General features: G+C 41.8%; 1 protein-coding gene and 1 non-coding gene across 2 annotated transcripts; both read left to right on the plus strand.

Moving 5' to 3' along the window:
- The first annotated feature begins 34,607 nt into the window (after positions 1–34,607).
- SLC46A3 (solute carrier family 46 member 3) lies at positions 34,608–53,501 on the plus strand. Its single transcript, XM_032150565.2, has 7 exons — positions 34,608–35,097; positions 35,571–35,783; positions 40,015–40,885; positions 42,715–42,798; positions 49,476–49,632; positions 52,007–52,087; positions 52,623–53,501. Exons 2-7 carry the CDS (start codon positions 35,595–35,597, stop codon positions 52,630–52,632), a joined length of 1,392 nt encoding a protein of 463 aa, XP_032006456.1. The 5' UTR covers positions 34,608–35,097; positions 35,571–35,594; the 3' UTR covers positions 52,633–53,501.
- Positions 49,772–49,873, plus strand: LOC116467632 (U6 spliceosomal RNA). Its single transcript, XR_004247849.1, has one exon. It is a non-coding gene; the product is annotated as a U6 spliceosomal RNA (small nuclear RNA).
- Positions 53,502–72,089: the final 18,588 nt, after the last annotated feature.

The raw sequence follows: 72,089 nt of genomic DNA on the forward strand, positions 1-72,089 counted from the left end.
TATAAATGTATTTAAGTTTTATATGAAGACCCCACAGAAATTGTTAAACTTGGTTATTCTTTTTTTTTTTTTTTTTTTTTTTTTGAGGCACGTTCTCACTCTATCACCCAGGCTGGAGTGCAGTGACGTGATCATGGTTCACTGCAGCTTCAATCTCATGAGCTCAAGCAATCCTCCCACCTCAGCCTCCCAAGAAGCTGAGACCACAGGTGTGCACCACCATGCCCAGCTAATTTTTTAATTTTTTTGTAGAGACAAGGTCTCTATGTTGTGTTGCTCAGGCTGGTGTGGAACTCCCAGGCTCATTCGCCTCTCTCCAGCCTCCTCTTTCCTCTGTTGCTGTTAAAACCATAATAGCCTTGACCTTTGGTTAGCGCATCCAAGTTTGATGAAGCACTTTCCCATTCATCATCTCTTTTGGATTTTGATCTTCAACCTTTGTGAGATAGACATCCTTCCCACTTTTCCACAGGAAAATGAGGCGCTGTGAGGCAGGAATCTGCCCAGGTGCATAAAGGTCACCTTTCTCATGTCTTTTTTCAAGATCTTTCCAATCTCCAATAGACTAATTTATAATGAGGTTTACCTAATGGCTAGTTCCGTCACATGTTCCCTCCAAGAAAGATTCACTTTATAAAATGGAATTTTAAAAAAAAGCAACATTTGTATCTAAGAAGTGATTCCCTAATCTTGAGACCCTTTTTTTTTTTTTTTTGAGACAGAGTCTCGCTCGGTCACCCAGGCTGGTGTGCAATGGTGCAATCTCAGCTCACTGCAACCTCTGCCTCCCGGGTTCAAGCAAATCTCCTGCCTCAGCCTTCCAAGTAGCTGGGATTGCACCTCTACACCAGCTGATTTTCTTTTGTATTTTTAGTAGAGTCGGGGTTTTACCATGTTGGCCAGCCTGGTCGTCTTGAGACTCTTAGGTGCCATTATGGTTTGTGCCTCCCAAGGAGAATAACTACAAGGAGAACTAGAAAATAGCATAATTTTTCAAGTAAAGTATAATGGGTATGCATTTTGCAAATTTTAATAAATAAATACAAATATTTACATTTACAAGTGACCCCAGCATCCACTGTGTGCCTTTTGCCCCAGTAACATCTGGACACACCACGCGTTCCCCTCTGCATGACATAATATATGGGTCAAGATTGGATACCTACAAGAGTTTTAGCGGAATTGACGAGGATTTCATAACGTTGCTCCTTTAATAGCCACAAACCATGTAATAGGACAACTAAAAGCCCAATTAAAGTGAACCACAAAGACTTAAAAGGAAAAAGCCTAGAGTCCAAACCCGGCCAGCTGAGTCTTTGAAGTACTTTTAGAAGGCTCTGGCCAGATGGGGGAGTGCTTTAAACGGAGGAAACAGGAAGTACCTAGATTAAAAGTTTGTTTTGTTTCTTAGGAGGGGGTGGTCTTTCTAGAAGTGCTCTTCCAGGAAACCTGCCCTTTCCCACCTAGATATTGAGGTTTCCTGAGAAAAAATAAATAGCCTCTCCTTAGCACAGTGTAGAGGATCAGTTAGGCAGTAAAAAGCCCAGAAATGGAGCCGGCTCTGCTCTATGTTACCAGAGCAAAGGAAGGGGAGGAGGACTTTGAAGCAAGGGCCTGAGGAGAGGAGGCGGCAGGAAGAAGAGGAGGAGTGCAGGCGGCCACTGGAAGACCTCAGACCACTGCAGCAGCAGCGGACAGAAATGGCACGCAGGAGCCAGCGCGTTTGTTCCTGCGGCTGAGCTTCAGGGCCGGGCTCTGTTCCCCCGGGGAACAGCGTCACTGCAGAAGATGGGCAGCTGGTTCCGGGATGCGGGGGCATCCAGTTAAGGCACCGAACACCGCAGAACAGAGACCCAGAAGTAAAACCCTTCTCAAACCGTCCCGTTTGCTCAGGGCTCCACAGGAAGAACCTCCCATTGGCTAGAATGGCCTGATCCTCGTGGACCGCACTGCCCACTGGTGGAGGCGTACTCGAAGCACCATCCACGAGGGCAGTTCGGAGCCGTGGGCCTGAGTAACCGGGTAGTCTATCTCGAATGGACGTGCAGAGTTGTGGCTTCCTGAACACGTACACTCTATCTTCCCAAATATCAGACTGCTTATCAAAATAAGCTAGCTGCCGCTGTATCTCAATGCATCCTTAAAGTTACTTTCTCCCACGCCATCACGTCCAACTTCCCATGGCCTTTAGCCAGCTCCACCCTTTCCCTGGCATGGCTTTCTTCTTTCATATTTTACCCAGAGGCTCCTGGGTAGATTACATACCCAGCTTCATCTTTGCCCTTAGATGCCCAGCACGCTGCTTCTATTCCTAATCCCAGTGAACCCAGCTGCCCTGGTATTTCCCCTCTCTCCTGAGCTCCCTTCTAAGGAGTCCGGCGAGTGTCAGAGGCCATGTGATGTAGTCACTGGTACAGAAAAAAATGACCCAATGATACTTGTTAAAGCATGGTGTGGCCGACTTTCTTCAGGACCAAGGCAATAGGTATAGGGACCACCAAGCAATGAGATTTTGCAGTGGGAGACAGAGATTGGGCTCAACTCTGAATACAGCATGAGCAAGTAGGAATGTATAGCCGAGGAGCAGGGTGGGGGTCGGTGGAGGGAAAATCACTAAGAGGGAACTTCAGGACTGAGAGAGATTTTAGCTAAACCAACAACAGGATTCTTGGCTGAAGACAGGCCAGGAAACCAGCCATCGCCTGGGGGCTGGTGGAGGGAGAAGAACCCAATCAGACATTAAGGTGATCAGATACTGTAGGTGGGGGATTCTTGCTTAATTGACTTAGCAGCGTTCTTTGCTAAAACTGGATTTTACAAGGAAGCGCACAGAAGGCCCTAGGAGAAGATTCCAGAACCTGACTAAAGTTTGCCCAAGCAAATAATTTTTGCTGAAGCCCGCCAGGCTTTCTTAGTAATCTTTATATTATTTGTCAAAAGCTTCAAAAAATTATTTCAACCAAGCAAGCCATTGCTAGTAACTGCTAAGGAGCCCTGCCCTGTCACAAGCAAGGCTGGAGGGTGGCAAGAGGTCCACATAGCCCACTGGTTCCACACTGACTCTGCCAGCATGTGGCTGGCTTATAAACTACGGGCATGTGAGTACACCAGGCAGTGACTCAGCACTTCCCTAACTGTGAAAGCCCAGAGGGAATATGCATTCCAGTGTAGGAGTGTCTGTGTCAGTATCTGTAACATTCAGCATTTCTTTCTTTCTGTCTTCTCCTTTCCTTTCCTTTCCTTTCCTTTCCTTTCCTTTCCTTTCCTTTCCTTTCCTTTCCTTCCTCCCTCTCTTTCTTTCCTTCTTTCTCTTTCTTTTTCTTTCTTTCTTTCTCTTTCTTTTTCTCTCTTCCTTTTTTTCCTCTTTCTTCCTTTTTCTTTCTTCTTTCTTTTTTCAGATAGGGTCTCTCTCTCTGCTGCCGTCACTATCTGCAATATTCAGCTTTCCTTCCTTTTCTTTTCTTTTCCTTTCTTTCTTTCTTCCTTCCTTCCTTCCTTCTTTCCTTCCTTCCTTCTTTCCTTCCTTCCTTCCTTCCTTCTTTTTCCTCCCCTTCCTTCCTTTCTCTTTTTCTTTGTCTTTTTTCTTTCTTCTTTTAGATAGGGTCTCTCTCTCCCTGTGGCCCAGGGGCTGGAGTGCAGTGGCACCATCGTAGCTCACTGCAGCCTCAAACTCCTGGACTCAAGCAATCCTCTGGCCTGAGCCTCCCAAGTAGCTGGAAACTACAGGTGTGCACCAACACACCCAGCTAACTTAAAAAAAAATTTTTTTTGGCCGGGTGTGGTGGCTCACGCCTGTAATCCTAGCACTATGGGAGGCCAAGGTGGGTGGATCACCTGAGGTCAGGAGTTCAAGACCAGCCTGACCAACATGGTGAAACCCCGTCTCTACTAAAAATACAAAAAATTAGCCGGGCGTGGTGGTGGGCACCTGTGATGCCAGCTACTCGGGAGGCTGGGGCAGAAGAATTGCTTGAACCCGGGAGGCAGGGTTGCAGTGAGCTGAGATCGCACTATTGCACTCCAGCCTGGGTGACTGAGCAAGACCCCATCTCAAAAAGAAAAAAAAAACAAATTTTAAAGATGGGGTCTTGCCCTGTTGTCTAGGCTTAGCATTATTTCTGAAGAAATATAGTGCTCATATTTTGAGAGAAGTACAATTAGTACTTACCTCAAACCAAGAAATATGATTAAATGTTATAATAGTTAAGAGATAAATAGAAATGCTGATTTCCTCATAATAAATAAATGTCCATATACTTTTTTTCAGAGACTTTTTCAATACAGGGAACTGAGATGAATGTGGAGTTTCTTGGAGGGTGAAAGAACAGTTAATAATGTCTGTTGAATTCTGAAACATTTGGCGATTTCACAAAAGAGACTTTGTAGTGCCCTTGTGATAATTGTAAAATAAAGTAGGAAACAAACCTGAATAAAATATAGAAGAGAAAAACAAGTTACAGTAGTCTAAATATAAGATACAAGGTAATTCCTTTAAACTTTCAGTACAAAATATACCTCAGAACAAATAGAATGTACTGAGTACACCCAAACAATCCTCATTTTAGATGTCAGAGCCATATGATTTCTGGCACCCGGTCAGAATGTGCAGGAAAATGTTAGCATCTGAGAGATGGGTTATAAAGTGTTTGCAAGAACTAATGGAAGTCTCAAATTTATTTTGTCCCCGAAGAAGTTTGTTTTTTAGAGAATTTCTGGAAAATGACGTTAAGTCATTAGAAAAATAATAATTCCTGGGCGTTGCCCTGTTGACAGCCAACATAAATGCCCTGGATCAAAGAAACTAGCCCTTCAAAGAAAAACTGGACAACATCAAGAATTAAATATTTTAAACTATGAGAGGAATACTTCCAAAAGAAGAGGAAAGTATAGGGTGTTTGGAAAGGAGGTGGCAGATTTATTTAAATGCAGAGAATTTTTTAAATCGTAATAATAAAATAACCGGTATCAACGGAGCATTTTGTATGTGCCAATACTATTTGCTAAGAGCTTTACACATGCAATTTCATTTTAGCCTCACAAAACTCCTCTGAAGGAAGTACCGGTATTGTCCCCATTGCCAGATGAGGAAACAGAAGCATAGAGAGGACATTTCCTTGCCTGAGACCACAGATATGGTCAGACACCATGGCCTGTACCATCGGCTCTGCTCTGGTGCCTTCCTTCTGGCCTATGTAGGGTACAATGCTTTTAACACTTGCAATGTCCCAAGCACCTTTCAAAGGACTTTACAGGTACTAATTCATTTAATGCACACAGCAATAGCCAATGAAAGATACACGATCAGCATCCCATTTTACAGAGGAAGAAACTAATAGGCTGAGGGAGCTGTCCAAGGTCACCCACCTATGTGCCAGAGTGGGATTTGGACCCAGGCAACCTGAGCTCAGAAGCCAAAATCTCAATCATTTCACAATACCGTATCTCATGCAGCAAAAGACGTTTCAGTCTTACATATATCGTTATGTCATTTCCTTTCTTCCTTTTTCCCCCCTTTTTTTTTGGAGGCAGGATCTCACTCTGCCACCCAGACTAGAATGCAGTGGCACAATCGATCTTGGCTCACTGCAGCTTCATCCTCCCTGGCTCAAGCGATCCTCCCACCTCAGCTTCCTGAGTAGCTAAGACCACAGTTGCACACCACCATGCCCAGATAATTTTTGTATTGATTGTAGAGACAGGGTTTTGCCATCTTGCCCAGGCTGGTCCCAAACTCCACCCAGCCGTGTGTCGTTTCTGAATTGCACTCTATGCAAATAAGTCAACAATTTTAAACAATAGGGAAAATGAGTAAATGAGTATTTTCTTTATTCACATTAATTTCAAGTTCAGGAAGGACTGAAGAAAGGCATGGCAGAAAATGCTCACGTGAAGCCCAGATTTGTCATTACCAGCTCCCGGTAATGGCAATAGAAGTGAGATGTGGTGAGTAGAAAATGTGGGGGAGGATTCTGGTCAGAAAGTCAAGAACTGGAAGAAATGGCAGGGCCGTGACGAGAAAAAAGCCAAACAATGCCTGAGCTTCTGCACCAGCCTGGGATCCAGATTAATGACCGAGTGGAACAGAAACAATAAAAAACCACATTGTTGAGTACCTGATTCTTCCCACAAAACAAACCAACAAACAAAACACCGCCCCTGTGCACTTGAGTTTATCCTCCTTTTACAGAAGGGTGTTATCTGACTCTGTGCTTAACTATACTTGTTCTCGTTGAAGATTGGCTAGGTCTCTATCCAGTATCTACATGCCCTTGAGGGAGGTGTTGGAAGAATGAGCGGTAATGCCTTGTGGACAGTTAACGTCAATTTTTTTAATAAACGAATATTTGTGGAGTCCTTACTATGCACAAGAATTCATTCCAGCTCTTGACTGAACTGCCAGCTGTTTGAGAAGATGAGGAAATGATGCCTCATGGTGGTTATGATCATTGTTTCCTTAAACTGAAAAAACTCAGCCCTTCCTAAACACTCCCCACACTACAATAGAAAAGAAAGACTATGCCAGTGGGTAGTTGCCTGGCAGTTCTATACTCACAGATGGTTGATTACACCATCAGCTGGATGCCAGTGGATTTGCTGGAATAAAATAGATTAGGCTGCTGTAACACCGACACACACACACATACACACACACCCCTCAGTGACTTAACATAACAAGGCCTTATTCGAGGCTCACAGACCACATGCAGTGTGAATTACAGGTTTCATGGGTGACAGGAGCGCTCTTCTCATTGCAACCATCCAAGGATTCTGATGGGCCGACAGAGGGTTCCCTTAGGTAAATGCTTCCGCAATGCTGGAAGAATGAGAACAGAATTGTTCACAGGCTCTTCATGTTGCCTCCTGGAAGTCTCATATAATTTCTACCCACATTTCATTGGCCAAAGCAAGTGGTATGATATGCTTATTTTTAGAAAGATGACAAAATGCAAACTGAGCTTGTGTCTTAGCCCATGAGGTTGGATAATTTATTTTAAAAAGAGGTTTATTTGGCTCACAGTTCTGGTGATTGGAAGGTTCAAGATTGTGCAGCTGCATCTGGTGAGGCCCTCAGGCTGCTTCTGCTCATGGCAGGAAGTGAAAGTGGGCAGGCATGTGCAAAAACATCACATGGCAAGAGAGGAAGCAAGAGAACCGGACTTTTTTAACAACCCACTCTCGCAGGGTGTACACCTGTAGTCCCAGCTACTCAGAAGGCTGAGGTGGGAGGATCACTTGTGCCCAGGAATTAAAGACCAGGCTGGGCAACACAGTGAGACTGTCTCATTAAAAAACAAACAAACACACACCACTCTGGTGGGAACTAATTCATTCCCTGGAGAGAGAAAACTCACTCGCTTCTTTGATAGGGCATTAATCTATTCAAGAGAGATCTTATTAGGCCCCACCTCTGACACGACCACGTTGGGGATCAAATTTCAACATGAATTTTGGTGGGGATAAACCACATCCAAGCCAGAGCAGTATGTGCCCAGGAAGAAGGAAGACTGCACTATTCACTTAAGTGTGGCCCTAATGACTGTGACATTGAGTAAATGGCATTGAGTAAAGGAAATTGGATGTTAGAATATGGAAGCATGGGATCACCAAAAACGGCCCCTTTTAACTTAGTGCATCTCAGACTAAAGACCCGCATAAAGTGGACTCAAGGATGAAGACAGGTGTTAAAAATAATTATTAGAGCTGAGCACGGTGGCTCATGCCTATAACCCCAGCACTTTGGGAGGCCAAGGCAGGTGGATCACTTGAGGTCAGGAGTTTGAGACCAGCCTGGCCAACATGGTGAAATCCCATTTCTACTATAAATACAAAAATTAGCTGGGTGTGGTGGTGCACGCCTGTCATCCCAGCTACTCAGGAGGCTGAGGCAGGAGAATCACTTGAACCTGAGAGGCAGAGGTTGCAGTGAGCTGAGATTGTGCCATTGCACTCCAGCCTGGGCAAAAAGAGTAAAACTCCATCTCAAAAAATAATATATAATAATAATAATAATTAATTAGGAGGCCATTAAGTTGGGGTTGCTCCCATGCCCTGGGTTCCTAGGTGAGCAATCCAGAACCCAACTCAATGTCAATGGTTGGGTTAACCAATCAGAAACCACCAACCAACCTCTAACCAGGGACTTTTCACTGGAATAATCCAAATGAGGCTATTACTGTACTTTAACAAATCAAGTATTTTTTTTTTTGTCTTGCTTCTGAGTGAACTGGTCTTGTAAAAGACTTCTCCCCCACCTCTGATCCCCACCCCTTTGCCAGAGCCCCAAACTGCCTGAGGTCTGGAGCTCTCTGTTTATGAATAAGACAAATAAACCCTTTAAGATTTTAAAGCGCCTCAATTTATCTTTTCAAATTGGTAATGTTTTAGTAGGTATATGGGCACGTGGGGAAAGGGCCAGATGGCCTGGCAGTGAGTGGCCAATGACTACAGAGAAAAGGACAACAGAAACCTGTCATGCTGTTACCAGTTTAAGAACTTGCAACTGGATCCTGAAGTTGTCAGATGCCTATGGGTCTTGAGGTCACAGAGAGAGTGGTACATTTAAATTTTAGGAAGAGAAAATATTTGAGACTATTTTGCCCACAGCCCTGTGACTCTTTATGAACATCCAGTAATGAAGAAAATGATCCTATGCAAAGATGAAAGCTCAGCGCTGGCAGATTTGGAGATTTGGTTGCAACCTCTCTACATGGGACTTCATAGCTTTGGCCTTGATCTTTGACTCACTGAATGCCCACAGTCCCTGGTGTTCTCCATGCCAAGCCACTGGCACAAAATAACCTTTCATTCCTGACAAAATTTAACTAATCCTTCTTGTGAAATAAAGCAGCAGGCAGGACCAGAAATATGGGAAGAAAAATGAGAGGGAAATGTTTATGGCATTGTCCCCCAGGGCTTTTCCCAAAAAGAGAATGCTGTCTGTGGGGACTGGGCTTCTCTATAAAATGGGAGCACTGGCCAGGTGCGGTGGCTCATGCCTGTAATCCCAGAACTTTGGGAGGCTGAGGCAGGTGGATGACCTGACGTCAGGAGTTCGAGACCAGCCTGACCAATATGGTGACACCCCAACTCTTCTAAAAATACAAAAATTAGCCGGGCGTGGTGGCCTGTAAGCCCAGCTACTTGGGAGGCTGAGACAGGATAATTGCTTGAACCTGGGATGTAGAGGTTGCAGTGAGCCAAGATCGTGCCACTGCACTCCAGCCTGGGAGACAGAGCGAGACTCCATCTCAAAAAAAAAAAAAAAAAAAAAAAAAAAGGGAACACTAATGTGTCTGAGAAGAAGCTGTTGAATCATCAACCATCCACACCAAGCCTCGTTTGCACTCTGCAACCTCACTGGAAAGTATAAAGTACACTTTTAAGTCTCAAACCAAACAAGGACTCCAATTAATTGATAAGAGAGCCAAGCAGGTTAACAGCCCAGAAGGCCTGGTCTTCCTGTCGTTCAGGGCTTTCTGTTCTGCAGCTCGAAGAGGATGCAAAGCACCTGTTTGCTTCTTAGCACAAGTGTCATTTTACTGAGGTGCAAATTCAACTTGTTCAGTAATCCTACACCAAGACAGCACAGCGCAAATTGTGGTACTTCCACCAAGCAATAGCAGCGATGCCCAATGCTTATTTGAAATGCAGAATCTCAGGCACCATCCTGACCTGCTAAATGAAAACCTGCATTTGACAATGTCCCCAGGTGATATGCAGCCACATTAAAATCTGAGAGACCCTGTTCTCCAGAGTTTCAGATCCCCTGTGAAAGAAGTCATTGCTACTGCCCTCTAATGAACAGAACAAAGGAGAATCCAGGCTCCTCCCAGCCTGCCTCCTCTCTCTTGTTAAACAGTAAAATTAGCGCCAAATGCCCAAGTATTAATTCATCTGCCTCCAAGCCTTTATAAAACAATGTGTTTATATGAATGAAACTGTACTTAAAAAGGATAAGTCTATTTCAGTATGTCCCCATAGCTCCTAAAAGTACAATTTTTTAAAAAAAAAATCAGTTTTAATTGCTTACTTCCATAAACAGTATACTTATTTCTCCCAAGCTATCAATTTCACCTTCATCTTCGACTCACTGAATTTCCACGGTCCCTGACATTCTCCATGCCAGGCCACCAGCACAAAATGACCTTTCATTCCTGACAAAATGTAATTAATGCTTTTTGTGAAATAAAGCAGCAGGCAGGACCAGAAATATGGGAAGAAAAATGAGAGGGAAATGTTTATGGCATTGTCCCCCAGGGCTTTTCCCAAAAACAGGATGCTGTTTGTAGGGACTGGGTTTCTCTATAAAAATGATCGTTTTATTTCTAACTCTCTTTCCTTTCTCCATCACCATTGTGTCAGAGGCATGTGACCCAGAGCAGCTCCATCTTGAATAGGAGCCCGGTAAAAAGGCTGAAACCTACTGGGCTGCATTCCCAGATGGTGAAGGCATTCGAAGTCCCAGAATGACATAGGAGGTAAGCACAAAATACACGTCATAAAGACCTTGCTGATAAAACAGTTTGCAAAAAACAAGCCAGCTAAAACCCACCAAAACCAAGATGGCCATGAGAGTGACCTCTGGTCATCCTCACTACTATACTCCCACCAACGCCATGACAGTTTACAAATGCCATGGCAATGTCAGGAAGTTACCCTATAGGGTCTAAAAAGGGGAGGCATGAATAATCCACCCCTTGATTAGCATATACTCAAGAAATAACCATAAAAATGGGCAACCAGCAGTCCTCAGGGCTGCTCTGTCTATGGAGTAGCCATTCTTTTATTCCTTTACTTTCCTAATAAACTTGCTTTACTTTACTCTATGGACTCACCCTGAATTCTTTCTTGCATGAGATGCAAGAACCCTCTCTTGGGGTCTGGATCAGGACCCCTTTCCTGTAACAACTGGCCAAGTACCACATAAGTTAGATGGCCATTTGCTTAACATTATGTCTGTTTACAGGAATTCCATGGGATGTTGTGGTTTTTATTCTGCTGTTTTGTTTGAGACTAGCTGGGAAGTCTGGACTATGTCCTGCTTGAGTACATTCATCTGGGCTACTCTAGTGCCTGTGTCTGAGGGATTCAGTAGAATGCTGAGAGATGCCACCGGGGGAGAAAGCTGATGTGAGCCATTCTCTATTTTTTTAAAAGGTATGAAACATCATGCTTTACCTTAAAATGCTAATGTTCAATAGCAGAGTGGCTTAATTTGAAAGTTAAGTTTTATTGTGCTATGGGAAATGTCATCATGATATATGTGTTAATTACGTCTCATCTGCTTTGAGAATTTAAATGAAGTAAGTAAATAGATGTTGTACTCAAATTCAAGGAGGCTGCATTTAAAAAGATACTTTGGGGCCAGGCATGGTGACTCAGTCTGTAATCCCAGCGCTTTGGGAGGCTGAGGCAGGGGGATTGCTTGAGCCCAGGAGTTGGGAGTCCAGTCTGGGCAACATAGCAAGACCTCATCTCTACAAAAAAATTAAAAAATTAGCTGGGCACAGCAGCATGTGCCTGTATTCCCAGATACTTAGGAGGCTGAGATGGTAGGATCACCTGAGCCCAGGAGACTGAGGCTGTAGCGAGCTGTGATCATGCCACTGCACTCCCCCCTGGGCCACAGAGCGAGAACCTGCCAAAAAAACCAAAGATACTTTGCTTTTCATTAGCATTTACCTCTTAACCTCAAGAATCTCCTCTCGGCCCTCAAAAGATAAAATTGCTAATGTGGGGTTCAAGACACACTACCCCAAAACATACTACCCCAAAACATGGCACCTTGGCATTGGAGATAACAGCAACAGGAAGGTCCTTCTCACCTTTCTCACGCTCTTCTCCCCTGAAGCAGGCCATAGCACCAGCAAAAGCATCTCAGGCCTTCCTCTGAAGGCAGACCTAAGACTGTTATTCAAGACGTACCCTCCCTCTACCCAGGCAAAGGAACATCCTTATCTCTGAAGACACAAGACCACAGAGAGGAATCTGAACAGACTCTGCCGACTTCCCCTCACACTGCGTTACCACCAGACCATACTTGTTTTTTATTCAGTTGTACTTCTCCACGACTATCTACTTCTTCATCAAAATGAACATAAAAAATACACAGGTCAACTAGTTTCTTTGGATCTTCATTTCCTTATAAAGTCTCCTGCATCATGTAAAACTTAAACACACTTGGATGCTTTTCTCTTATCGATCTGTCTTTTTTTTTTATAAGGGCCTCAGCCATAATGGGAAGGAAAACTATCCCTTTTCCTCTACAGTACAGTTGACGCGAATGTGTGTTTCAATATTACTGACGACATCCCAGAAACTGTGTTCTCTGGAGGGTTCCCAACAGCCTTTAAATAATCCCTAGTAAAACAGTAGAAAGAACATTTCCAGGTGGCAACGGAGCTGGAAGTGATATGACGTTTGTACGTGATGAAATACTCATTTTCTGAAATAAAGAATCTGTGAAGAGAGGAATTATGACTAGTATTTACATCAACTTTTCATAAACATCCCCAAATTCCAGGCACAAGACAAAAGGCATGACTCATCTCACAGTAGGCGCTGTGGCCAGGGAAGTGGCCCTCATGGAGATTGCTTCCCTAATGCCTGAGAATGGCTCTGGTGAGATCTGTAGGAAGCTGATAATAGGGTATTTCACTTGAGTATCGCCAGTCAAAATCTGGTTTTTGATCAAGAGCATTTCCTCAGCTAAAAATGTCATGCTTCCAGACCTCGATCTGATATTTTCGGTAGATCACGACTGAAAAGACTGAAGGCTTGAAAAAACAGTATGGATGATTGCAATCTTTAATTTCTGTGTCTTTTGAATACACATGAGATTATCCTGATGACTGTGGCTTGAGTTCTCCTATGTGCTGGAGCTTTAGGGGGCCAGGAAGTTCCTCTCCCCTTCCTGTCCCTCTTCCCCTCAGCTAATAATGTCCTGAACCCCACCTGCAGGAGGCCTTCGTGTGGGTGAAGGAGGTAGTGCCTATAGGAGCTCGTTTAAAAGCCACACTTCAGGCCGTGCACAGTGGCTCATGCTTGTAATCCCAGCACTTTGGGAAGCCAAGGCAGGAGGATCTCTTGAAGCCGGGATTCAAGACCAGCCTGGGCAACATAGTGAGACCCAGTCTCTACAAAAAATTTAAAAATTAGCTGGGCATGGTGGCATACACCTGTGTGTAGTCCCAGGAGGCTAAGGCAGGAGGATTGTTTACACCCAGGAGTTGGAGGCTACATGAGCAGTCATGGCGCCACTGCACTGGGCAACAGAGTGAGACCCTGTATCTCACACACACACACACACACACACAAAGTCATACTTTGTGACCCCAGTCTCAGGGGTCCTACTTGGTCTGAGGTGGGGTTAGGAGTCTGCATTTTTATGAGCACCCGCCCCTCCAGATGATTCTGAGGAGTGATCTTCAGAATAAGTTTAGAGAAACACTGACTAAACCTAGTTAATTCCTCATATTTAAAAATATTTATATTAAAAACAGAAAATAAGTGTAAGATGAGGAGAAAGGGGAACCCTTGTACATTGCTGGTGTGAATGTAAAATAGTGCAGCCGCTATGGAAATCAGTATGGCAGTTCCTCAAAAAGTTAAATATAAAATTACCATATGACCCAGAAATTCCACTTCTGGGTGTACATCCAAAAGACTTGAAAGCAGGGACTCGAAGAGACAGTTGCACACTCATGTTCCTAGCAGCATTATTCACAATAGCCAAGAGGTGGAAGCAACCCAAGGGCTCACTGACAGGATGAGCTGAGAAATAAAATGTGGTCCATCTATACAATGGAACATGATTCAACCTTAAAAAGGAAGGAAAGCTCGGCCGGGTGTGGTGGCTCATGGCTGTAATTCCAGCACTTTGGGAGGCCAGGCGGGTCGACCTCCTCACCTGAGGTCGGGAGTTCGAGACCAGCCTGATTCAGAGACGTGGTGATACTGTCTCTACTAAAAATACAAAAATTAGCCGGGTGTGGTGGTGCGTGCCTATAATCCCAGCTGCTCGGCAGGCTGAGGCAGGAGAATCGCTTGAACCCAGGAGGTGGAGGTTGCAGTGAGCCAAGATCGCACCACTGCACTCCAGCCTGGGTGGTGAGTGAAACTCCATTTCCAAAAAAAAAAAAAGGAAATTCTGGCACATGCTACAACACTCGTGACCCTTGAGCACATTATGCTAAGTGTAATAAGCCAGTCACAAAAGGACAAATACTGTATGATTCCACTCATATGAGGTAACTAGAATGGTCAACTTCACACATAGAGAAAGTAGAATGGTGGTTGCCAGGGGCTTTGGGGAGGAGAGAATAGGGAGCTGTTCAATGGGTACAGAGTTTCAGTGTGGGGAAATACAAAGAGTTCTGGAGACGGTTTGTGATGGTTCCACAAGAATGTGAATATATTCAATGCCACTGAACTGTCCACTTAAAAAATGTTTAAGACGATAAACTCTGTTATGTGTGTTTTACCACGATTTAAAAAAATAATTTAAAAAACGATTCAATACACCTTAAAGGGAAAGGACAAATAAATTATTATCTCTGTGACTGTTTTTCAGGTAGGAGATGGAAAAATACTAGTTAAAACTCACTTTTAAGGCTGGGTGTGGTGGTTCACGCCTATAATTTCAGCACTGTGGGAGGCTAAGGCAGGCGGATTGCTTGAGCACAAGAGTTCAAGACCATCCTGGACAACATGATGAAATTCCATCTCTACAAAAAAATACAAAAATTAGCTGAGCATGGTGGCATGCGCCTGTAGTCCCAGCTACTCAGGAGGCTGAGGCGGGAAGATCTCCTGAGCCTGGGAGGCCAAGGTTGCAGTGAGCCAAGATCACATCACTGCACTCCAGCCTGGGCCTGGGCAACAGAGTGAGACCTTGCCTATTTAAAACAAGCAAACAAACAAACAATCAAAAACTCTAGGATTCATAGACGTTAAAAAAAATTTCTCAAGGTCAGACACGGTATAGCCAGGATCTGAATCCAGGCAGCTGACTCCACGGCTCCTCCACACCTGTCCCCTCTGCCCACTGTCATTCATTTCTGTTTGGGTGTAAGGACTAATAAAAAGAGAGTGTGATGCAGACTCTGATGTTTCAGGTTTGGGTTCTTGAAAGACAGGGTTTCAGTTTTCAAAAGTGGGACATTCAGGGGAGGATGCTGCTGTGAAGTGGGAGGGGAAGAGATAGAAGTTTCCATTTTTGAATTTGTTCATCTGACTGACAGAAGACAGCAGTCTGTTGGAAATGCTAGCCTGGCATTCATGGGAGGGGTGGATTTGGGAGCTGTTGCTGGGCTAATTAGTAAGAGCAATAAGTGGGTAAGCTCAGCAGGGAGAGAAAGGAGGAAAAGAGGCAGAAAAGGGGGAAGTGAGAGGAGCCCAGAGCCAAAGCCAGAAGCTGGGGAAATGCCCACCCTGTGTTCAGTAAGCAGACAGCGAGAGGAGCCAGCCTGGAAGACAGAAGCAGCAGGTGCACCCTGAATGCCCAAGACGAGCCTCAGAGGCTCTTACTGTGGCAAACTGCAATGTCTTGGGCTCTGAGTACAGATTAGCATATGCAGATCATGTTTCAGGCCCGTAGTTCTAGAATCTCTGTGACAGCTATGTGAGGTCAGCAGAGAAGTGTCATCATTTCCATTTTACTAAGAAGTCGCAACCACAATACTGGTCAATTTCTCAAGGTCATACACCAACACTACGTCCATATCTTCCAAGTCCAGATTCCCACTCCCTGAGGAAGAGAGTGAGGAGTGGGAGAGGGAGCCACGTGTAGGCAACAGGGGATGCGTCACAAGTAGACACAAATACAAAAAATCATAAAACCAATGGTACTAGCGATTCTACAAAAAATGCACCTTCCTGAGAAATCTTTTTGTGGTATAAGTTCTAAACAATTGCTGCAGTTATTGGTGAGTTTTACTAGTACATATGTAAGTTTCCAATTAACGCACTTGAATTACTTATTCGCTCATAATCATCGTCTTACACTTACAGAAGTTACTCTGGAGAATCCTCAGTGGTTCTGGCTTACCAGGACTGATCCACAGAAAGGTGTTTTCAGAATAAATTGGTAACACTTTGGAATCACTCAAGTTTGCTTCCGGCCCATTACCTGGCTCCAACCCTGTGGTACCATCTGCTACTCTGTTTAAAACACTAGGTGCAGTGGCCTACGCCTGTAATCCCAGCACTTTGGGAGGCCGAGGCAGGTGGATCACTTGAGGTCAGGAGTTTGAGACCTGCCTGGCCAACATGGTGAAACCCCGTCTCTACTAAAAATACAAAAATTAGCCAGGCATGGTGGTGGGTGCCTGTAATCCCAGCTACTCGGGAGGCTGAGACACAACAATCACTTGAACCCGGGAGGTGGAAGTTGCAGGGAGCCGAAATGGTGCCCCTGCACTCCAGCCTGGGCCATAGAGTGAGACTAAGGCAGATTTGAAATAAATGAGGAGAGCACAGTGATTGTGAAGATGAAGAAGCAGAACTTGGAATACTTTGATTTTATCATTTTATGTGATGATGGTTAATATTGAGTGTCAGCTTGATTGGATTAAAGGATGCAAAGTATTGATCCTGGGTGTGCATGTGTGGGTGTTGCCAAAGGAGATTAACATTTGAGTCAATGGGCTGGGAAAGGCAGACCCACCTTCAGTCTGGGTGGGCACAGCCTAATCAGCTGCCAGTGCAGCCAGAATAAAAGCAGGCGAAAGAACGTGGAAGGACTAGACTGGCTTAGCCTCCTAGCCTGTATCTTTCTCCCATGCTGGATGCTTCCTGCCCTCAAACATCGGACTCCAAGTTCTCCAACTATGGGACTTGGACTGGCTTCGTGCTCCTTAGCTTCAGATGGCCTATTATGGGACCTCACCTTGTAATCATGTGAGTCAATATTCCTTAATAAACACCCCTTTATACATACATCTATTCTGTTAGTTCTGTCCCTCTAGAGAACCCTAACGCAGTTGGAATTTTTTTTTTTGAAACAGAGTTTCACTCTGTCACCCCGGCTGGAGTGTAATGACATGATCATAACTCACTGCAGCCTTGACCTCCTGAACTGAAGTGATTCTCCCACCTCAGCCTCCTGAGTATCTGGGACCACAAGTATGTACCATTATGCTTGGCTTTAGAGAAAAAAAAATTGTAGAGATAGGATCTCACTACGCTGTCAAGTCTGACCTTGAATTCCTGGCCTCAGGCAATCCTCCCACCCCAGCCTCCCACAGTGCTGGCATTACGGGTGTGAGCCACCTCGCCCAGCTGGAATTTTTTGTGTGCTTAAAATGTAAAAGAGTGAAACTGAGTGCCACCCATGAAGTGTGATTTTTTTGTTTGGCAATTGCAATTTTAGTTTATAACTGAAATATTTTACTAAACTTAAATAATATCTCTAAAATTAAAACGTATCATTTTAAATTGAGAGAATAATGATTATTGCTGATTATTACATGACCAGTAGTGGAAGTAATTTTGTGTGTAGAAAACACCTGGTGTTAAATACTCTGAGTACACCACTGCATGCCCAAGCTAGAGCCCAGCCCCCAGGGGACCCTGGCCCTGGTGAAAAGCAGCCGCCACCACAGCTCTACCCCTTCTCCCTTTTACTTTCCACTCAGTTTGCAGATTCCCAGCGAGGAGGTGGCATAGCTGTCAGAGATCCCAAGCACCTCAAGATTTTCTCTATCACTTCTCTCTTTTTACTTTGAGAGTGCACAAGGCTTTAGAAAGTGAAAAGTAGCTTCTTCTCTCAACAGGATAGAGATACATTTTAATTTTAGAGATATTATTTAAGTTTAGTAGAATATTTCAGGTATAAACTAAAATTGCAATTGCCAAACAAAAAAATCACACTTCATAGGTGGCACTCAGTTTCACCCTTTTACATCCCTATTCTGGGATGGTTAAGAAAATCCCAAGGTCTAAGGGGAGAAGTAGATTTTGGAGAAGTGATTGTCCCAAGGAGCTCACAAAAGTAGTTACCCAGTTTTTTTAATGTAGCTTAAAATTAGCAATTAAGGAAACAGATCACTTCAAATTCAACATTAAAAGATGTCTGGCTAGGTGCAATTGTTCACACTTGTAATCTCAGCACTTTGAGAAGGCCAGGTGGGAGGATTGCTTGAGGCCAGGAATTAAAGACAAGCATGGGTGACAGAGCGAGACCCCGTCTCTACCAAAAAAAACAAAACAATACAAAACAAAAACACGATTATTCTCAATCATCATCTGATTTTATAGATATAAATAGACATTATATAAATACACATGTAGAACCAGATAAATATGCATATATAAAAGATGTAGCTGTGGCCGGGCACGGTGGCTCACGCTTGTAATCCCAGCACTTTGGGAGGCCGAGGCGGGTGGATCACGAGGTCAGGAGTTTGAGACCAGCCTGGCCAACATGGTGAAACCCCATCTATACTAAAAATACAAAAATTAGCTGGCATGAAGGCATGCGCCTGTAATCCCAGCTACTCAAGAGGCTGAGGCAGGAGAATCGCTTGAACCCGGGAGGCAGAGGTTGCAGTGAGCCAAGATCGCGCCATTTCACTCCAGCCTGGGTGACAGGGCAAGACTCCATCTCAAAAAAACAAAAAAGATGTAATTATTAAATATATGTATGTGTATATATACGAAAGATGTAGTGTTAATATTGTGTATGTGGAGACATATATAAATTGACGAGCATATGTGTATGTACATGAAATTGTAAATTTCAAAGAAAACTATAGTATAGGGACATCAATATCAATCGATGAACTCCTTCACCCAAGGTGGAGTGTAGTGGCACCATCACAGCTCACTGCAACCTTCAGCTTTTGGGCTCAAGCAGTCCTCCCGCCTCAGCCTTCCTAGTCACCAGGATTACAGGTGCATGCCACCACGCCAGGCTAATTTTTTTTTTAATTTTTGCAGAGACAAGATCTTGTTATGTTGTCCAGCTGGTCTCAGAACTCCTGGCTTCAAGCGGTCCTCCAGCCTTGGCCTTCCAAAGTGCTGGGATTGTAGGTGTGAGCCACTGTGGCTAGCCTCGCCTCTATTTTCACTAGGCATCGTTGAATGAATGGCTTGCACTCATTCCTTCTCACAGAATTTACTACAAAGTGCAGAAAAGTCTACTTTCCCCTAGATGTTAAAAAGTACCCAGCTTCCAAAAAAAAATTAAAATCACTTCTTGAATGACTTTCAAGTGAATAAACTTTTTTTAAAAGAAAAAAATAGGCTAGGTGGTGGTTCATGTCTGTAATGAGCACTTTGGGAGGCTGAGGCGGGTGGATCACCTGAGGTCAGGAGTTCGAGACCAGCCTGGCCAACATGGTGAAACCCCGTTTCTATTAAAAATACAAAAAACTGGCCAGGTGTGGTGGTGGGCATCTGTAATTTTAGATACTCGGGAGGCCAGAGAATTGCTTGAACCCAGGAGGCGGAGGTTGTAGTGAGCCAAGATGGCGCGCGCCATTGCACTCCAGCCTGGCAATAAGAGCAAAACTGTCTCAAAAAAAAAAAAAAGAAAAGAAAAGAAAAGAAAGAAAGAAAAGAAAGAAAGAAAGAAAGAGAAAGAAAGAAAGAAAAAAGAAAGAAAGAAAGAGAAAGAAAGAAAGAAAGAAAGAAAATAACTTTTTTTTTTGTTTTGAGACAGAGTCTTGCTCTGTCTCCCAGGCTGGAATGCAGTGGCACCATCTCAGCTCACTGCAAGCTCCGCCCCTTGGGTTCAAGTGATTCTCCTGCCTCAGCCTCCCGAGTAGCTGGGACTGCAGGCACCAGCCACCATGCCCGGCTAATTTTTGTATTTTTTTAGTAGAGCTGAGGTTTCACCGTGTTAGCTGGGATGGTCTTGATCTCCTGATCTCGTGATCCGCCCGCCTCAGCCTCCCAAAGTGCTTGGATTACAGGCATGAGCCCCACCTTGCCCAGCCAAAAATAACTTTTAATAACGAAGGACATACAGACAAATGTAAGTCATGAAAAAGAATTGGATGTATTTTGAAATTATTTTCAACAGAGTATAAAATTGTCAAAGGTGTATGTCGAGTACATTACAAAGATCCAGACACTACCTAGGGAATACTAGGGAAGGTTTGTGTTGACTTCTAAAGCAGTGCAAGTGGATTAAAGGCATCTAAGTCAATGCAGCATGCCCAAGGAGGGTTCTGAACCTGCTAATACATAACCAATCAGCCAGTCTTGAGTTTGCTGGACAAATCTAGTTCATACTTCAAATCCCATGCCAGAATTGTAGTTACTTTAGGGAATCCTAAAGTGAAAGGATAATTTATAGTCTCTGTGGGATCTCTTTAAGTTTTAAGTTGACTTCCAAGCATGTAGCCCAACTCAGCCCAAATCACACTTAGTAAGAAGCCCCAGTGGACTTCTAGAACATCCTCATACCCTAAAGCCTTAACCCTTGACAAAAACAAGAGAAAGTGATGGTAGGTTCGTGCAAATTGGCATTGCCCAGTGACAGCCTCCAGAGTTTTGGCTTCAGAACTGTCTCAAAATTCATACCAAGTACAAAATATGGTCTTGTATTAGACATCATATAAATCTCTGCCTGATGCTTAATTCTGCTTTGACATTTCACTGTAGATGACACCCCCAGAGAAGAGTAGAGACACAATGTATGCTGCTGAGCTGTGGTCCCACTAGGAGCTGACAGAAGGCAGGAGACAGATTCTGCAGCTAAATCTTGGTGTTTTTCCTCTATGTGGTTTTGAGGAGGTTTTCTTCTAAATCTTTGAGAGCTTCCTGTACTCATTACCTAAGTTACATATTTGGCTCAATGTGATTTTTTTTTTAAGGACATAGGACTCCTAGAGCAAACAAGACAGACATAAATATAGTAACATTTTTTTGAGGCTATAGGTTCCGTGAATAATAGCAGTTGCTGGTACAAATGGAACAACTGGGAGTTGTGTTACTCCTTTTTGTACGAATATCACAAACATAGTCTTCATGTTTACTCCATATCTGTTTCTGAAGAGCTCAAAAGACTTTTTCAATTTGTAAGAGGTTTCCGCCCCACAGTCCACACTAAGATTTGTGTGGGAAACCTCGCTCCAAGGCAGCTGGAGATGCAGTCTTCTCCTACGTTTCGCTCAAGGCTAAGTCTTGCAGAGTCAGAACAAATGATTACAGGTCCTTATCTGATGTCAGTGATGAGAGATTCCCATGGCTCAGGTTCCCCTGGGTCACAAGACCTGGACTTCACCTTGATTTCCAGAAGCAAGGCTGCCATCATCAGGTCCTCTCTAAAATGGCCCGTGGCCTCCCTCTGCGCATGTCTCCAGTGACAATGACGAGTTTCTGTCTAATCAAATTCACCTCTCTATCTGTTTTGCAATCACTTTAGAGCAACGATTTTTCGTCTACCTTTTTTCGTATTTCATGGTAGAGTATCTGGCAGAGAATAGATGCTCAATAAAGAGTAAATTCTCAGTGAAATTCACTCCATTGGCTCATGCCTGTAATCCGAACACTTTTGAAAGTTGAGGCAGGAGGATCACTCAAGTCCAGGAGTTTGAGACCAGCCTGGGCAACATTGCAAGACCTTGTCTCTACTTTAAGAAAAAAGAAAAAGAAATTCAGTCCCTTGTCATTTTCATTTCTGCAATGAAATGAAAATTGTGATGACCCCAAATCTTTTCTTAGTTTCTACAAGAAAGGCAAGCAGGTTGAAAGTGAAACTGTTTGGGGCTTCTGGAAGCTTGGGAAAGAAGTTAAATTTGGCCTGAGAACAACAGAATTGGGCACATGACATGTAATTTTTGCTTTTATTTGAGCCTCTAAGCCCTCTGACTATTTAAGGAAGAACTATCAGGTGACAATGAGTTAGAACAGGCAAGTCCTATAAAAAGGGCCTATGAAAACGTCTATTCAGACCCCTTTACCTCCACCCAAATACCCTCCAGTATGAGTCACTTTTTAAGTTTTGTACTTCAAAGAAGCTGTAATAGTAAGAGGCACCTTGTTGATAACGCTGCCAAAATGTTCTCCCCCCGAAGAGAAATATGGAAAGATAGAGGGCGTGTCATAGGTCTGGTTCCTAGGAAGCCCAGAAGCCCACTCCAAGATGGAGATTCGGGCACAGGAAGTGCACTAAGGAGGCCCTGGGGCGGCGCCTGAGAGGAGTGAAGGCCACAGGAGAAGCAGCAACAACCAAGGCCTTAGGGGGCCCCCAGGGAGCTCTGGGGCCATGATGGCCCTTTGGAGTTATTTTCTCATACTCCTGGAAGCTGAAAGTTCAAGATCAAGGTGTCAGTAGGTTTGGTTTCTGCTGAGGCTTGCAAATGTCTACTTTGACTTGCAGGGATGTCTGTCTTTTCACTGTCCTCTTTCCCTCTGTGCACATGAGCCCCTGGTGTCTCTTCCCTTTTTTTTTTCTTTTTTTTTGTTTGTTTGGTTTGTTTTGTTTTTGAAACAGAGTCTTGATCTGTCACCCAGGCTGGAGTGCAGTGGCATAATCTCGGCTCACTGAAACCTCCACCCCCCGGGTTCAAGGGATTCTTGCACCTCAGCCTCCCAAGTAGCTGGGACTACAGGCACATGCTACTACACCTAGCTAATTTTTGTATGTTTAGTAGAGATGGGGTTTCATATATGTTGGCCAGGCTGTTCTCAAACTCCTGACCTCAAGTGATCTGCCTGCCTTGGCTTCCCAAAGTGCTGGGATTACAGGTGTGAGCCAACATGCCAGCCTGCCTTCCTCTTCTTATGAGGACATCCAGTCCTCTCGAATTAGGACCCAGTCTAAAGACCTTATTTAATCTTAGTTACCTCTTTAAAGGCCCTTCTCCAAGTATTTCTGTCACATTTGAGGTAAGCTCTTAAACCAGTGCATTTTGGGGAACAATTCAGTCTATAACTGTATGTTACATTACCTAGTGTCATTTTCAGGACTTAATACCATAACGTTTTGGAGTTGGATGAGTTACTAGAAGTGTTCAAATTTACTTTTTCCTCAAACCTAGAATCCCTGGCAAACAGTGCTTAATTCACTGGAGAACTGTACTTTCCCAGTTGGCAAGTCTGGTATATGGGATTGATCACGTATAGCAGGTAAAAGTAGGAGAGGTGGGTGGTGGCAGCGTTAAGCAAGAACACTGAATTCCAAAGCAGAACTGATCTGTAGTGATAAAAGGAGGTTACAGGCCGGGTGCGGTGGCTTACACCTATAATCCCAGCACCTTTGGAGGCCAAGATGAGGGGATTACGTGAGTCCAGGAGTTCAAGGCAAGACCGGGCAAGATGGTGAGACCCCTGTCTTTACAAAAAATACACAAATTGACCAGGCATGGTGGTGGCATGTGCTTATAGTTCCAGTCCCTGGGGAGGCTGAGGTGGGAGAATTGTTTGAGCCTGGGAGGTCAAGGCTGCAGAGAGCCATGTTCACCCTACTGCGCTCCAGCCTAGGTGACAGCCTGAGACCTTGTCTCAAAAAAAAATGCTTTTTTTTTTTTTTTTAAGATGGAGTCTCACTCTGTCGCCCAGACTGGAGTGCAGTGGTGCCATCTCGGCTCACTGCAAGCTCCGCCTCCCGGATTCACGCCATTCTCCTGCCTCAGCCTCCCGAGTAGCTGGGATTACAGGCGCCCGCCACCATGCCTGGCTAATTTTTCGTATTTTCAGTAGAGGTGGGGTTTCACCATGTTAGCCAGGATGTTCTCGATCTCCTGACCTCATGATCCACCCGCCTCGGCCTCCCATGGTGCTGGGATTACAGGCGTGAGCCGCCATGCTTGGCTTTTTTTTTTTTTTTTAATTAAAGGAGGCTACAGAAAAGGCAATGACAATGAGAGTAGAAACTGATGGCACATTAAATGCAGAGCCCAGAATGGTCAGCATAGCCCCGAGCTAGGCGCAGGGACCCCAAGGGCATCTTAACTCCACACCCAACAATGGCTTTCCCGGGGGTGTACCTTCCACTCCCAGGAAATGTGTGGAATAATTAAATAGTTGTGTTAAGGATAATGAATAGGCTATGCAAGAAATTATAGGATATAGATGAGGAGGAGGGTGACTTCTCTCTTTTTTTGAGACAGGATTTCACTCTGACACCCAGGCTGAAGTGCAGTGGTGCAATCTTGGCTCACTGCAGCCTTGATCTCCCTGGCCTCAGATGGTCCTCCCATCTCACCCCTGCGAGTAACTGGGACTACAAGCATGTGCACCATGCCTGGCTAATTTTTTTTTTTTTTTTTTAGAGAGATTGGGTTTCACCATATTACTCCAGTCTGGTCTCAAACTCCTGGCCTCAAACAATCTGCTCACCTTGGTCTCCCAAAGTGCTGGGATTACAGACATGAGCCACTGCTCCTGCTCCCCTCTTAAATATAATTTCTTTTCCAAACCTGGACACTCCTTTAATTCCCTATCCAAATGGAATGACGCCTATAAATCCAGCTCTGTAGGGGATGCTGGGAGTGGTGCCCTGAGCCTTTCTTCAGGGCTGAAGCCTCATTTCCCAGCTGCTGGGAGTGTGGGCCTTCGGGCTGTCAGCCGAGTTGGCCTGCAGGCACTCCCCCATTGAAGAGAGCTGCCTCATCCAAGCTCATGCCCTCTTCCTGGGCAGTGTCTCTCCTCTCCTTCCTGCTCGCATTGGTTTCCTTGCCTTTCCTCCAGCATGCTAGGTACACATCCACACAGGCCATGCCTTCACTGGTCTGTTTCCTGGAATGCTCTCCCAGCTAGCTGGATGGGAAACTGCCTGGCTTCCAGCAAGTCTCCGCTCAAGCTTCTCTCCTCAGCGAGAGCTGCCCTAGTCAACTGCATAATCCTACAGCCTGCCCACTCCACCCCACCCCAGCATGCCCATCCTTTAAGTCCTTTTTTGACTTTTTTTTCCCTAACCTTTTTTTTTTTCTTAAGAGATGGGGTCTCACTATTTTGCTCAGGCTGGTGTCAAACTCCTGGCCTCAGGCAATCCTCCCACTTCAGCCTCCCAAGTCTCTGGGATTACAGGTGTGAGCCACCTGCTCAGCTACTTCTAAACTTTTGGTGTGCTGTCTCCATTCCCTAGAAGGTACCCTCACAAGGCAGAAGTCCGTTTTGTCCATAGATGTGTTCTAAGCACATAGTTGGTACTCAAGAAATTTTTCATCAGCTAAACGAGGGATATAATTTCAGTCTTTAGATGATCTAACTCTCTGACATCAGAAAGAGTCATGACGAAGAAAACGTGGTGGTCTTCTTTAGATACTAGAAATTTTATACTGTCTCAGAGAATTTTTTCTGAGTCTCAAGTTTCAATGCTGTAAAAGCAGTGGCATAATGCGTAGCATATTTGACAACCATACCAAATCATTCTTCCACGCCTCCTTGGCTGTAAACAACAAAACTATTTTCAGTAATTACTAAAAATAATTTTATTGTTATACTTAATTTTATGCTTGTTTGCTTGATTTCTTCTTTAGTTTAAAGCAATTAATAAAAATAATAAATTTTTACCAAAGAAAAACATTAAGTCCAGCCCACATTCAAGAGAGTGGAATTGGAAGGGAAGAGCATGGAAAAATTTGTAGATATATTTTTAAACTACCGCACACAGCAATTATTTAGAACTAACAGATTTGGTGAGGGTGCTTATTTTATTCACAGATGTTGTTTAGAACTTCTGGCCCAAGTAGATAATAAAAAGCAGAGGATCCTTTAGTTATTTTTATTACGTTTATACAACCTTTACAGACAATTGTCCCTTGTTGTCTGTACCTGGGCCGAACACTCCTGCTTCCCTGCCCTTGGTAAACCATCGAATAAGAAAGAAAGCAGATATAGAAGATGTAGGGTATTATAGTTGAATCATGGTCCTCAAAAAAGTATAATGAAGTCCTAACTCCCAGTATCTTAGAATATGACCTCATTTGAAAAATTTGCAAAATAGTGTCATTACAGGATATAATGAGTGAAGATGAGGTCATACTGGATTAGAGTGGGCCCCAATCCAATATGACTGGTGTCTTTTTAAGAGGGGCACAGACACCCACACACACACAGAGAATAGCCTGTGATGATGGAGGCAGAGATTGGAGTGATGCTACAAGCCAGAGGATGTCAAGGATCACCAGCAGCCACCAGAAGCTAAGAGAAGCCCATGGAATAGATTCTCCCGCAGACTCTCCAGAAGGAACCAACCCTGGTGACATTTGATTCCCGTCTTCTGGCCTCCAGAACTGGAGGGAATACATTTCTGCTGTGTAGGTCACCCAGCTTGTGGTACTTTGTTACCGCAGCCCTAGGAAACTGACTCTCGAGTCTTCAGGAAAATCCGACATAGCCACAGCTTGTGGAACACTAGATAGGGAATACTGTGGGATAGCAGATTATTTGAGGAAGGAAATTTTTTTAAAAAAGAAAAAGACAGCCAGGCGTGGTGGTTCACACCCATAATCCTAGCACTTTGGGAGGCCCAGGCAGTAGAATCACTTGGGCTCAGGAATTTGAAACCAGCCTGGACAACATAGTGAGATCTTGTCCCTATTTATTTTAAAACGAATGAAATAAATAAATAAAATAATTTTTTTTTTTTTTTGAGACAGAGTCTCCCTCTGTCACCCAGGCTGGAGTGCAGTGGCGCCATCTCAGTTCACTGCAGGCTCCGCCTCCCAGGTTCATGCCATTCTCCTGCCTCAGCCTCCTGAGTAGCTGGAACTATAGGCACCTGCCACCACGCTTGGCTAATTTTTTGTATTTTTAGTAGAGACGGGGGTTTCACTGTGTTAGCCAAGATGGTCTCGATCTCCTGACCTCGTGATCCACCCGCCTCGGCCTCCCAAAGTGCTGGGATTACAGGCATGAGCCACCACGCCTGGACAAATAAAATAATTTTTTAAAAGAAAAGAAAAATTGGAGAGTTTTGCTTAGTTGTGTTCTGAATACTTGCAGATCCTTTTTCTTTTTTTTCCTTTTCTTACAAGTTCCATGGCAGGAAATACTTGTAGATTCCACTCTGATTACCTACAGCTTTCCTGCATCTTGCAAACCTATCTATCATCAGGGCTGCAGGGAGAATGAAATAAAGTGAACCGTAATTATCAGGATTGGAATGAATGCTGACCATACAAATTCCATCTCCCCTCATTTAAAGATAACCAAGGGCGCAGTTCTCCCTCCCTGAGCTGGTGACTGTCCTGTTTTCATAACCCTGGGCAGTGCAGTGACCTCAAGGACACCAGTGGTAAAAACGGAGTAACGTGGGAGCAGCCGCAGGAGTGGAAAGATAAGAGAGGGCAGTTTACCTTCCTGCAGCTTGAGCAGCAATCTCAGCTCCTCTTTCTCAAAACTTCTTAAGTTTCTTAACTGCCTCCTTAAACTGCTCCTTAAAAACTCCACTTTCCGGCTGGGCACGGAGGGTCACGCCTGTAATCCCAGCACTTTGGGAGGCCGAGGTGGGCATATCACCTGAGGTTGGGAGTTTGAGACCAGCCTGACCAACATGGAGAAACCCCATCTCTACTAAAAATACAAAATTAGCCGGGTGTGGTGGCGCATGCCTGTAATTCCAGCTATTCGGGAGACTGAGACAGGAGAATTGCTTGAACCTGGGAGGCAGAAGTTGTGCTGAGCCGAGATCGCTCCATTGCACTCCAGCCTGGGCAACAAGAGCGAAACTCCGTCTCAAAAACAAACAAACAAAAAAAACTCCACTTTCTGTTAGGAAAACAAAGGTGGACAGATGGGTGGTAGCAGGGCCTGGGTTCCAGGGAGGACCCCATCCTAGGGCACAGGCCTAGGTCAGGGCAATGTGTTCCGTGGAGGATAACACAGTCATTTCACCTGTGGCTTGTGTTTTCTTATGGGTAGGGTGAGAGGGCTGGACTAGCAGATTTCTACATGCCGTGAGTCTCACTGATTTCTGAGTCTGGTTTTAAATAGATTGATCCAGACAGTACAAAAGTTCCCCCCCAGTTCCTCCCTTTACTTCAGAACAGTTATTTCTTCATTCTTGACTCTACTTTTCTAGATAAAGGACTCTTGACTGCTAGTGAGTAGTTAACAACCACCATCCTCTCATCTTGGGCTACCTATGGCAGTCCCAGAAGGTCACTTTGCCGTGTGGTTACTGATTCACCGTTAAAGCTTGTAGAACCACTTGGAAAATATCAACCTTTGAGAAGGTCTAGGTTTTAGGAAACTAAAGCTCTTTAACAAATAGCAACGACTTTGCATGTAATTGTTCTATTGTTTTCCTTTCTTATTTCTTTTTAGTTAAACTTTTTCTGGTTATAAATTAATACATATTCATTACTAAAAATGTGGACAATATAGAAAGTCATACTGTCTATGGTATTTAATATGCAAACAAAAATTGTTAATAATCCTACCTCTCAGAGACAATTGTTAGTAACATTTGATATATTACTTAATAGGCTTTTTTCTATGCATTTATACGTGTATTTATTTTTTAAAAATTGGGATGTGCTATGCCAAATATGTTTTGTTGCCTTTTTTTCACTCAATATCATGACCTGAAAATTTTTCCTTGTAATTAAATATTCTATGAAAATAATATAATCGCCTTTCTCAACATACAACTATATATATGCACTGTTCCCCTATTTTACATATATATATATATATATATATCTCTCTTCTTTTTTTCCTTGTCACAGAACATGTGGTTTTTATATATATAGTTACAGTTATATTTTGGTATATATTTAGATCTTCTCAAATTACAAACAACCTGATAAAAATCTAAACAGCTAAATTGCTATGAAAATTTCTATTATTTCATCAGTAAGACTTGCTGAGCAGACAATGTATAATGATTTTAGTGTATATTGTTAAATTATGATTCTGAAAAAATTTTTACCAATTCACTTTTTACTAGCAATATATGACACTTTGTTCATTTTACCTCAGGCTGACCAAATGAATATGTATGTTCACATATATATGTGTATATATATATATATACACACATATAGTTTTGTTTTGTTTGAGAGATGGGGTCTCATTATGTTTCCCAGACTAGTCTGAAACTCCTGGCCTCAAGCGATCCTCTTGCCTCAGCCTCCCAAGTAGTTGGGATTACAGGCACGAGCTACTGTAATTTAAGCTAATTTTATCTTAAAAACAAACTATTTGATCATTTTGAACATGAAAGATTATACCTTGATTGTTATCTTGGTGTATGTTTATTTGATTACTAGTGAGGTTGGACATTTTTGTGCCTCTTTCTGGTTGAGAATGAAATTTCAGATAGAATTACAGTTAGTCTGGGAGTGACACATTTTAGATTGGTTTTATAAATAAAACCTTTTCCATTTCTGTTATTACATATCATATTTCAATATTGTTTGTCGTGATAGTTTGCTGAATGTTCTGGTACACATGTATTTTAAGTGATTCAGCCAGACAGAGCTTATTGTCATAAACTCAGCTTCTTAAAAAAAAATACATCAAACAATTATTCTCTATGGTTCCCAAGGGTAGATTAGGTGTATAATTCCATAATTTGGGAGTACTGAACAAAACCACCTCATTTCATCCATTTGACTAAGATTTCCAGCCCCAATTCTAGATATGACACAGTTATACAAGAGTCAGCCATGGTCCCTGCATGCATGGAGCTTCATTGTAGTACAGGGCACAGATGACCAAAAAAAGGAAACATACAAAAATATGAAACAATATAGAATGTGAAGTGTTAAAAAAAATCAAACAAGAAGTTATTGAGCTAGAGAATAGCACTTTCCTGCTTTGGGTGTGACAGTCAGAGAATACTTTAAGGTGACATTTCAGCTACACCTAAAGGAAGGGAGGGAGCAGTGTGGCAATCCCGACGTGGGAGGGAGTTTGGCGGGCCAAGGGTGCAGAAGGGATGTGGCCAGATCCTTAGCGGTCTTTCAGGTCATAGTGAGGAGGTTGAGTGTTATTCTGAATTCAATGGGGAAGCCATTGATGGTTTCAGAAGAAGATCATGGTGTATTGCCCAAGTAGGAAACAGTGCAGCAATGCAAGTGAGAAACAGTGGTGGCCTGGGGTAAGGGTAAGGAGCTGGAGTGGAAACAGGTGGGCTAACCTTCTAAACGAGGGCTATATTGTGAAGTCACATGCATGGGAATTTAATTTACTCACTGGCTTTAAACCCTTTCTTCCTGCTATTCCCAAGCCCGTTAAGGCTGGACTGACTCTTCCGCAGGGGAAATGTCAATTTGGAGTGGTGGCCGGGTTGTTGTTTATAATTTCTCAAAGATAGTATGAGGTGTGTCTGATTAAGCAAGAGTGAGATTCAAATCCACACATTATTGAATACCCACCAATTGCCATCCCCTGTTCTAGGAGCTTTTACCTGCTGCTATAGGAAATAAGCCAAATTTAAGTCACTACACAGATAAATCAAATTAGAGCTTCATCCTACTGCTTGTAAGAAGTGCATTCTTCATTCTCTGAGCGCTTCCTTCCTTGAAAAGTAAAATCCTCCAGGTGCTTACTTAGTCCAAATGAGGTAGTCCTGTTTACTATCGTTATGCAGAAAAGAAACTGAGAAGTCTAGTCACTCTGCCTAAGGTTCCAACCACTGCTCTGGTGAGGCTGGTACCAGAAACAAGATGTTCAGCTCCCAGGCATAAAGGTTGTGGCAATGGGTACTCCACACCATAGGACCCTGGGTTCCTGGTTACAACTCTAGTGACAGATAGTTGCATTTACAATTAATCAGCCATTTCTCTTGACAAACCCCAGGGTCCAAGGTGGTAGACCAGGTTGTGATGCAATCACATGACTCTGTTCCTCACTGACCCTCCCCCAGGATAAGACACTACCACCAACTCCACCACCACTATCACCACCAACACGGTGGATTCCTCCTTGAGGGCTGTTATTGTACATTTCTGACAAGTGAGCCTTCTTAGGACCATCCCAGGCCATCAGAAGTGTTGTAATAACTTGAGACCTTAGAGGGAAAGGGTAAGGAGTTCTGATTTACAAGGGAACTCCTTGATCGCTTTGCATTTTGTTCACCTTTTCAACAACTTTCAAATGCCACTCAGCAATAGACCAATAGCAAGACAGAGCCCATCACCTTAGCCAAGCCAAAAAAGAGATGCTCAGTCTGAATGCTACTAAACCAGGGACCTACTTTCCTTACAGCCACACACCTGAAAAAGGTATAGATAATACTAGTTATATTTATGACGTAAAATATTTGCAATGCATTTAATGACCAAAAAGTCAGGGATGAGTCCTAAGTCTCCGTATCTGTTAACTGGACAGGTGAAGTCACTGACTAAAACAAGGATTATAAGAGGATATCAGATGTATGAAGAGGATGAGATCTGCTTTGTACATTTAAAGTATACAGTTTTATGGGGTTTGAGTTTTTTTGGTTTTTTTTTGTTTTTTTTTTTGCTTTTGTTTTTAATACAAATAAAAGGAAGTTCTTGGTGTCAAGTTCAAGAGAAGAGGGTGGGCTTGAGATAAGAGATTTGAAAATGATCAGCATATTTGTGGTAGCAGAGACATAAGTGCATATGAAATTGACTAGGAAGAGGTCGGAGCTGAGATAGGGCCTGAGGCACAGCACCATCTGAGAAGCAAGCTCACAGAGGAAACCGAGACGGAGCTCTCACGGTAGCAGGACGAAAATCAGGTTATGGAACCCAAAGGGGGAAAACATTTCCAGAAGGAGGAATCTGTTTCACAGTATCCAAAGCAACAGAGGTCAAGAAAGACAAGGCTGACATCAGGTTATGAAATTCTCAAGTAGATAAGACCTACTGAGGCCTATTTTGGAAACTTATTGACCAAGGTCATATGATTAGATCACATTTCCCTTCAACAATTTGTGCTTAGAGTTGTATCACATTACTCTTATCAGAGCCATTTTGACAATCATCTACTAAGCAGAAATTGGTATAATTGAGGTATTTTCATCACATCATACTTTGCTGATTTGATCAGAAGTAAACAAGCCATTTTCTTCTTGAAACCAACAAAATCTCATAGCTACTCTATTCCATTCTGGCATTTGCCATTTGACCATGGCACTGCCCAGCACAGTATGTGTTCTTCTGAGTTCAGTATGTCTATTTGTGTGTAAGGCGATGACTTAAGTCTCCCAACCATACCTCTTATTGGAATACTATGGAAACTTCTCTTGAACAGCATGATATGACATTGTTTGGTCTTCACTTAGTTTGGGCATATCATTTATATATTTAGTCCACTTCTTTTCTCATTAGTCTGACATCATTTAGGTACGGCTGCTTGGAGCTAATGTGACCATAAGCAGAAATACAAATGTAGACACTGAAATAAAATGTCAGTACTTGATTACAAGATAATTCATAATATGCTAACATTAAAATTTCTAGGTCATTTAAATGAAAACATAAAAATTTCAAAATCCTGGAGACCCCTTTCCCGAAGAATACACCTCTCGATCTACGTTTCAGAAACACGGCCAGGGAGATTATGTCTGGTGAATGGCCACTGCCCCTTGCACACTTGCTTTTATTTTTGATTTCCTCTCTCAGAGTCTTTGAAGGAAGAAGGCTGGAGTGGGAGCCTGTGAGGAGCAACAATAGCTGTGGAGAAACAGGAGTGACAGGTCTTGATGGTTTCCATATACTTGGTTTTAGAATTGCTTTTACTCCACAGTGCCCAATAGAGTGACAATTAACAGTCAAGGCTTCTTCAATACATACTCAAGCACTTAATATTACTTGAAAAAAAAAAAGGCTTCCATAATGACCGTTGTTACCATAGAGATCAGCAGCAGAACTCACTAAGAAGACCTGGCTTTCTTCTTTGTGTGGAAGAGTCGGAACGCAAAGCGTGGAAGTATATTGGTCATTAATTATTTTTGCCCCATAAGAAAGGACGTCTTCAGCAGGGTGTGGTGGCGCATGCCAGTAATCCCAGCATTGTGGGAGGCTGAGGTGGACAGGTCCCCTGAGGTCAGGAGTTCAAGATCATCCTGGTCAACATGGTGAAACCCTGTCTCTACTAAAAATACAAAAATTAGCCGGGCATAGTGGCGCACACTTGTAACCCCAGCTACTCAGGAGGGTGAGGCAGGATAATCGCTTGAACCTGGGAGGGGGAGGTTGCAGTGAGCCAAGATCCTGCAACTGCACTCCAGCCTGGGTGACAGAGCGAGACTCCACCTCAAAAAAAAAAAAAAAAAAAAAAAAAAAGGACATCTTCTAAGTGCCATTTAGAATAATACAGTACTTAGCACAAAGTACTGCAATTTAAAATATTATGTGTTCCTTGCAAACTGTATCTTACTCACGTTTGTTTATCTTCTTTCCAATATCCATGCTCCATTGTTTGAAACTCATAACAAGTGCTTCATAAATGCTGATTTGAAGAAGCTGAGAAGTAAGATTAAGTGGCAAGTCCAAGGTTACCAGCTACTAAGTATCAATTAGGACTCAAACCTAAGACGTTTAACTCTACATTCAGTGACATAACTGTCATTTAAGGAGTGATGAGGAAGAGAAAGCAGCTCTGACATCCAGGTGCTGGAACTATCAGCTGGGCCTTGGTGTTGCTAAGAACTTTTCTGGACCATGGTGTTCTGTCGAATGAAAACAATTTCACAGAACACCAAAGTCAGACAAGGGCATTCTGTAACCACGATCAAGACAAAAACAAGACCACGTCATAATTTTGTCTGAACACGGACAAAATGTAGGCATTGTCTAAACCACAAAAATGACAAATATGTGTGACTGTTGCTTCTTTATCATTCATGGCTTTAGCCTCTGTCTAGTCTTGACTCCTTCTAAATAAGACTTATTAAGATACCCAATCATAGAATTATTGCCACTTCCTGACAGCAGCCAATCCAGAGTAAGGCCTTGCTTTCTTGAACTCTTCCCAAAATCATGTAACACAAGCCCATAGTAAATTCTAACACCTTCTTACTGAGATGCCCCCACGGTTCCTCATGCATGCATTTCTCCTGGCTTCAAGAAGTAGTAGCTCAATTCTTTTACTGCAAGGTGTTCCTGGTGGGTGTGTTGGAGAGCACTGACAACTCCTCCTATGTCCAGGGGCTATGTTGTGTATACAAGCTGAGTGTTTAATTAGACAACCCTGTAAGACTGCTATTATCCCCACGTGGCAGATAAAGACATGGAGGTTCATGAAAATTTAACGATTTGCCCAAGTCCCCCCTCCCCTCCCCAGGAAGAGCCAGCGACCACATTCCAACTCTCCGCTAACTCTGCATTGAGCACTTTCTTTCCTATGCCCTCCACCTGCGCCCATTCCCCTCTTCTGCGGGCACCGGCGCCGGCCGACCGGGATCCTGCTGGGGGCTACAGCCCAAATATGTTACTTTTGCAACAGTTGTTTTATGTGTTTCTATGAGAAAGGATATTCGGATTCAGAAATGCTTCGCAACTCCAGAGCTGTTGAGCCTGCGGCGCGGCCCACCACTCAACAGCGGTGCTGACTGGCTGCTCGGTCGCGCGGGATCCACTCCGGGCCTCCGAGGGTGGGTGCAAGATCCACTAGCCACTCTGCGGGGGAGAGTGACGTCCGGGTGGACCAATCGCCGCTGGGGCACCGGCCGCTCTGGGCCCAATCGCAGGAGAGCCGGGTAGAACAGTGAGAGCGCCGCGGCAGCCGACCCCGCCTCCTCGGCGGACAGCGATGCTCAGCTGGCTGCGGCCGAGTCACCGCCGAGCGCTGGCAGGGCCGCGGACCGACTGACGGAGGCGCCGATCGGCCGATTGTCCACTGCGCAGAAGGAGCAGCTGCTCCGCGCCCCGCCGCGCGGCGCTGAGGCCGAGGTCCGCAGGGCCGCGGGGAAGCCGAGGGCTGCGCGGGGAACCGTGCAGGTGTCACTCGGGACGCGGAAGTGCGCTTGCCGTGGTTTGCTTTACAATACGCTTGAGACTCCCCGACAAGCGTAATTTGGTCGAGTTCGACGGGAAAGTACCCTCCCCACCCCAGCGCCGGCCGCGTAGTCCGAGGTTACTGTGCCCGGCGCGTCCTCTGTTGCCCCAGTCCAGAGGCTGCCCTTGAACCCGGGCGCGCACGAGCGCAGGGCATCCGAGGCCACAGCCCCTGGCACGGCCCGACCTGCACCCAGCCTGGCAGGAAGACTGTAATCGTGGGGTGAGTTAAAAATAAGGCCCTTTCGATTGGGAGCTGCTTTTTAAAACGCCCCCTCCCTGTCCGTTGTTAATACGCAGCAAAATAACAATAACAATTGTGCAACTGTCGCTTCCCAAAAGGAACCTCATTGTTGAACTTAGGAAAAACCAGTTGGCAATATACAGTGTGGGAACTGTACTGTGATCATTGGCTAACCAAGATGGGTGACAATTTATGATTTCAAAGACTCAAAGACGGCTTGAGTCCTACAATGTCCTAATCATAAAAATGGAAAGCATGGCAGCCTCAGGTTGTTACAGAGTACTCTACTCCAAAGTAAAAGTTATTCTCTGAGAAAGTGCTTACTGCCTTTTCTGTTCTCTAGTTTGCTTGTTTAAACATTTACTCCACAAAATTGCTCAAACTTCCCCATCTTTGAATATCTAGCCTCTGGGATGAGACAGATGATCTTTCTCCGTTTTCACTTTTTATAGAGTACAGCTACCTACCCAGGCAATATGAAGATTTTATTTGTAGAACCTGCCATTTTCCTTAGTGCATTTGCTATGACTTTGACCAGTCCACTGACAACGCAATATATTTATCGGCGAATATGGGAAGAAACTGGCAACTACACTTTTTCATCTGATAGCAATATTTCTGAGTGTGAAAAAAACAAAAGCAGCCCAATTTTTGCATTCCAGGAGGTAAGAAATTACAATATTCATAGTATTTAATAAATAAAATGGGAATGTGTACCGGGCTTTTGAGTCAAAGAGGACCCTGAATTCATCACCCACTGCTCTCCCTAGGGCGGCCATGGAAGTCCTAAATCTCAAACCTAATGGCCGTTACTGGGATCTCACCTCATTTGAAGTTTCCTGACACTTTTCAAATCTGCCTCTTCTTAAAACACCCTCCTGCTCTGTGACACTAGCTCTTCTCCTTTCTCTCGGAAAATTTCACCACAGTGTCATCTCCTTTGTGGCTGTCTCCTTGCTTTGTCCTAAAAAAAAAAATTTTAAAGTCTGAAAATTGGGGCAGGGCAGGGTGGAATGAGCTACTTGGTGGACAGGGGTGGCTGAAACATGGTGTTTCTGTTTCTCGCTTGCTCTCTTCTTCCCCAATCCTTTTACTGTTTCTGCATGTCCCAGCTTTCAGGGACTCTAGAAAGTGGCCCATCACTGAAGATTGTGGGCCAGTGTTTGTCACAGGGTGGGGTGGAGGAGCGTTTATTATTTGGTGGTGGTATCAAATCAGCCTTGGCTCTCACGTGTTGAGGAGCAGCTGTGTGGGGATATCTGGAGTGGGGAGTACCCAGGTTGACACCGAAGATGTTTAGCCAGATATTAAGGAGGATTTCTTCCTCCCTCTCCAGCAACCTCCCCAGTTTTTTTGTGTGTAAAACAGGAGGCACTTCACCATTCTCCGGGTCCCTTGGGCAGTTTTTGACAAAAGTCTACCATTTCAAAATGCAAAGAGATAGTATCCAGGTTTGGAAATGTTTTTTTTTTTTTTTTTCTACAATGCCTCAAAAACAAATCACACCTGTAAACTCTAAACTCTTCTTCTCGGGGATATTTTGTGATTGTAAAGGAGTGGTGCTGCCTTCCCAGTGAAAGATGAAATGAATTAAAAGGAGTTGAGTCACCTCCTGCTGGCTCTGTGAGTCTCTGTGACTGAGAGAAGAGCCTGAGAAGGAGGAAATGGCAAACCGCCCCAGAGGCAAGGTTCTAGCACTTCCCGAGGTGTCAGGTGGAACCTTGCTGGGGTGAGGCTAGGCAATTTGGCACAACCCCTAATCTTACTCATTTCCTCATTCCCATGGGAAACGTTTTCTTGGAAGTGATTATTTCTGAGCAGCCTGGAAGACATCACGCTTCTGGCATAGAGTAAGGTCATAAAAAAGAAGGGCCCTGGGTCTCACCCAGCGGTCTTATCTCCCTTCAAGAATGTCTCCTATGTCATTCCCGGGAGTGAGAAGCTTCGATCGGCTCACAGTTTCTTTTTTTAAGTGTTTATTCATGCATTAAACAAATGTTTATCATACATTATCCTGTGGTGACAAGGATAAGCAAAACGGCTCTGAACCCATGAAGCCCAGAGTCTCTCTAGGTTGAGAAAAACACACATAAACAGAATAGAGTTTAACAAATCCTCTTAGTTTCAAAGTTGGGGTCCTACAGCAGGGATGCTCTTCAGATTTTGGCTCTGGAGACGTTTGTTAATAGGCATACTTGAATCCCATCCTGGAACCTCTAACACAGTGTTTTTTAACCTTGACTGGACACTGGAATCACCTGAAGTGTTTTTTGTTTTATTTATTATGTATTTATGCGTGTCTGGTACTTTTAGAGACAGGGTCTCATTCTGCTCCCCACGCTGGAGTGGAGTGGCGTGGTAATAGCTCGCTGCAACTTTGAACTCCCAGGCTCAAGGGATCCTCTCACCTCAGCCTCCTGAGTAACTGGGACTACAGGCACGTGCCACTACACTCAGCTAATTTTTTATTTTTTTATATTTTTATTTTTTTTGTAGAGACAGGGTCTTGCTCTGTTTCCCAGGCTGGCCTTGAACTCCTTGCCTCAAGTGAGCCTCCTGCCTGGTCCTCTCAAAGTATTGGGATTACAAGTGTGAGCCACCATGCCCGGCCTTATTTTATTTTTTTAATTGACAAATAATCATTGTACATATTCATGGAGTATACAGTGGTGTTTTGATACATACAATGTATAGTGATCAGATCAGGCTAATTAGCATATCCATCAACTCAGACATCTCTCATTTCTTTGTGTTGGGAACATTCAATATCCTCCTTCTTGCTATTTGAAACTATATAATGTATTACTGTTAACTGTAGTCACCCTGTGGTGCTACAGAACACTAGAACTCATTCCTCCTGTCTAGCTGTAATTTTGTATCCTTTAACAAACCTCTCCTTACAGGCTCATCAATTTCTGTATTTGATTCTGTGCTTTCTTTTGGCTGACCCGTAGGAGCAGGCCCCCTGGTTGCAGTGGGAGGGACCAGGGAGGAGAGGACTAGAATGTCTGGGAAAGTCTGCTGCTCTTGCCCTCTTGGAGTAAGGGAAGATGGGCCTTGGTCCAGCCAGCTTGGTGGCTTCTGCAACCGTACAGGTGGCAAGTGTTGGCCCACCTCCAGCCTGGCCCAGCTGCTGAGAACCCCCTACTGCCCAGAGCAGTGGTCTCATGTCAAAGATTTTTGCCAAATTTTCAGATTGACTTTTTCATTTATTGTTTCTTAATTGGATTAATATTCAAGAGAACCTACTACTCTAGATCCCTTCCCTTAAAGTTGGTGCTCTTAGACCTCTGGGAACCAGAAACCACCCCTACCCTCACCTGCCACCCACGCTGGAGTGGTGGCCTACTCTCCGTTTGCTCCTTAGGACAAAGGAACATTTTTGTTTCCCAGGAGGCCTTCAGTGATTCATTCAATGACTAAAAAAGGTTTAAATCTGTTTTATAAATCAGCTTAGCATTTCCCAGTATACAAATGGCACACGCTTTTTATATTGACTTTGGAAAATACAGAGAAATGGCAAGCAAAAAATGTTTTAAGATCGTGCAAAATTTCTTCCATCAAATAACTAGTGTAATGATTGACACATCTTCCAATCTGTGTGTGTATGTCATCTGTCATTGTCATTTTGGTCCTTGGAAGTTGAGTTTATCTTACTCCTCAGGTCATGACATACTACCACCTTTATTTACTTTTTATTTTTATTTACTTGAGATGGTGTCTCACTCTGTCACCCAGGCTGGAGTGCAATGGCACAATCTCAGCTCACTGCAACCTCTGCCTCCCGGGTTCAAGCAATTCTTCTGCCTCAGCCTCCCAAGTAATGGAGACTACAGGTGTACGCCGCCACGCCTGGATAATTTTTGTATTTTTAATAGAGACAGGGTTTTGCCATGTTGGCCAGGCTGGTCTCAAACTCCTGGCCTCAAGTGATCCGCCCACCTCGGCCTCCCAAAGTGCTAGGATTACAGGCGTGAGCCACCGTGCCTGGCCTAATTTTTTTAAATTTATTTTTAGAGACAGGGTCTCGCTATGTTGCCCAGGCTGGTCTCAAATTCCTGGGCACAAGCGATGCTCCCCCCTTGGCCTCCCACAGTGCTGGAATTATAAGCGTAAGCCACTACACTCAGCCATGGTACGCTACCATCTGTAGACAGTGTAAGGCTCCTCTTTCAATTTTATCTTATTTTAAATTCTTTTATTTAGTAAATAAAGGAATATGTTTCTCACTAATTATCTGTGAAGACATAGGTTAAAAAAAATAAGGGCAACAGCCAAGCTCTCCCTAAATAAAAGCTATTTTTTTTTTTTTTTTTTGTATTTTTTGGTTTTACCATGTTGGCCAAGCTGGTCTCAAACTCCTGACTCAAGTGATCCTCCTGCCTTGGCCTCCCAAAATATGAGGATTACAGGCATGAGCCACCACACCTGGCCAAAATCTGAAACTTTTTGATCACCACATATTACCACAAGTGTAAAATTCCACACACAAGTACTCAATGGCAACTGTTTTATGCACAAAATTGTTTAAAATATTGTATAAAATTACCTTCAGGCTATATGTATGAGGTATATATGAAACATAAATGAATTTTGTGTTTAAATGTGAGTCCCATCTGCAAGGTATCTCATTATATACATGCAAATATCCCAAAGTCTGAAAAAATCCAAAATCCTAAACACTTCTGGTCTCAAGCATTTCAGATAAGGGATATTCAGTCTGTATTGCTTTATAAACTGGATGAAAATGTAAGCTCTATTAGTCCTGCCCATCCACCAGAGATTCCCCACCCATAACCTACTGGCCACAGGGAAAAAAGCATATGCACCATGATATTTTTATGCACACTGTGTAAACTACTGTAAACACATTGTCTTCTTTTTATTTCTTTGCAGGAAGTTCAGAAAAAAGTGTCACGTTTTAATCTGCAGATGGACATAAGTGGATTAATTCCTGGTCTAGTGTCTACATTCATACTTTTATCTATTAGTGATCACTACGGACGAAAATTCCCCATGATTTTGTCTTCCGTTGGTGCTCTTGCAACCAGCGTTTGGCTCTGTTTGCTTTGCTATTTTGCCTTTCCATTCCAGCTTTTGATTGCATCTACCTTCATTGGTGCATTTTGTGGCAATTATACCACATTTTGGGGAGCTTGCTTTGCCTATATAGTTGATCAGTGTAAAGAACACAAACAAAAAACAATTCGAATAGCTATCATTGACTTTCTACTTGGACTTGTTACTGGACTAACAGGACTGTCATCTGGCTATTTTATTAGAGAGCTAGGTTTTGAGTGGTCGTTTCTAATTATTGCTGCGTCTCTTGCTGTTAATTTGATGTATATTTTATTTTTTCTCGGAGATCCAGTGAAAGAGTGTTCATCTCAGAATGTTACTATGTCATGTAGTGAAGGCTTCAAAAACCTATTTTACCGAACTTACATGCTTTTTAAAAATGCTTCTGGTAAGAGACGATTTTTGCTCTGTTCGTTACTTTTTACAATAATCACTTATTTTTTTGTGGTGACTGGCATTGCCCCAATTTTTATCCTTTATGAATTGGATTCACCACTCTGCTGGAATGAAGTTTTTATAGGTTATGGATCAGCTTTGGGTAGTGCCTCTTTTTTGACTAGTTTCCTAGGAATATGGCTTTTTTCTTATTGTATGGAAGATATTCATATGGCCTTCATTGGGATTTTTACCACGATGACAGGAATGGCTATGACCGCGTTTGCCAGTACAACACTGATGATGCTTTTAGGTGAGTTCCAAGTGTGGCTTTAGAACTATGTATTTGATATTCATATAAAATGAACTTAGTCTTCTGCGGGAGAAACTTTAATATAAAGCCGTCTATTTAAGCCATTCTAGTTCAATTAAAGGGTAATAGCTAGTTTGCCAGGAGTCAATAAGCCAAAAGCCAAATTCGCTTTAAAAATTTAATTCACTGAATAATCACAGTTTCCCAAATTTGTATATTTGCCTCAAAATTGTTTTGAGGAACATTCTTCTTATGAATCAGTTCTTCAATATAGCTTTCATTAAAGTGAAAATTTCTTAAAATGCTGCTAATGAGACTACTTTCCATAAAAATATTTAGGACAATGATATAAAGTATACTAAAAATACTTATAAGAAAAAACTATATCAATTTAATATATTCAAGGAGAAATTTTTTAAAGACAGTTTTTGCAAGTTGATCTTTCAGCAAATTGGCCATTTCATAAATTGATTTTTGATGAATTGCTGGTTGGCAAATTAGACTGCTTCCTTAACTACCTACCTTATAACTGTTTTTGCAGGATTCAAATGAGATACTGCATTGAAAAAGGCTATGGAACTATAAAATGAGACTCTGGGAAAGGTCCAATTTACTCTTTTCTCTAATAAAGGTGTTAACCCCTTACTATCTTGCAGGGAAGCAGTGTGACCAAACAGAATTGGGCCTAACTTCCATCTATAGTACTAGATGATCTTGGGCAAGTTACTGAACTACGCTCAGCCCTCATTTTCTCATCTGTAAAATGGGCGTGGTACTACCTAATTTAGAGGATTACAGTGAACATTAGGTAGCTGTCAAGCACTCGCTTAGCACAATCCCTACCATTCAATAATGGCCAGTTTTTCTCCCTGTCTCCCTAAGAGCTGCCAAGGCCAGGTAAGTTAATCTATGTGAAAACACTTTGAGAACTGTAAAGTGGTCTGCTAATGTCATATTTTACTATTTTATGATGTAATTAAAACTACTGACTATTAAGGGTCATAACTGAAGACCAGAGGTAATTTGTGTTTATGAAGTTATTCTGCCACAAAGATGAACAGGCAAGATGATAAAGGAACAGTTTACCAATAAATGAATCAATATAATAAAGGCATGCTAACACTAAGAGTGCCAAGTCTGAAAAAAGTACAAACAAAAATGAATTAGCAGTCACAATTTGCTAAATAAGAGGTTAATATATAATTAGGAAAATAAGCAGATCAGTTTTTTTTGTTTTTTTTGTTTTCTTTGAGTGGGAGTCTCACACTGTCACCAGGCTGGAGTGCAGTGGCATGATCTGGGCCCACTGCAACCTCCACCTCCTGGGTTCAAGTGATTCTCCTGCCTCAGCCTCCCAAGTAGCTGGGATTACAGGCATGTGCCACCACGCCTGGCTAATTTTGTATTTTTAGTAAAGACAGGATTTTTCCATGTTGGTCAGGCTGGTCTCGAACTCCCGAACTCAGGTGATCTGCCCTCCCTGGCCTCCCAAAGTGCTGGGATTACAGTTGTGAGCCACTGTGCCCGGCCAGCAGATCAGTCTTAATCGGCAGATTATATAAATAGATCTAGGCCTAAAAATTACATGAACTCTTGTTCTCTGTACTGGAATAAGAATTCTAGAGTAAAGTAACCTTAAACTGACCTGTCCGTAGTCTACTTTAATTCATCAAACAGAGTTCTACAATTAATTAATTCAATTTTTAGATACAGTGAGTTAGGATGCTTGTAGAAAAGGAAATATTTAGACAGAGTGAAAGTGTTTCCTATTTTAAATTGGCCATTAGCTTTCAGAATGAGCCAGTGATTTTGAATCCTTTCTCTCACAGCCAGGGTGCCGTTCCTTTTCATTATTGTGCCATTCTCTGTTCTACGGTCCATGTTGTCAAAAGTGGTTCGTTCGACTGAACAAGGTGAGTTTAATTTGCTTAAGAAATATGAATCTACCATCTTTACAGACTCAAATCTGTGTACAATCAATGTTTAATGCTTCAGAATATTCTATAGCCCTTTTTATGCACGGATCTCCTTTTGAATAAAGTGGTAAGCTCTGTGAGGAAGAGGCTTACACTCTTGCAAGGGAGCCCCTGCCTAGGGCCTTGTACTTTAGAGAGTTCGCTCGGCTCTGGGCCGTGCCCCGCCCTAAGAAGAAAGGAGCTCTCAGGGCCAAGTGGGAGATGCCCACTGGGAGCTCACCACATCTCCTTCCTTCTAGACTGAACTCTGCCCACCTGGGTCCCTGCAATTCCCAGCCCAGACAGTTCTGGGCTCAGTTCAGTAAGGGCCTGGATGATCCTCTTGCTCAGCCACCTTCTCCTGCGGGTGGACTATGCCCAGTGTGCTCATCTGTAGACCAAGGAAGGAGCCAAGGGGCAATTCCTTATAGAGGGTGTGGCTGGACTTTGGAATCGCAGGGTGGGGCTGCTCCACACCCTGTAATGACCCTTTCTGAGCAGGGTGGTGCAGGGGGTAGAGCAGAATGGGGGTGGGCTCCAGCTGGGCACCAAGGGCTGAGGGTCAGTTCACCCTGGGCTACCCTGTTCCTACATGGAATTCTGAAAACGTCTGAGAATCCTAAGTGTGTGCGGGTCTCCTAGATCATTCATTACAAAGGGATATTTTTCACAGTAGGAAGGCATAATATATTTTAGTTAACAGTTAGCCAGATTTCAAATATAACTGACCACTTTTAAATCCTTAGAATATAATATATAGGCCTCTGATAATGTTCTTACAGTGGCCCCTACAAATGTCACAGCTGGGCCTGACTCAGAGTCCTGGCAGAAAACGGGGTCCCACTCAGCTGGTTCAATCAAGAGACTTTCATGAAGGCCATTATAGAGAGCGGGCATTTTCGAGGCAGCCAGAGAGATGCCCCAGATAGGAAGCAGAGAAGAAACACCATAACCTTTCTCCCCCTTCATCCTTTTAACCAAGAGCAGCAGGAACTTGGGCCAGCAAGAAAGTCCAAGTCATATAATTTGTGGGGTCAGCCTCCCAAGCACAGAGCAGGGTACATAAAGTCAGACAGTTGAAGGGGCAGGCAGAGAATAACCAGGATGCAGCAAAGACAAAAATTAAATTTCCAGTGAGAACTAGTTACTAGTTAGATATCAGGCATATGGGCTTGTCCTCCTTCCCTTTTGTATCATATGAATCTTATTAGACATTGGCACTTTCTTTTTTTTTTTTTTTTTTTGAGACGGAGTCTCGCTCTGTCACCCAGGCTGGAGTGCAGTGGCGCGATCTCGGCTCACTGCTAGCTCCGCCTCCCGGGTTCACGCCATTCTCCTGCCTCAGCCTCTCCGAGTAGCTGGGACTACAGGCGCCCGCCACCTCGCCCGGCTAATTTTTTTTTTGTATTTTTGGTAGAGACGGGGTTTCACCGTGGTCTCGATCTCCTGACCTCGTGATCCGCCCGCCTCGGCCTCCCAAAGTGCTGGGATTACAAGCGTGAGCCACCGCGCCCGGCCTGGCACTTTCTTTCATGTCATATCTTAGCCCGGTGCTGTGAATGTACTTATTTGATTTATGAATAATTATAATTATGCTATTGTATTTTTACCAGTTTAGTCGATACTGGAGAAGACTACATAATTCAATAAATTAAAAATATATTTCTTCTTTTACTTTCTCTTTTTTTCTTCTCTTTTTGAGACGGAGTTTTGCTCTTGTTGCCCAGGCTGGAGTGCAATGGTGCGATCTCGGCTCACTGCAACCTCTGCCTCCTGGGTTCAAGCAATTCTCCTGCCTCAGCCTCCCGAGTAGCTGGAATTACAGGCTCCTGCCACCATACCTGGCTAATTTTTGTGTTTTTAGCAGAGACGGGGTTTCACCATGTTGGCCAGGCTGGTCTCAAACTCCTGACCTCAGGTCATCAGCCCGCCTCAGCCTCCCAAAGTGTTGGGATTACAGGCGTGAGCCACCACGTCTGGCCTCTTATTTTTCACTCATAAGATGTAGCTATATATTCACACATCTGTTTATAGATGATGTGATGATGATTACTTTGTAAACCAATAAAGAATGGAAAAATTTATATAAACTATGTAAAAATCTATCTGCTTCTTTGGATTATGCAATAGTTTCTTAGATATGACACCAAAAGCACAAGAACAAAGGAAAAATTGATAGATTAGACTTCATCCAAAAACTTCATTCAAAGTTTATCCTTTGAAAAATTATGTTTCAAAGACAACATCAAGAATTTTAAGAACTCTTAAAATTCAACAACAAAAAGACAACTCAATTTAAAAATGGGCAAAGGATTTGAATAGAAGATATACAAGTGACCAATAAGCACATGAAAATGCTGGATATCATTAGCCATCAGGGAAATGCAAAGCAAAACCACAGAGTGGGTGGGGTGGCCAAAATAAAATAGGCCATAGCAAGTGTTGATGAGGAAGTGGAGAAACTGGAGCCCTCATACACTGCGAGTGGGAACATAAAACGGTGCAGCAGCTGTGCAAAGCAGTTTGGCAGTTCCTCAGAAAGTTAGTTGCCTTATGACTCATCAATCCCTCCCCTACTTACATACCCCGAGAAGCGAAAGCATATGTCCACATAAAATCTTGTTCATGGCAGCATTATTCATAACAGCCAAAAAGTGAAACCTATGCAAATGTTCATGAACTGACAGATGGATAAACAAAATGTGGTTTATCCATCCAGCAAACTGCTCTTCTGGAATAAAAAGAAAGATAGTTCTGTTACATACCATAACATGAACTATGAAATGATGATGCCAAATTTAAGAAGCTAGTCCCAAAAGGCCACATATTGTCATTTAAATATGATTCTGTTTATGTGAAATGTGCAGAATAGGCAAATCCATAGAGACAGAAATTTGATTAGGGTTTGACTGGGGCTGGGGAAGGGGAATGACTACTTATGGGTATACAGTTTCTTTTTGGGGTGATGAAAATGTTCCACAGATAGTGGTGATGGTTGCACAAACCTGTAACATACTAAGAACCACTGAATTGCAGATTTTAAAAGGGTGAGGTTTGTGGGATGTTAATTATATCCCAATAAAGCTGTTGGGAAAAAAAATTTACCTGCTTTGACTTAGAGCTAAAATAGAGCTGTCAAGATGTATAGTTTATTTTTGTTTATATTTGGTTTAGTTTATAAAGGCTTTTTAAAATTTTTTTTATTATACTTTAAGTTCTAGGGTACATGTGCACAACGTGCAGGTTTGTTACATATGTATACATGCGCCATGTTGGTGTGCCGCACCCATTAACTCGTCATTTGCATTAGGTGTATCTCCTAATGCTTTCCCTCCCCCCTCCCCCCACTCCACGACAGGCCCCAGTGTGTGATGTTCCCCTTCCTGTGTCCAAGTGTTCTCATTGTTCAATTCCCACCTGTGAGTGAGAACACGCGGTGTTTGGTTTTTCGTTCTTGCGATAGTTTGCTGAGAATGATGGTTTCCAGCTTCATCCATGTCCCTACAAAGGACATGAACTCATCCTTTTGTATGACTGCATAGTATTCCATGGCGTATTTGTGCCACATTTTCTTAATCCAGTCTATCATTGATGGACATTTGGGTTCGTTCCAAGTCTTTGCTATTGTGAATAGTGCCGCAATAAACATCCGTGTGCATGTGCCTTAATAGCAGCATGATTTATAGTCCTTTGGGTATATACCCAGTAATGGGATGGCTGGGTCAAATGGTATTTCTAGTTCTAGATCCCTGAGGAATCGCCACACTGTCTTCCACAATGGTTGAACTAGTTTACAGTCCCACCAACAGTGTAAAAGTGTTCCTATTTCTCCATATCCTCTCCAGCCCCTGTTGTTTCCTGACTTTTTAATGATCACCATTCTAACTGGTGTGAGATGGTATCTCATTGTGGTTTTGATTTGCATTTACCTGATGGCCAGTGATGATGAGCATTTTTTCATGTGTCTGTTGGCTGCATAAATGTCTTCTTTTGAGAAGTGTCTGTTCATATCCTTTTAAAGTCTTTTAAAAAGTCATCTCCGCCAGGTGCAGTGGCTCACATCTGTAATCCCAGCACTTTGGGAGGCTGAGGTGGGAGGATCACTTGAGGCCAGGAGTTCAAAAGCAGTGTGGGCAACAGAGGGAGACTCTATCTCTACGAAAAATAAAAATAAAAAAGTCATATCATACTGTTAAATATAGTAATATTTTTAAATGTTTATATTTTGGCATTTCTTATTTTGAATTACAGTAACTGAATTGTGACTTCATTATTCTAGGATACTTACTTTGTTCTTAACTGCAAACTAAACAACCTTTTGGCTGATGTCAACATTTCTATAACTAAATGTATTCCCATCCTTCATTATTATTTAAATTGGCCATTTTGTGAAAATATCAGGCACTTTAAATAATCAGAGGAGTGGGGAAATACTGCCAAAGTTTTCAGGTGGCTGTCATTATTTCTATTATCTTAAATAAGAAAGGTAAGAAAGTGGAATTCTGGTAATTATTTTGAAATCTCTGCGCTCTGCACCACTGTGAACTCATAGCTGAAGCTGCCTTGGACTATTTTACCTGGGCATCACCCATATACTCCTTGTTATTATAAATTGGGATACAGTAAAACAGACTTGATTTTTAAGGTCTATTGCATTAAAAAAAACAGAATTTAGAAGATGAACTCAGTTGTACTTATCCTTTAATCCTGTTTTATCTCTGGCAACTATTAAACAAGTTGAACTGCTCAGAGAAGTTGGGCAATAAGCTAAAGCTACTTCATAATAGTATGGTTCCATCAGAACAGATGGTGCAGTGTCTGACCTATTTCCCAACAAGAATAGATTAAAACCCTTACATAATAGAACTAATACTGTGCAGTCTGTTTTCCATAGCACTATTCCTGGCTGCAGCAAGAGATCAGAATAAAAGAAAATAATGTAGTTAGACAAGTAGAAGAACATCCTTCCAATTAAACCGACTTAATGTATTATCATAAATCATGGAGGCAGTAAGTCTGCATGCTACTTGATGACTGGTAAATGGGATCCTGAATTAAGCATTTATTCATTTATTTGACAAATATTTATTAAATGTCTGCCATGCACCAGGACAGCTGAGCCCTAGGGATACAGCTGTGAGCAAGGCAGATGTGCAAGGCAGATCGACAAAGCTTTCATTTTAGTCAAAAGAAGACACGTAAGTGAGCACACGATATTTCGCAGAGACAGACGTATGTTTTATGAATGTCCTGTCATTCAATGAATAATCTGAAGCAATATATGAGAATATGTACAATAAAATGAAAAAGCTTAAATAGATAAAAATCAATACACAGTCTAAAAGATGAAGACCATGGGGAAAATTAGAATATAGACATAAGCCATATCTAACTTTGAAAGATAACCCTCAAGCTTGGCCATTTCCTTCCTATCAGTCCAAGCAAACACAATTATTTACATGATTTGTACTGTCAATAAAAAAATGCATTGCAGTTTTTCATGGAAAAGTAAACTTGGCAAAGTAGGGAACAAGCATAGCGGCTTGTTGACAAAATCTGCAGAAAGCAGAAGCTACGTATATAGGAACTGAGACCAAGAAAACCAGGTCAATCTGACTGAAAATGGTCATGAAATTTTATATCTGATGATGAGCAATTTGACAAAGAGGAAGAAAAGCACATGAAGATGGCCAGCCTGTCTTTTGGAAGTTTAACTCTTCAGCTGACATGGTCTTGGATTCCAGACAAAACTAACTATAGGTAGAATACTGTCTCTTTCTCTCTGATTGTGAGCTTGTACTGACCATGCAGACTTCATGAACCATGCTGCGTGGCCTACCCTTGACCAACTTTGGTGTACAGCAAGTGTGACCATAGCAGAATCCCCACTCTTCATCTTGTAAGGCACCTTAGGGCAGAGGCAGTTGCAAGCAATAAGGTGGAAACATATGTTTTAAAGAATCACTTAACATTAAACTGTGGCATAAACCTTCACTAGAGCACAAGATGGTTAATTTGATGAGTCGAACATGCAGAATCTAGTAGTGAGGGGATTTTTTGGTGACTTTGAAGAGGGATAAAATTCCAGTTGCAGAATGTGTAAGAATCTCCTCTCTTTTGTCTGCAGCTGTCACTTGCCAGACTGATGAGCAGATAAGGTTTTCTTTCCCTTTCAAAAGGCTCTTTGCAGGAAGCATTGCTTGTTAGGAGCCATCCTGCGCTTTCAGGTGTCACAGATGAGCATGGGGACGGAGGGTGGGAGACAGCATCCTGAAGAGCAGGGGTAGGTGTGGCTTTGCCTGGGGCTGTGGCAGAGAGGAGAGACATGCAGTTTTCAAAAGAGTCAGCTGCATTGTCTTTTTAGCTTTGCCCTGTGGACGCTGGAACTCAGCTATCTGGAGTTTCCAACATCTCTCACATTAGGTCCAAGGAGAACCTTTCCCTTAGTTTCCTCAGCTGCAGAATGGGCTGCTGACCTCTCAGGGACTTTCAGGGAATAACTTTCATTTCATTCACCAAGCAGTGCCCTCATGTTTACTGTTTTCAATGAGTAACAGTTGTCTCCATTAGTTTGTGTTTGTTGTTTTGTAATTCTGCCTTTTCTGTTTCTCTCTATATATCCCTACCCCAAACAGGTACCCTGTTTGCTTGTATTGCTTTCTTAGAAACACTTGGAGGAGTCACTGCAGCTTCTACTTTTAATGGAATTTACTCAGCCACTGTTGCTTGGTACCCTGGCTTCACTTTCCTGCTGTCTGCTGGTCTGTTACTACTTCCAGCCATCAGTCTATGGTATGTCATTATTTTTAATCATTTTATCAAAGGGTATATGGATTAAGTGAATTCCCTAACCTCACCAGTAAATTACATAGATCTGTTGAAATTTTGCCTCAGAATGTGCTTTTCTCAGGAACTTTTAGACATGAAGTTCTTGCTTCAGCAGCATATATACAAAATTGGAATGATGCAGTGAAGATTAGCATGCTCCCTGTGCAAGGATGACATGAAAATTCATGAAGTGTTTCATATTTTAATAAAATAAATTTTTTTAATTAAAAAAAAGAGAGCCGGTCATGGTGGTGTATGCCTGAAGTCCCAGCTAGTCAGGAGACTGAGACGGGAAGATCATTTTGAGCCCAGGTGTTTGAGACCAGCCTGGACAACATAGCAAGACCCCCACCTCATTAAAATAAATAAAAATACATGAAAGCATCTGTCAATAATTTTGGGAGACTTAGGAAGAAAAAGAGAGTGACATGGGTGAAGAACTAAAGGAAAGATTGTGTTCATTATAACTCCCCACCTTTAAATTATTGATTAAATTAGCATCTAAGATTAGAGATGTATACCTTTAAACTATGATTTCCCAGAGTACAATAGCCCCTGATGGTTGGTCAAAGATTGCTGTAATGAGATTGACTTTCACATGGATTCTTGTATAAATGACAAAAGCAGATAGGATGTGCTGACTATTGAGTTCTCTTTCCAGAGTTGGCTTGTTTAATGACTTTGTCTTGTTTTAATGACTTGTTTAAACTTTAATATTTAAATGTTTTTAAGTTTAAATATTCAAATTAAAGAAGCACAAAATTCCATTTATGAATAGTACATATAATGGATAGATTAGAAGCATAAATATAAAAGCAATATTTATGCCTTCTTTTTGCTTTCTATTTAACAAAAAATGTGAGCCAGCTAGATGAATGATTGCTGAAATGTCCAAGCAAATTTATTTGACTCATTAATGAAGAGCTCATTAATCTGTTTCTGCTGAGCTCTGTGCATTTCATGTGGCTGATAGCATAGCACAGTGATGGGAATCAAGGCAATGGGGGCACAAGAAGCCAGGCCTTCTCTGCTTTCTCCTAAGCACTTTGGGGTAAGGCTCTGAGTTAGGGAGGAAAGTACCTATAAGCACAGGTGTTAAGCATCCTGCCAAGATGGCAAACTCCTTAAAGGGCTGGCTCATGTCTTACTCATAGTAGGAGCTCAGTACTTATTGTCTCTATTGAATTCTGATACCTAGATCTGTGTCAGACAGAGAACAACAGTATTTGCAGTTCCTCTAATTTTGATGAAAAGTTATTTATACTAGTTATCTTTTTAAAAAAGAGACTATTCACCTATTGAATTAACAAAATTACCAATACATGCTGTGCTGGTAAGCACATGAGACAACTGATCTTACACATTGTTGATAATAGTGCTATTCAGCTGTATCATAAAGCAATTCATGAATATATCAAAAGGTCTTTTTTCAAACTTCATGTGATTGATCCAGCAATTCCTTTTAGAAACATACTCTAAAGAAATAATCAGTAACGTTGTCAAAAATTGATATATAAAAACGTTAATTACAGCAAAAAAATTTTAACTGACCAAACTGTCCAACAGTGGGAGAATGTTTAAGTAAATGATGGCAGCCATTTCATGAAAAATGACTTAACTAATAAGAATTGTAGCAGGCACCGTGGCTCACGCCTGTAATCCCAGCACTTTGGGAGGTTGAGGCAGGAGGACTGCTTGAGGCCAGGAGTTCAAGACCAATCTTGGCAACATAGTGAGACCCCCATCTTTACCAAAAAAAAAAGATTTTTTTAAAAAATAGGAAAATAACATTTAAATTAAAGAAAAGAATTGCATACATGGTGAGTAGAATAATAGGTAATTCTAATTTTAGTCTTCATATATTTATAAATTCTGTTATAACAGATAGATAAAAGGCAGTTGTCCCTTTAATAATAAGGTAAAAGTAGATGGGCTTCTGAGTTTTTTTTTAACCCTACACTGCTCAATATTTTAAAAATCAAAATTACGTGCTATCTTACCTCCAAATGTCCAAGCTTCTGAGCTTCAGCTATAGCTATTGAACAGGAACTTCAGTAATAGCTTTAGTTATAACTAGTTTATGTGGACTACACAGAGTTAACAATGGGACAAATGGGATATCTTAGGGGTCTAGAAGAGAAAAAAAATCACGTAGTTTTAAAATTATTTTAAGAACACCATGCATGAGTCAGCTGGATTCAAAATGCCAGGATACTCCTCCTAATAATCTACATAATTTATTAAAAGCTATGTAACTGGGAAAAAAAGGTGGAAAACAGATTACTTATTTATGTATTGTCTTAATCTCAACTTTAAAATGTCTTGTTTCCTTTTATAGTGTTGTCAAGTGTACCAGCTGGAATGAGGGAAGCTATGAACTTCTTATACAAGAAGAATCCAGTGAAGATGCTTCAGACAGGTGACTGTGATTTAAACAAACAAAAAAAAAATATGAATGCACATATATACCATGACTTCTGAAGACTATAAATGAATTCCACAATCAGTGCTTCACTGAGAACCAATTTTACATATCTTTTCTTCTAAACTGAACAGTCAGAGAGACAGCTCCTGGCTTTAGCTTCTTGTGGTACCACACACTTTGAGCACTTTGTGCGTATCATGCAATATACTTGCAATACACAGAACAAATCTCAAATACACCTCACTTTTAGAAGAGAAACATTAAAACTTAAGGGTGTAAGGAGGGATCAAGAAACTTGATAAGGTCAAAAGCAATAATCTCTCTGACATATTCCAGGCTCTTACACTGAGACCAAAGAGAAATCTTTACCTCAGTTTCTTCATCAGCAGAATGGGTTTCTGGCCTCTCTCAGGGATAATTTTGAAGGCATAATGAAAATTACGATGAATCACTCATTGGTAGGAAAATAATGATATAAGTTTCAAATATGTATAATTTTACCTATACTTGGTAATGCTTTGTTTTATAGAGCCTGTTAAGCTGCTATTGATAGTCGGAGCTTTTATATACTGTGACTTCTGAAGACTATACACGAATTCCACAATCAGTGCTTCGTTGATACAAAATCCTTAAAAGGGAGGCACTTTAAAGAATATGTATTTTTCACTTTTCTTAATATGTGTTATCAGTGACAGGCATGATAATATTTCTATATGTAATGGGTAATTGGGAAAAATAGATTATAAATAAAATTGCTCTAAAGAAGTTAAAAAACTGAGTGAACAACTAATACTGGTATAAAGTATCTAATGTTTGGAGCCAACATTTGTTCCTTGTGTCAGTAAAAGGATATTCACATTCCATGATCCCTGGCTGAGAATTCTGCCTCTAGTCTTTCTTACCCAGCTGTTGTCTATCCTTGTTCAATTATAAATACGGATAAGGGCATGTTTAAAATACAGATCTTGTACTCCTTAAATTTGAATCCATCAGCGCTGTCACTCACAGGAAAATGATCAAACAAGCAAGCCAGTCATGATTTGACCCCTTCCCATCTCATTTCTTACTGCCTTACACTCATCCTGAGGTCCACCTTGGTCTCTAAAAACACCATGTGCTCTCATGCCTCCATGTCTTTTCACACACTGTTCCATTTGCCCTTCCTCCGACATTACATTGAAACTTTCAAGCCTCAGCCAAAACATTGCTGCTTCTGCATAGCAGCCTTCTTGACATCCCTCCTTACTCCCCAGTCCCTACAGAGCTTCCATAGCTCTTTGTGTGTACTTCGATCCCAGCATTTTCCATTGACTTGTAATGGTTTCTGCTACCTGACAATCATCGCCTTGAGTACTCGGACAACCTTTGATTACTCATTATATCCTCAATAAATATTTGTTGAACTAAACAAAATTTTATTTTTACTCGTAAAAATCACTTAGAGCTATATATTTAATGCCTTATGAGAGTAACCACTGTTATCATGCCAATCATTAAGCCAGCCTTGCAAACAAATTGAAAAATATGCCAGCTTATACACTTTTTAAAAATTGATTTACAGTATTTTCATAGGTCCTTTAATACCTCCCATTTTCTAAGTTACCATAAATAATAACACAAATGCCCTAAAGTGCAACTAAATGAGTAACTTCATTGTAATGTCTTGAAAGTAGATACAATCTTCTGTTTTATAGTATTGCTTAGGGCTTTAAGGAAATCAATGATTGCTTGACTAGTGAATGGCACTCATAATTTAATATACTAGAAATCCTTATTTCCAAGATCATTCCTTTTAGGTTTAGCTAATATCATCTGGGCTTGGGGCCAATGTAATAACTAATTCTCAGATTGACTGATATATTTTTGTTTTCCTTCCTGTCCAAGGTTCTTCCCAAACCAAAACAAAAAGCATCTTACAGTTTATAAAGTAGATATTCATTCTCCTCATTTTACAGAAGAGGAAGATAAATCTCAGAGAGATTTGGCTTGACCGTGGTTATTCAGTGCCTATCAGTATGACACATGAATGGACTTCACCCTACTGAATGAAGTCCAGCTAATTCATAGCTAGGGTTTTCAGTAACAGATTATAAACCCCAAAGCAAGAATTGTACAGGGGTAGCATGATGTACCCATCAAAAACACATTAACAAAAAACTGTACCCAACTAACTGTCTATAATTATTATCTTTTTTGAGCTTAGACAAGATGGTCTATAAACTCTCTTCCAGCTCAACATTCCATGATTTTACACATCTCATCTGAACTGAAGAGGTACTGTGTAATACAGTTGAAGGGTTAACAGATGGTTTATCAGTTGAGCAAAAACTCTATTTGAGATGTAGCAAGTATATCAGCAGATTAGATTGAGGTGGCCAAGGGCAAAAACGTAGCACAAATGAACTTAGCCATCTCCAAAGTGTCTAGCCTAAGAGACAATTAGTAAATGTGGTGCTGAACAGACTAGAGAACCATGCAAGCTGATGGGATGGGGAACTATAGACTCAAAACAGAAATGAAAAAAAAAATCTAATTTCCCATCATGTAACCTGATTATTTGAAGAAAGAATGTTAATGGAAGGACTGGTCTTTATGGAGCCCACATAAAGAGAAACCAGAGAGGAAAAAACATGTTCCATGTTATCCAGCAGTGTACAAAGGGGGTTAGATCACCATATCTACTAGAAATGAAGATTCTCATCATTACAGAGGACTAGTCAATGGGATTGTCCACAGCCTGCATTGCACGGCCTCATACATCTAAATCCCTTTTCTCCACTTCCATACTCACTAAATAATTGTGTCCAGAGTTGGTTCCTTCTGGCGGGTTGGTAGTCTCGCTGACTTCAAGAATGGGGCCGCGGACCTTCACCATGAGTGTTACAGCTCTTAAAGATGGCATGGACCCAAGGAGTGAGCAGCAGCAAGATTTATTGTGAAGAGCAAAAGAATAAAGCTCCCACAGCATGGAGAGGGACCCGAGGGGGTTGTGGCTGCTGGCTTGGGGGTAGCCAGCTCTTATTCCCTTATTTGTCCCCGCCCATGTCCTGCTGATTGGTCCATTTTACAGAGCGCTGATTGGTCCATTTTACAGAGTGCTGATTGGTCCATTTTACAAACCTCTAGCTAGCTACAGAGTGCTGATGGTGTGTTTTCACAGAGCACTGATTGGTGCATTTTACAATCCTCTTGTAAGACAGAAAAGTTCTCCAAGTCCCCACCCGACCCAGAAAGTCCAGCTGGCTTCACCTCTCATAATCTTCTAATTACTCATTCAATGCCCAAGAATCTTGACAATAGAATAGCATGGCCTGGGTTCAGTATTCTTTTTAAAGAAATCCCTGCATATGAGAACTATCTGAAGAATTTAAAAATAAAAATAAAATAATTAATTAGTAAAAATTAAAATCCCTGGCCTCATGTACTAGAGATTCTGCTTCAGTAGCTCTGCAGTGAGGTCTTGGAATGTATTTCTAAAACCTCCCCAGGTGACTGATACACATCCAGACCTGGAAACTACTGCCCTAGATGACTGATTTTCAACCCTAAATGCACATTAGGATAATCAGTGTTGGGGTGGGAAGTAAAATGAATACAAAACACCAAGTCTTACTCTCATCCAGTAGTTCTCAACCTGCCGAGTCAAATCACTTGGGGAGCTTTTGAAACTTCCAGTGGCCTAGCCTCAGCTCAAACACATTAAATTAGAATTTCTAGGTATGAGAGCCAGATAGTATTTTTTTTCAAACATTCTCCAGGTGATTCCAATATGTGGCTAGAGTTGAGAATCACTACTCTAGGTCAGGGGTTAGAAACCATTTTCTGTAAAGGTCCTGAGAGTAAACAGTTTAGGCTTTGTGGATTATAGTCTGTCACATTACTTAACTTTGCCATTGTAGCACAAAGTAACCAAAGACCATGCATAAATAAATGGACGCAGCTGTGTGTGATCAAGATGGGGCCTGGCCCAAATGGTTTCATTGCCAAACATTTAAGGAATAAACATATTAGTACTACCTACAGCTTTTCTAGAAAATAGAAGCAAGGAACACTTCCCAACTCATTTTATGAGGTCAGCATTACCTTCATGTGAAACCAAAGAAGTTACAAGAAAAGTAAATGATGAATTTATATCCCTCATGAACGTAAATAAAAAATTCACAACAAAATATTAACAAATCAAGCAATATATTTAAAAGATTATATATACTGACCAAATGAGGTTTGTCCTGTGAATGCAAGGCTGGCTCAACATTTAAAAATTACTTAATCACTACATTAACAGAATAAAGGGAAAAAAACCCACGCGATCATATCAATGGATGCAGAAAAGACATTTATCAAAGTTCAACAACCATTTATGATAAAAATTCTCAAGAAACTAGGGATCAAACTGATAAAGGGCTCTATTTTATTTTTTAAAAAGCTCACTGCTAATGATACTTTATGGTAAAAGGCCTGGCTGCTTTCCCTCTAAGATTGGGAATAAGGCAAATGTATCCAGTTTCACAACTCCTATTCAACACCATACTGGAAGCCCTAGACATAAGGCAAGAGAAGGCGATAAAAGGGATATAGATTGGGAAGGAAAAAGTAAAACTGTTTATCTGCAAATAATATGACATAGAAAATTCTAAAGAACCTTCATTAAAATAAAGAAACTACTAGAACTAATAAATGAATTTAGCAAGGTTGTGAAATATAAAGTCGATATGTATGAATCATTGTATTTCTGTATACTAGCAACAAACAACTGAAAAAATTAAGGTTAAAACAAACCATTTAATAAAAGCATCAAAAACATAAAATACCTAGGAATAAATTTAACAAAATATGTGCAAGACCTGTATGCTGAAAACTATAAAACACTGCTGAAACTAAAGAAGACCTAAATAAATGGAAAGAAATATGAGTTCATGGATTAGAAGACTCAACATTAAGATATGAAAGTTAATACAAAACTTCTAGAAGAAAATAACAAGAAAATCTTCATAATTTTGGGTTAGGCAAATATTTTAGATAGGACCCCAAAGATGTAAAACACATACACATAGCTTAATTGGATTTCATCTAAATTAAAATGTTCTGCTTTGAAATACACAGTTAAGAAAATAAAAAGGAGTGGGTGCAGTGGCTCACACCTGTAATCCCAGCATCCTGGGAGGCTAATGCAGACAGATCGTTTGAGCCCAGGAGTTCAAGACCAGCCTGGGCAACATGATGAAACCCCATCTCTACAAAAAATACAAAAATTAGCAGGGCATGGTGTTGTGCACCTGTAGTCCTAGCTATATGAGAGGCTGAGGTGAGAGGATCACTTGAACCCAGGAGGTCAAGGCTGCAGTGAGCCATGAATGTGCCAGCCTGGGCAACAGAGTGAGAACATGTCTCAAAAACAAACAAACAAACGAAAGGTAAGAAAAGAAAAGAGAGAAAAAAGCAAGCTAAGACTCCAGAAGATATTTGCAATACATATATCTGACAAATGCTTAATAATCAGAATATGTTAAAAACTTTTACAACTCAATGAGACAAATAAATTTAAAAAGAGTGTGGGGAAGTGGACAAAGCACTTGAAACGACAAGTCACACAAAAAATACAGTAATGTTCAACACCATTAGTCATCAAGGAAACGCAAATTAAAACCATAATGAGATACTACCACATATTCGCTACAGTGGCTAAAGTTCAAAAAGTGTGACAATACCAAGAGCTGATGACACTGTTAAGCAAGTGGGATGTGCATACACTTACATATGATGCAGCAGCTCTCTCCTATGTCATTTGCCCCAAGACAAATGAAAACACATGTCCATACAAAGGCTTCTCTATAAATGTTTATAGATGCTTCATCTATAATAAATAGCCCCAAACTGGAAATGACCCAAATAACCTTCAATAGATGAATAAACAAAATATAAATATCCATACAATGGAATACTACTGAGCAATAAAAAAAAAACAAATTACTCACATTGTCAACAACATGAAGAGTTTTAAAAACATTATGCAAACCAAAAGAAATGAAATACAAAACAATTACATACTGTATGATTCTATGTACATGAAATTCTTGATTAAAAAAAACCACAAACTAATCTACAGTGTCAGAAATGAGATGAGGGGTTGGCTGGGGCTTGGGGCAGGAGACACGGGGATTAAAAAGTGATAGGAGAGAACTTTCTGGGATGATGGACATATTTTTTATTTTGATTATGTTGGTTATACAGTTATATACATTTGTCAAAATATATGACTATACTGTGTTATGTAGATTAAAAATAAAGTTCAATAAAGTTCAAAAGATTATATTGACCCTTTTGGGAAAGACAGGTAGCAAATGAAGAGGGGATTTACGTAGGCAAAGCACTCCAACATTCTTCTCCCTCAAAGTTATTTGATTTCTTTCTTCTATACTAGTGACTTTCAAAGTATGGTCCTTAGTTTAGTAGCATTACCATAACCTACAAACTTGTTAGAAATGCAAATTCTCAGGCTTCAACTCAACCCTTCTGAATCACAAACTCTAGGAGTGGGGTTCAGCAATCTGTGTTTTTAAAAGCCCTCCTATGATTCTGGTGCACACAAAAGCTTGAGAACCGATGCTCTTCTCTATGTCAAGGACTTCTGGCATCTCCATTTCACTTAGTGTGTGCCTGTGTTGAATCCAGTTTTACAAAGTATTAAGCCACATCCAGCTCCTTGAAATATTTGAGTCTAGAATTATCTTACATAAGGACATTATACAATATTCTAAAAGCACATTCAAAATCTATTCCTTCATTAAGTGGTGTTGAGTCAAAAAAAAAATCTATTCCATCACACACCTGAGTTTCTTTTTTTAAATATCCAGCAAAACTAAGCTTCATAAATGAAGGAGAAATAGTTTTTTCCTGACAAGCAAATGCTGAGGGAATTTGCCACTACCAAACCAGCACTACAAGGAATGCTAAAGGAGTTCTAAATCTTGAAACAAAACTTGATATGTACCAAAATGGAACCTGCTGAAAGCATCACAGGGTCTATAAAGCAGTAACACAATGAAAAAAACAAAGTATCTATGTAACAACTAATATGATAAATAGAATAGTACCTCACATCCCAATATTAACATTGAATGTAAATGGCCTAAATGCTCCACTTAAAAGATACAAAATGGGATTTCTGGCCAGATGGCTGAATAGGAAGAGCTCCAGTCTGCAGCTCCCAGTGAGATCAACACAGAAGATGGGTGATTTCTGCATTTCCAACTGAGGTACCTGGTTCATCTCACTGGGACTGGTTGGACAGTGGGAACAGCCCATGGAGGGCGAGCCGAAGCAGGGCGGGGTGTTGCCTTACCCGGGAAGTGCAAGGGGTCGGGGGATTTCCCTTTCCTAGCCAAGGTAAGATGTGAGAGACTGTACGGGGAGGAACAGTGCACTCCTGCCCAGATACTGTACTTTTCCCACATTCTTCACAACCAGCAGACCAGGAGATTCCCTCCAGTGCCTGGCTCTGAGGGTCCCATGCCCACAGAGCCCAGCAAGCTAAGATCCATTGGCTTGAAATTCTCTCTGCTAGCACAGAAGTCTGAGATCGACCTGAGACGCTGGAGCTTGGCACGGGGGAGGGGTGTCCACCATTGCTGAGGCTTGAGTAAGCAGTATTATGCTCACAGTGTAAACAAAGCTGCCAGGAAGTTCGAACTGGGCAGAGCCCACCCCAGCTCAGCAAGGCCAACTGCCTCTCTAGATTCTACCTCTGTGGGCAGGGCATCTCTAAACAAAAGACAGCAGCCCCAGTCAGGGACCTGTAGATAAAACCCCCATCTCCCTGGGACAGAGCACCTGGGGGAAGGGGCAGCTGTGGGCACAGCTTCAGCAGACTTAAACATCCCTGCCTGACAGCTCTGAAGAGAGCAGTGGTTCTCCCAGCACAGCGTTTGAGCTCTGATAACAGATAGACTGCCACCTCAAGTGGGTCCATGACCCCCGTGTAGCCTGACTGGGAGACACCTCCCAGTGGGGGTCAACAGACACCTCATACAGGAGACCTCTGGCTGGCATCTGGCAGGTGCCCCTCTGGGACGAAGCTTCCAGAGGAAGGATGAGGCAGCAATATTTGCTGTTCTGTAGCCTCCACTGGTGATATCCAGGCAAACAGGGCCTGGAGTGGACCTCCAGCAAACTCCAACAGACCTGCAGCTAAGGGACTTGTTAGAAGGAAAACTAACAAATGAAAGGAATAGCATCAACATCAACAAAAAGGACATCCACACCAAAACCCCATCTGTAGGTCACCAACATCAAAGACCAAAGGTAGATAAAACCACAAAGATGGGGAGAAACCAGTGCAGAACATTCCAAAAACCAGAACACCTCTTCTCCTCCAAAGGATCATAACTTCTTGCCAGCAAGAGAAAAAAACCGGACGGAGAATAAGTTTGACGAATTGACAGAAGTAGGCTTCAGAAAGTGGGTAATAACAAACTCCTCCAAGCTAAAGGAGCATGTTTAACCCAACACAAGGAAGCTAAGAACCTTGAAAAAAAGGTTAGATTAATTGCTAAATAACCAGTGTAAAGAACATAAACGACCTGATGGAGCTCAAAAACACAGCATGAGAACTTTGTAAAGCATACACAAGCTTCAATCGCCGAATTCATCATGCAGAAGAAAGGATACCAGTGATTGAAGATCAACTTAATGAAATAAAGTGAGAAGACAAGATTAGAGAAAAAAGAGTGAAAAGAAACAAACAAAGCCTCTGAGAAATATGGGACTTTGTGAAAAGATCAAATCTACGTTTGATTGCTGTACCTGAAAGTGACAGAGAGAATGGAACCAAGTTGGAAAACACTCTTCAGGATATTATCCAGGAGAACTTCCCCAACCTAGCAAGGCAGGCCAACATTCAAATTCAGGAAATACCGAGAACACAACAAAGATATTTCTCGAGAAGAGCAACCCCAATACAAAAAATGATCAGATTCACCAAGGTTGAAATGAAGGAAAAAATGTTAAGGGCAGCCAGAAACAAAGGCCATGTTTCCCACAAAGTGAAGCCCATCAGACTAACAGTGGATCTCTTGGAAGATACCCTCCAAGCCAGAGAGTGGGGGCCAATATTCAACATTCTTAGGGAAAGGAATTTTCAACCCAGAATTTCATATCCAGCCAAACGAAGCTTCATAAGTGAAGGAGAAATAAAAGCCTTTACAGAAAAGAAATGCTGAGAGATTTTGTCATTAACCAGGCCTGCATTTCAAGAGCTCCTGAGGGAAGCCCTAAACATGGAAAGGAACAACTGGTACCAGCCGCAGCAAAAACATGCTAAATTGTAAAGACCATCGATGCTATGAAGAAACTGCATCAACTAACAGGCAAAATAAATAGCTAGCATCATAATGATAGGATCAAATTCACACATAAAAATGTTAATCTTAAATGTAAATGGGTTAAATGCCCCAACTAAAAGACACAGACTGTCAAATTGGATAGAGTCAAGACCCACTGGTGTGCTGTATTCAGGAGACCCATCTCACATACAAAGACACACATAGGCTCAAAATAAAGGGATAGAGGAAGATCTGCCAAGCAAATGGAAAGCAAAAAAAAGTGGGGGTTGCAATCTTAGCCTCTGATAAAACAGACCTTAAACCAACAAAGATCAAAAGAGACAAAGAAGGGCATTATACAATGGTAAAGTGATCAGTGCAACAAGAAGAGCTAACTATTCTAAATATATATGCACCCAATACAGGAGCACCCAGATTCATAAAGCAAGTTCTTAGAGACCTACAAAGAGACTTAGACTCCCACACAATAATAGTGGAAGACTTTAACACCCCACTGTCAATATTAGATTGATAAGACAGAAGATTACCAAGGATATCCAGGACTTGTACTCAGCTCTGGACCAAGTGGACCTAATAGACATCTACAGAACTCTCCACCCCAGATTAACAGAATACACATTCTTCTCAGCACCACATTGTATTTATTCTAAAATTGACCACGTAATTGGAAGTAAAACACTCCTCAGCAAATGTGAAAGAGCAGAAATCACAACAAACTGTCTCTCAGACCAGAGTGCAATCAAATTAGAACTCAGGAATAAGAAACTCACTCAAAACCACACAACTATGTGGAAACTGAACAACCTGCTCCTGAATGACTACTGGGTAAATAACGAAATGAAGGCAGAAATAAAGATGTTATTTGAAACCAATGAGAACAATGACACAACGTATCAGAATCTCTGGGACACATTTAAAGCAGGGTGGAGAGAGAAATTTTTAGCACTAAATACCCAAAAGAGAAAGCAGAAAAGATCTAAAATTGACACCCTAACATCACAATTAAAAGAACTAGAGAAACAAGAGCAAACAAACTCAAAAGCTAGCAGAAGACAAGGAATAACTAACATCAGAGCAGAATTGAAGGAGATAGAGACACAAAAAACCCTTCAAAAAATAAATGAATCCAGAAGCCGTTTTTTTTTAAACAAGATCAACAAAGTAGATAGACCGCCAGCCAGACTAATAAGGAAACAGAGAAGAATCAAATAGACACAATAAAAAATAATAAAGGGTATATCACCACCAATCCCACAGAAATACAAACTACCATCAGAGAATACTATAAACACCTCTATGCAAATAAACTAGAAAATCTAGAAGAAATGGATAAATTTCTGGACACATATATCCTCCCAAGACTAAACCAGGAAGAAGTCAAATCTCTGAATAGACCAATAACAGGCTCTGAAATTGAGGCAATAATTAATAGCCTACCAATCAAAAAAAGTCCAGGACCAGATGGATTCACAGCCAAACTCTACCAAAGTTACAAAGAGGAGCTGGTATCATTCCTTCTGAAACTATTCCAATCAACAGAAAAAGAGAGAATCCTCCCTAACTCATTTTATGAGGCCAGCATCATCGTGATACCAAAACCTGGCAGAGACACACCAAAAAAAGAAAATTTTAGGCCAATATTCCTGATGAACATCAATGCAAAAGTCCTCAATAAAACGCTGGCAAACCGAATCCAGCAGCACATCAAAAAGCTTATTCGCCACAATCAAGTCGGCTTCATCCCTGGGATGCAATGCTGGTTCAACATACACAAATCATAAACGTAATCCATCACATGAACAGAACCAACAACAAAACCACATGATTATCTCAATAGATGCAGAAAAGGCCTTTGACAAAATTCAACACCCCTTCATGCTAAAAACTCTCAATAAACTAGGTATTGATGGAACGTATCTCAAAATAATAAGAGCTATTTATGACAAACCCACAGTCAATATCATAATGAATGGGCAAAAACTGGAAGCATTCCCTTTGAAAACCAGCACAAGACAAGGAGGCCCTCTCTCACCACTCCTATTCAACATAGTATTGGAAGTTCCGGCCAGGGCAATCAGGCAAGAGCAAGAAATAAAGGGCATTCAATTAGGAAAAGAGGAAGTCAGATTGTCTCTGTTTGCAGATGACATGATTGTATATTTAGAAAACCCCATTGTCTCAGCCCAGAATCTCCTTAAGCTGATAAGCAACTTCAGCAAAGTCTCGGGATACAAAATCAATGTGCAAAAATCACAAGCATTCCTATACACCAATAACAGAAAAACAGAGAGTCAAATCATGAGTGAACTCCCATTCACAATTGCTTCAAAGAGAATAAAATACCTAGGAATCCAACTTATAAGGGATGTGAAGGATCTCTTCAAGGAGAACTACAAACCACTGCTCAACAAAATAAAAGAGGACACAAACAAATGGAAGAACATTCCATGCTCATGGATAGGAAGAATCAATATCGTGAAAACGGCCATAGTGCCCAAAGTAATTTATAGATTCAATGCTATCCCCATCAAGCTACAACTGACCTTCTTCACAGAACTGGAAAAAACTACTTTAAATTTCAAGTGGAACCAAAAAAGAGCCCGCATAGCCAAGACAATGCTAAGCAAGAAAAACAAAGCTGGAGGCATCATGCTACCTGACTTCAAACTATACTACAAGGCTACAGCAACCAAAACAGCATGGTACTGGGAGCAAAACAGATACATAGACCAATGGAACAGAACAGATGCCACAGAAATAACACCACACATCTACAGCCATCTGATATTTGACAAACCTGACAAAAACAAGCAATGGGGAAAGGACTCCCTATTTAATAAATGGTGCTGGGAAAACTGGGTAGCCATATGCAGAAAGCTGAAACTGGGTCCCTTCCTTACACCTTATACAAAAATTAACTCAAGATGAATTAATGACTTAAATGTAAGACTTAAAACCATAAAAACCCTAGAAGAAAACCTAAGCAATACCATTCAGGACATAGGCATTGGCAAAGACTTCATGACTGAAACACCAAAAGCAATGGCAACAAAAGACAAAATAGACAAATGGGATCTAATTAAACTAAAGAGCTTCTGCACAGCAAAAGAAACTACCATCAGAGTGAACAGGCAGCCTACAGATTGGGAGAAAATTTTTACAATCTATCCATCTGACAAAGGGCTAATATCCAGAATCTACAAAGAACTTAAACAAATTTATAAGACAAAAACAAACAACCCCATCAAAAAATAGGCAAAGGATATGAACGGACACTTCTCAAAAGAAGATGTTTATGCAGCCAACAAACTTATGAAAAAAGGCTCATTATCACTGGTCATTAGAGAATGCAAATCAAAATCACAATGAGATAGCACCTCACACCAGTTAGAATGGTGATCATTAAAAAGTCAGGAAACAACAGGTGCTGGAGAGGATGTGGAGTAATAGGAACACTTTTACACTGTTGGGAGTGTAAATTAGTTCAACCATTGTGGAAGATAGTGTGGTGATTCCTCAAGGATCTGGAACTAGAAATACCATTTGACCTAGCAATCCCATTACTTGGTATATACCCAAAGGATTATAAATCATTCTACTATAAAGACACATGCAAACGTATGTTTACTGCAGCACTGTTCACAATAGCAAAGTCTTGGAACCAACCCAAATGCCCGTCAATGATAGACTGGATAAAGAAAATGTGGCACATATACACCATGGAATATTATGCAGCCATAAAAAAGGATGAGTTCATGTTCTTTGCAGGGACATAGATGAAACTATCATTTTCAGCAAAGTTACACAAGAACAGAAAACCAAACACTGCATGTTCTCACTCATAAGTGAGAGTTGAACAATGAGAACACATGGACACAGGGAGGGGAACATTACACGCTGGGGCCTGCCAGGGGGTGGGAGGGCTGGGGGAGGGATAGCATTAGGAGAAATACCTAATGTAAATGCCAAGTTGATACTTAATGTAAATGTAAATATCTAACGTAAATGACCAACATGGCACATGTGTACCTATGTAACAAACCTGCATGTTGTGCACATGTACCCTAGAACTTAAAGTCTTATAATTAAAAAAAAAGAATTAGAAAAAAAAGATACAAAATCGGAGAATGGATTAAAAAAAAAATACACCAACCAAATATCTGATGTCTTCTAGAGCCTCACTTGACAGCCTCACCTGCCATCAATACCCATAAACTCAAGGTAAAAGTGTGGAAAAAGATATTCCACACAAATGGCAATCAAAAGTGAGCAGGAGTAGCTACTCTTATATAAGACAAAACAGACTTTAAAGCAACCACAGTAAAAAGAAAGACAAATAAGGACATTATATAATGATAAAAGAATCAGTTCAACAAGAAGACACTACAATCCTAGATTTGTATGTACCTAACACCGGAACTCCCAGATTTATAAAACAATTCCTACTAGACCTAAGAGATGAGATAGACAGCAACACAATAATAGTGGGGGACTTAATACTCCACCGAAAGCACCAGAGAGATCATCAAGACAAAGCCCACAAAGAAACAACAGACTTGAACTATACCCTAGAACAAATGGACTTAACAGCTATTTACAGAACATTCTTCTCAACGACTATAGAATATACATTCTTCTCATAGGCACATGGAACATCCTCCAAGATAGACCATATAATAGGCCACAAAACAAGTCTCAATAAATTTAAGAAAATTGAAATTGTGTCAAGTATCTTCTCAGATCAGAGTGGAATAAAACTGGAAATCAACTCCAAAACTGTACAGATACATGGAAATTAAATAATCTGCTCTTGAATGATTTTTTTGGCTAACAATGAAATCAAGTTGAAAATTTAAAAATTCTTTGAAATAAATGATAATAGTGACACAAGTTATCAAAACCTCTGGGATATAGCAAAAACAGTGCTAAGAGGAAAACTCATAGTGTTAAATACCTACATCAAAAAGGCTGAAAGAGCACAAACTGACAATCTAATGTCACACCTCAAGGAACTACGGAAACAAGAACAAACTAAACCCAAAGCCAACAGAAGAAAAGAAAAACAAAGGTCAGGGCGGAACTAAATGAAATTGAAACAAAAAAAATACAAAAGATAAATGAAACAAAAAGCTGATTCTTTGAAAAGATACACAAAATTGATAGATCATTAGTGAGATTAAGAAAAGAGAGGTCCAAATAAGCTCAATTAGAAATGAAACTGGAAATATTACAACTGATACTTCTGAAATACAAATGATCATTCAAGGCTACTATGAACACCTTTATGTGCACAAACTAGAAAATCTAGAGGAAATGGATAAATACCTGGAAACATATAACCCTCTTAGATTAAATCAGAAAGAAACAGAAGCCCTGAACAGACCAACAACAAGCAGCAAAATAGAATCATTTATTTTAAAATTGCCAACAAAAAAAGTACAGGACCAGATGGATTCATAGCTGAATTCTACTAGACATTCAAATTGGTACCAATCCTACTGAAACTATTCCAAACGATGAGAAAGAGGAAATCCTTCGTAAATCATTCTATGAAGCCAATATCACCCTAATACCAATAGCAGGGAAGGACATAAAAAAAAATCTACAAACCAATATCCCTGATGAACATAGATGCAAAAATCCTCAAACAAATACTAGCTAACTGAATCCAACAGCACATCAAAAAGATAATACATCATGATCAAGTGAGTTTCATCCCAGGGATGGTTTAACATACACAAGTCAATAAATGTGATACATCACATAAACAGAATTAAAAATAAAAATCATATCATCATCTCAATAGATGCAGAAAAAGCATTTGATAAAATCCAGCATCGTTTTAGGATAAAAACCCTTAACAAAATAGGCATAGAAGGGACTGACCTCAAAGTAATAAAAGCCATATATGACAAACCCATAGCCAACTAGCCAACATCATTCTGATTGGGGAAAAGTTGAAAATATTCCTCCTGGGAACTGGAACAAGACAAGGATGCCCACTTTCACCATTTCTCCTCAACATAGTTCTAGAAGTTCTAACCAGAGCAATTAGGCAAGAGGAAGAAATAAAGGGCATCCAATTTGGAAAAGAGGAAGTCAAACTGTCACTATTTACTGATGATATGACTGTATACCTAGAAAACCCTAAAGACTCATCCAAAAGGCTCCTACATCTGATAAACGAATTCAGTAAAATCTCAGGTTACAAAATCAACATACACAAATCAGTAGCACTGATATACACCAACAATGACCATGCTGAGGATCAAATCAAGAACTCAATCCCTTTTATAAAAGCTGCAAAAAACAAACAAACAAACAAAAAACCTAGGACTATACTTAACCAACGAGGTGAAAGATCTCTACAAGGAAAACCACAAAACATTGCGGAAAGAAATCACAGATGACACAAACAAATGGAACTATGACCCATGCTCATGGATGGGAAAAATCAGTATTGTGAAAATGACCATACTGCCCAAAGCAATCTACAGATTCAATGCAATTCCCATCAAAATACCATCATCATTTTTCACAGAACTAGAAAAAACAATCCTAAAATTCATATGGAACCAAAAAAGAGCCCACATAGCCAAAACAATATCAAGCAAAAAGAACAAGTCTGGAGGCATAAAGTTACCGGACTTCAAATTATACTGTCACAGGATCCTTAGGGTGTCGCTTTGCCAGCTGGAAGCCTCTGTGGCTGTGGTGCCTTTGCGGGAGTTTTGTCTGGGCCCACTGGGCTCATTCTGCCCATTCGGCCTGGCAGGCTGTGCTTGGCTTGTGCCACCAGCCCAGATCCCATTCCTGCCAAGGGCGAGCCAGGCACAGTGTGGCAAGGGGTGCGTGAGTGAGCAAGCACGGGGTCTGGCCACTGTGCACAGGCAGGCACACTGGCTGCTGTGGCGGGGCAGACAGCTCCAGGCACCCGCACAGGCACTGGCTCTGTGCGAGGCTGTGGCTGGACCAGGCGTACCACAAGCAGCTTCCACTGCAGGATCCAAGAAATGTGGTGGCATCTGGAAGCTTGGAGATGCCATTAACCACAGGGTTCCAAAGAGGGTATCACAGCCCTGGCTCGGGGAGCTCTTAGGTCTGGGATCCCCAAAGGGCCACAGCTCTTCTCTCCTTCTCCTTCTCACAACATGGCCAGTGGGTTGGGGGGTGTGTTTCAGCCCTGTTTGTGTTACAGATCTTTCAGTTCTGCCATTTGGCAGGTCCCAAGTTCTTGTTCCATGTCCAGAAAGAATGAGGTACGTGGACAACTGGCGGGTGAGCAAGGCAAAGAGGTGCTTTATTGAGTGACAGTACAGCTCTCAGGAAACCCGAAGTGGGTAGCTCCTTTCCACGGGCAGGTCATCCGGATGAGTGCAGCTCTCAATGGAGAGGAGACCTGGAGTGGGTAGCTACTGACTGCAGGCAGGTTATCCCGACGTCTGTGCAGCCCTCAGCAGAGAGGAGATACAGAGTTGGTAGCTCCTATCCGCAGGCAGGTGGTCCCTACATCTCTGCAAGTCTGGCTGAACACAGTGCTTTTCTGGGCTTCAGAAGGGAGAAAGCGTGTGCTGATTGGTCCATGGGCAGCCATGGGCCGGCCCAGAAAAGGCAACATTAAGTTCTTACTCCATCCAGGCTGCAGACTCCTCACAGAACTGACAGCCCAGCCCCTACGCTCAGGCCATCCCTGGCTTGAAGGTGTGGCTTCACTGGGGACACGCCCCTTTCTGCCCAGGAGTTTGTCTGCCTCCTGCTGCCGTAAGTCATGTCATCCATGGTGCCCAGGCTGTTTGTGCGGAGGGCCACCTGCAGACCCATGCCAAGCAACCCTCAGCACCACCTTGGCCTCCCTCCCATGTTTGTCCACCCCCAAAGGCTGGAGGGGGCCTAGGTGGCAGGGGGGTGGGATGTCAGTGCCACCCTGAGCATGCACACCTGGCCAAGTTGTGACAGTGCCCAGGCTCAGCTTCAACTTTGCTCAGAAATTGGAGCAGGTGCCGGGAGCAGCAAGAGGCCAGGCAGCAGGAGCAGGCACTTCCAAGCCTGCAGGGGCAGGGGGCTTCCTGCATCTCCCAGAGCTCAGGGATGCTCAAGTCCACAGCACAGCTGGGCAGCTGCTCCAGATGGACCACCGCTGTTATCAATACTACAAAGCAATAGTTATCTAAACATCATGGTACTGGTATAAAAGTAGGCATTTTGACCAATGGAATAGAATAGAGACCAAGAAATAAAGCCAAATGCCTACAGCCAACTGATCTTCAACAAAGCATACAAAAACATAAATTGGGGAAGGGACTCCTTTTTCAATATATGATGCTGGGATAACTAGCAAGCCACATGTAGAAGAATGAAACTAGATCCCTGTCTCTCACCTTATACAAAAATCAACTCAAGATGGATCAAAGGCTTAAACCTAAGACCTGAAACCATAAAAATTCTAAATGATAACATTGGAAAATCTCTTCTGGACATTGCCTAAGGCAAAGAATTCATGACTAAGACCTCAAAAGCAAATGCAACAAAAACCAACATAAATAAATGGAACCTAATTAAACTAAAAAGCTTCTGCACAGCAAAAGAAATAATCAGCAGAATAAACAGACAACCCACAGAGTGGGAGAAAATATTCACAAACTATGCATCCAACAAAAGAGAGAATCTACAAGGAACTCAAACAAATCAGCAAGAAAAAAAACAAATAATCCCATCAAAAAGTGGGCAAAGGACATGAATAGACATTTCTCAAAAGAAGATATACAAACAGCCAACAAACATATGAAAAAATGTTCAACATTACTAATCATCAGGGAAATGCAAATTAAAACCACAATGAGATACCACCTTACTCCTGCAAGAATGGCCATAAACAAAAAATCAAAAAACACCAGATGGCATAAATAAGGTGAAAAGGGAACACTTTTACACTTCTGGTGGGAATGTAAATTAGTACAATTCCTATGGAAAACAGTATGGAGATTCCTTAAAGAACTCAAAGAACTACCATTTGATTCAGCAATCCCACTACTGGGTATCTACCCAAAGGAAACCAAGTCATTATATGAAAAAGACACCTGCATACACATGTTTATAGCAGCACAGTTCACCAGTTGCAAGGATATGCAATCAACCTAAGTACCCATCAACCAATGAGTGGATAAAGAAAATATGGTATCTATGCATCATGGAATGCTACTCAGCTATAGAAAGGAATAAAATAACGTCTTTTGCAGCAATTTGCGTGGAACCAGAAGCCCATTCTAAGTGAATTAACTGAGGAATGAAAAACAAATACTGTATGTTCTCACTTTTAAATGGGAGCTAAGCTATGAGGGTGCAAAATTATACAGTGATACAATGGACTGTGAGGACTTTGGGGGAGATGGGAGGGTGATGAGGAATAAACGACAACATATTGGGTACAGTGTATACTGCTTGGGTGCTGGGTACAGTAAAATCTCAGAATTCACCACTGAAGAACTCATCCATGAATCCAAAAACCACCTGTACCCCCAAAATTATTAAAATGTTAAAAAATAAAAATAAAATTGTTCGTACAGATAGGGTCTCGATATGTTGCCCGGGCTAGTCTCAAACTCCTGGCCTCAAGTGATCCTCCAGCCTCGGCCTCTCAAAGTGCTAAGATTACAGGTGTGAGCCACTGTGCCCTGAATTTCTTATAGATAGAAATTGGCAAAGTCCACAGATTCTATCATGTTAGCTTTCTTTGGATTTGGCCTCCAGGGGGCATGCTGGACTCTTAACACTAGCTATGGGTTTGGAAACAGGGAGTAAGCAAGAGGGGAACTGGTTTTCTCTGGTAAACTGACTCCCCTGAGGTGAGGAAACTGCTTCCTCAGACATATTCCCACTTAATTCCGTTCTCAAGATACTACTGGTCCTAATGAATGCTCCAGTTTTCACACAATAGATCTGGTGGGGTCGTGGCTTCAACAGCTGTGCTGATTGGGGAGACTGAGATCTTAATTTTTGCTGAGTATTATACCTGCAAGAAATGAGATCCTTTAGGTTGCTGTAGGTTGGTTTGGGGGTTTGAGCTTGTTACTCACTTGCTTTAAACTTCTCAATGTTGTTAGAAGCAGCCATCCCAGAATCCTGACTTTGATATTCTGATTGTTCAGAACCTTGCTATAAAAGGGTCTGTGATTTTATGTGGCCAGATAGGATAGCTATTTTACAATTGCCTGCCAGAGGCAGCTAGATTTCCTACCTAGGTTCACTGCCTAACCTCTCAGTCAGGTAACTAGTTTCCAATTCCCACATTTCTTTGGAGACTTGTGCCCTGTAACAGGGGCCCCCCCAACCCCTGGGCCGTGGACTGCTATCGTTCTGTGGCCTGTTAGGAACCGCATGGCACAGCAGGAGGTGAGTAGCACGTGCGCATTATGTCTGAGCTCTGCCTCCTGTCAGACCAATGGCAGCATAAGATTCTCATAGGAGTGTGAACCCTACTGTGAACTGCACTTGCAAGGGATCTAGGTTGCACATTCCTTATGAGGATCTAATGCCTGATGATCTGAGAAGGAAGAGTTTCATCACAAAACCTTTCCCCTCACCCCCAGGTCAGTGGAAAAATTGTCTTCCATGAAACTGGTCCCTCGTGCCAAAAATGTTGGGGGCTGCTGTCCTAT

This window comes from Hylobates moloch, unplaced genomic scaffold (genome assembly GCF_009828535.3).
Source record: "Hylobates moloch isolate HMO894 unplaced genomic scaffold, HMol_V3 SCAFFOLD_4, whole genome shotgun sequence".
Classification (NCBI taxonomy): domain Eukaryota; kingdom Metazoa; phylum Chordata; class Mammalia; order Primates; family Hylobatidae; genus Hylobates; species Hylobates moloch.

Coding starts and splice junctions, on each gene's coding strand:
- SLC46A3 (XM_032150565.2), top strand. CDS start 35,595: ATGAAGATTTTATTTGTAGAACCTGCCATTTTCCTTAGTGCATTTGCT. Junction 35,784..40,014: donor CAATTTTTGCATTCCAGGAG/GTAAGAAATTAC, acceptor ATTTCTTTGCAG/GAAGTTCAGAAAAAAGTGTC. Junction 42,799..49,475: donor GGTTCGTTCGACTGAACAAG/GTGAGTTTAATT, acceptor TACCCCAAACAG/GTACCCTGTTTGCTTGTATT.